The 70,641-nt window shown below is 44.6% G+C and overlaps 5 protein-coding genes and 1 long non-coding RNA gene across 8 annotated transcripts; 3 read left to right on the plus strand and 3 right to left on the minus strand.

Moving 5' to 3' along the window:
• Positions 1-26,813: 26,813 nt before the first annotated feature.
• Positions 26,814-28,493, minus strand: LOC125512967 (cinnamoyl-CoA reductase 1-like). Its single transcript, XM_048678021.1, has 4 exons — positions 28,034-28,493; positions 27,800-27,954; positions 27,514-27,696; positions 26,814-27,417 (listed from the first exon to the last, which is right to left on the minus strand). The coding sequence occupies exons 1-4, from the start codon at positions 28,296-28,298 to the stop codon at positions 26,887-26,889; spliced, it is 1,134 nt and encodes a 377-aa protein (XP_048533978.1). The 5' UTR covers positions 28,299-28,493; the 3' UTR covers positions 26,814-26,886.
• Positions 28,494-30,452: 1,959 nt separating this feature from the next.
• Positions 30,453-34,975, minus strand: LOC125515342. 3 transcript variants are annotated; one of them, XR_007286967.1, is made up of 5 exons: positions 34,447-34,975; positions 34,268-34,368; positions 34,122-34,183; positions 33,791-33,957; positions 30,453-33,677 (listed from the first exon to the last, which is right to left on the minus strand). It is a non-coding gene; the product is annotated as an uncharacterized LOC125515342 (long non-coding RNA). The 3 variants fall into 3 exon arrangements; XR_007286968.1 differs by having other exon boundaries at positions 30,453-30,878; positions 30,976-33,677; positions 34,268-34,973; XR_007286966.1 differs by having other exon boundaries at positions 34,268-34,974.
• Positions 34,976-38,050: 3,075 nt separating this feature from the next.
• Positions 38,051-44,522, plus strand: LOC125515343 (translation initiation factor eIF-2B subunit epsilon-like). Its single transcript, XM_048680797.1, has 15 exons — positions 38,051-38,270; positions 38,336-38,575; positions 39,250-39,564; positions 39,707-39,814; positions 39,949-40,141; positions 40,459-40,721; positions 40,849-40,978; positions 41,099-41,172; positions 41,325-41,570; positions 41,642-41,715; positions 42,470-42,561; positions 42,901-42,983; positions 43,507-43,578; positions 43,739-43,864; positions 44,179-44,522. Exons 1-15 carry the CDS (start codon positions 38,133-38,135, stop codon positions 44,233-44,235), a joined length of 2,211 nt encoding a protein of 736 aa, XP_048536754.1. The 5' UTR covers positions 38,051-38,132; the 3' UTR covers positions 44,236-44,522.
• Positions 44,523-46,676: 2,154 nt separating this feature from the next.
• LOC125515344 (putative F-box protein PP2-B12) lies at positions 46,677-49,078 on the plus strand. The gene is made up of 3 exons (XM_048680798.1): positions 46,677-47,320; positions 47,418-47,539; positions 48,217-49,078. Exons 1-3 carry the CDS (start codon positions 47,033-47,035, stop codon positions 48,755-48,757), a joined length of 951 nt encoding a protein of 316 aa, XP_048536755.1. The 5' UTR covers positions 46,677-47,032; the 3' UTR covers positions 48,758-49,078.
• A 1,954-nt stretch (positions 49,079-51,032) lies between these two features.
• On the plus strand, positions 51,033-52,485 carry LOC125512968 (F-box protein PP2-B10-like). Its single transcript, XM_048678022.1, has 3 exons — positions 51,033-51,364; positions 51,532-51,671; positions 51,792-52,485. The coding sequence occupies exons 1-3, from the start codon at positions 51,212-51,214 to the stop codon at positions 52,282-52,284; spliced, it is 786 nt and encodes a 261-aa protein (XP_048533979.1). The 5' UTR covers positions 51,033-51,211; the 3' UTR covers positions 52,285-52,485.
• Positions 52,486-55,970: 3,485 nt separating this feature from the next.
• LOC125512969 (germin-like protein 1-1) lies at positions 55,971-56,940 on the minus strand. The gene is made up of 2 exons (XM_048678023.1): positions 56,755-56,940; positions 55,971-56,665 (listed from the first exon to the last, which is right to left on the minus strand). The coding sequence occupies exons 1-2, from the start codon at positions 56,861-56,863 to the stop codon at positions 56,136-56,138; spliced, it is 639 nt and encodes a 212-aa protein (XP_048533980.1). The 5' UTR covers positions 56,864-56,940; the 3' UTR covers positions 55,971-56,135.
• Positions 56,941-70,641: the final 13,701 nt, after the last annotated feature.

Below are 70,641 nucleotides of genomic sequence, written 5' to 3' on the forward strand. Positions count from 1 at the left end.
TTGATGCGTAGGTAAGATTGGTTCTTGCTTAAGCCCGTAGCAGCCACGTAAAACTTGCAACAACAAAGTAGAGGACGTCTAACTTGTTTTTGCAGGGCATGTTGTGATGTGATATGGTCAAGACATGATGCTGAATTTTATTGTATGAGATGATCATGTTTTGTAACCGAGTTAGCGGCAACTGGCAGGAGCCATATGGTTGTCGCTTTATTGTATGCAATGCAATCGCGCTGTAATGCTTTACTTTATCACTAAGCGGTAGCGATAGTCATGGAAGCATAAGATTGGCGAGACGACAACGATGCTACGATGGAGATCAAGGTGTCGTGCCGGTGACGATGGTGATCATGACGGTGCTTCGGAGATGGAGATCACAGGCACAATATGATGATGGCCATATCATATCACTTATATTGATTGCATGTGATGTTTATCTTTTATGCATCTTATATTGCTTTGATTGACGGTAGCATTATAAGATGATCTCTCACTAAAATTATCAAGAAGTGTTCTCCCTGAGTATGCACCGTTGCGAAAGTTCTTCATGCTGAGACACCACGTGATGATTGGGTGTGATAGGCTCTACGTTCAAATACAATAGGTGCAAAACAGTTGCACACGTGAAATACTCAGGTTATACTTGACGAGCCAAGCATATGCAGATATGGCCTCGGAACACGGAGACCGAAAGGTCGAGCGTGAATCATATAGTAGATATGATCAACATAGTGATGTTCACCAATGAAACTACTCCATCTCACGTGATGATCGGACATGGTTTAGTTGATTTGGATCACGTGATCACTTGGAGGATTAGAGGGATGTCTATCTAAGTGGGAGTTCTTTAAGTAATTTGATTAATTGAACTTAAATTTATCATGAACTTAGTCCTTGATAGTATCTTGCTTATGTATGTTTGATTGTAGATAGATGGCCTGTGCTGTTGTTCCGTTGAATTTTAATGCGTTCCTTGAGAAAGCAAAGTTGAAAGATGATGGTAGCAATTACACGGACTGGGTCCGTAACTTGAGGATTATCCTCTTTGCTGCACAGAAGAATTATGTCGTGGAAGCACCGCTGGGTGCCAGGCCTGCTGCTGGAGCAACACCAGATGTTATAAACGTCTGGCAGAGCAAAGCTGATGACTACTCGATAGTTCAGTGTGCCATGCTTTACGGCTTAGAATCGGGACTTCAACGACGTTTTGAACGTCATGGATCATATGAGATGTTCCAGGAGTTGAAGTTAATATTTCAAGCAAATGCCCGGATTGAGAGATATGAAGTCTCCAATAAGTTCTATAGCTGCAAGATGGAGGAGAACAGTTCTGTCAATGAGCATATACTCAAAATGCCTGGGTATAATAATCACTTGATTCAGATGGGAGTTAATCTTCCAGATGATTGCGTCATTGACAAAATTCTCCAATCACTGCCACCAAGCTACACGAGCTTCGTGATGAACTATAATATGCAAGGGATGAATAAGACTATTCCCGAGCTCTTCGCAATGCTGAAAGCTGCGGAGGTAGAAATCAAAAAGGAGCATCAAGTGTTGATGGTCAACAAGACCACTAGTTTCAAGAAAAAGGGCAAAGGGAAGAAGAAGGGGAACTTAAAGAAGAACGGCAGCAAGTTGCTGCCCAAGAGAAGAAACCCAAGTCTGGACCTAAGCCTGAAACTGAGTGCTTCTACTGCAAGCAGACTGGTCACTGGAAGCGGAACTGCCCCAAGTATTTGGCGGATAAGAAGGATGGCAAGGTGAACAAAGGTATATGTGATATACATGTTATTGATGTGTACCTTACTAATGCTCGCAGTAGCACCTGGGTATTTGATACTGGTTCTGTTGCTAATATTTGCAACTCGAAACAGGGGCTACAGATTAGTTCCAAAGTCGATGTGATCGCGGTCGGCACGCTACCTCTACATCTACCTTCGGGATTAGTATTAGACCTAAATAATTGTTATTTGGTGCCAGCGTTGAGAATGAACATTATATCTGGATCTTGTTTAATGCAAGACGGTTATTCATTTAAATCAGAAATAATGGTTGTTCTATTTATATGAGTAATATCTTTTATGGTCATGCACCCTTGAAGAGTGGTCTATTCTTATTGAATCTCGAGAGTAGTGATACACATATTCATAATGTTGAAACCAAAAGATGCAGAGTTGATAATGATAGTGCAACTTATTTGTGGCACTGCCGTTTAGGTCACTGACCTATTTAGACCGGCTTTCGTAATCCGCGGCCATGTGAAGACAGTCAAGACTCCACATCGACTGGAGATGACTTTTTGAACCAAGTTTGACTTTATGCGAACTCAACTTCGGTACATGGCGCGTAAATCGTGACCTCCAGTCTCAGATAGTTGGCAGATGAACCTACAAATACCGCCCATTCTTCTGCTCTATGCTATGGAGAGAGCACAACCTCGATTTGTGTTGGAAATCTACGTACAGAATGCTATTGTTGTCCAGTCATGAATTGTGGTGCGCTCGTTGTATTCCGTTATTCTTCTCACGTCCACCACATGATATTCATTGTACCGATATTGTGCTCGTAGTGTATAATGAAACACAAGTTCCTGAATCATTTTAGAATAAAGTTGCAGAAGACTTCAGACGTAGTAGCACTTCCACACAGAGTGCGTAGAAAATCTCGCTATGAAGTGAAATTAAGAGCTGCTCTAGCCTCGATCTGAGTCCGGTGTGGGCCGGGGCAATCTATTTGCTTCTGTCGTATGTAGTTTGAGTTACGAGTTTGGTGCATTTGAAACAAATGCGGAATAGTGTTCTCGCAACTCACGCCACCCGGAACACCACAGCGTAATGGTGTGTCCGAACGTCGTAATCGTACTTTACTAGATATGGTGCGATCTATGATGTCTCTTACTGATTTACCGCTATCGTTTTGGGGTTATGCTTTAGAGACGGCCGCATTCACGTTAAATAGGGCACCATCAAAATCCGTTGAGACGACACCTTATGAACTGTGGTTTGGCAAGAAACCAAAGTTGTCGTTTCTTAAAGTTTGGGGCTGCGATGCTTATGTGAAAAAGCTTCAACCTGATAAGCTCGAACCCAAATCGGAGAAATGTGTCTTCATAGGATATCCAAAGGAAACTATTGGATACACCTTCTATCACAGATCCGAAGGCAAGACTTTTGTTGCTAAATTCGGAAACTTTCTAGAGAAGGAGTTTCTCTCGAAAGAAGTGAGTGGGAGGAAAGTAGAACTTGACGAGGTAACTGTACCTGCTCCCTTATTGGAAAGTAGTACATCATAGAAACCAGTTTCTGTGACACCTACACCAATTAGTGAGGAAGCTAATGATATGATCATGAAACTTCAGAACAAGATACTACTGAACCTCGTAGATCAACCAGAGTAAGATCCGCACCAGAGTGGTACGGTAATCCTGTTCTGGAAGTCATGCTACTAGATCATGATGAACCTACAAACTATGAAGAAGCGATGGTGAGCCCAGATTCCGCAAAATGGCTTGAAGCCATGAAATCTGAGATGGGATCCATGTATGAGAACAAAGTATGGACTTTGGTTGACTTGCCCAATGATCGGCAAGCAATTGAGAATAAATGGATCTTCAAGAAGAAGACTGACGCTGACGGTAATATTACTGTCTACAAAGCTCGACTTGTCGCAAAAGGTTTTCGACAAGTTCAAGGGATTGACTACGATGAGACCTTCTCACCCGTAGCGATGCTTAAGTCTGTCCGAATCATGTTAGCAATTGCCGCATTTTATGATTATGAAATTTGGCAGATGGATGTCAAAACTGCATTCTGAATGGATTTCTGGAAGAAGGAGTTGTATATGATGCAACCGGAAGGTTTTGTCGATCCAAAGGGAGCTAACAAAGTGTGCAAGCTCCAGCGAATCCATTTATGGACTGGTGCCAAGCCTTCGGAGTTGAATAAAGCTGATAGTGTGATTCAAAGCATTTGGGTTTGTACACTTTTGGAGAAGCCTGTATTTACAGAAAGTGAGTGAGCTCTGTAGCATTTCTGATATTATATGTAGATGACATATTACTAATCGGAAATGATATAGAATTTCTGGATAGCATAAAAGGATACTTGAATAAAAGTTTTTCAATGAAAGACCTCGGTGAAGCTGCCTACATATTGGGCATCAAGATCTATAGAGACAGATCGAGACGCTTAATTGGACTTTCACAAAGCACATACCTTGACAAAGTTTTGAAAAATTTCAAAATGGATCAAGCAAAAAAAAGGATTCTTGCCTGTGTTACAAGGTGTGAAGTTGAGTAAGACTCAATGCCCGACCACTGCAGAAGATAGAGAGAAAATGAAAGATGTTCCCTATGCTTCAGCCATAGGCTCTATCATGTATGCAATGCTGTGTACCAGACCTGATGTGTGCCTTGCTATAAGTCTAGCAGGGAGGTACCAAAGTAATCCAGGAGTGGATCACTGGACAGCGGTCAAGAACATCCTGAAGTACCTGAAAAGGACTAAGGATATGTTTCTCGTATATGGAGGTGACAAAGAGCTCATCGTAAATGGTTACGTTGATGCAAGCTTTGACACTGATCCGGACGATTCTAAATCGCAAACCGGATACGTGTTTACATTAAACGGTGGAGCTGTCAGTTGGTGCAGTTCTAAACAAAGCGTCGTGGCGGGATCTACATGTGAAGCGGAGTACATAGCTGCTTCGGAAGCAGCAAACGAAGGAGTCTGGATGAAGGAGTTCATATCCGATCTAGGTGTCATACCTAGTGCATCGGGTCCAATGAAAATCTTTTGTGACAATACTGGTGCAATTGCCTTGGCAAAGGAATCCAGATTTCACAAGAGAACCAAGCACATCAAGAGACGCTTCAATTCCATCCGGGATCTAGTCCAGGTGGGAGACATAGAGATTTGCAAGATACATACGGATCTGAATGTTAGACCCGTTGACTAAGCCTCTTCCACGAGCAAAACATGATCAGCACCAAAGCTCCATGGGTGTTAGAATCATTACTGTGTAATCTAGATTATTGACTCTAGTGCAAGTGGGAGACTGAAGGAAATATGCCCTAGAGGCAATAATAATTATTATTTATTTCCTTATATCATGAAATGTTTATTATTCATGCTAGAATTGTATTACGAACATAGAAAGTTGTTATTTGATTAACGGGATCACATCATTAGATGAATGATCTGATTGACTTGACCCATTCCATTAGCTTAGCACTGATCGTTTAGTATGTTGCTATTTGCTTTCTTCATGACTTATACATGTTCCTATGACTATGAGATTATGCAACTCCCGTTTGCCGGAGGAACACTTTGTGTGCTACCAAACGTCACAACGTAACTGGGTGATTATAAAGGAGCTCTACAGGTGTCTCCAAAGGTACATGTTGGGTTGGCGTATTTCGAGATTAGGATTTGTCACTCCGATTGTCGGAGAGGTATCTCTGGGCCCTCTCGGTAATGCACATCACATAAGCCTTGCAAGCATTACAACTAATGAGTTAGTTGTGAGAGATTATTACGGAACGAGTAAAGAGACTTGCCGGTAATGAGATTGAACTAGGTATTGGGTACCGATGATCGAATCTCGGGCAAGTAACATACCGATGAGATCTTCGTAGAATATGTAGGAGCCAATATGAGCATCCAGGTTCCGCTATTGGTTATTGACCGGAGACGTGTCTCGGTCATGTCTACATTGTTCTCGAACCCGTAGGGTCCGCACGCTTAAGGTTTCGATGACAGTTATATTATGAGTTTATGAGTTTTGATGTACCGAAGTTAGTTCGGAGTCCCGGATTGATCACGTACATGACGAGGAGTCTCGAAATGGTCGAGACATAAAGATTGATATATTGGACGGCTATATTCGGACACCGGAAGTGTTCCGGGTGATTTCGGAGAAAACCGGAGAGCCAATGATAAATTTAAGTTCAATTAATCATATTACTTAAGAACTCCCACTTAGAAAGACATCCCTCTAATCTTCTAAGTGATTACGTGATCCAAATCAACTAAACCATAACCGATCATCACGTGAAATGGAGTAGTTTTCAATGGTGAACATCGCTATGTTGATCATATCTACTATATGATTCACGCTCGACCTTTCGGTCTCAGTGTTCCCAGGCCATATCTGAATATGCTAGGCTCGTCAAGTTTAACCTAAGTATTCTGCGTGTGCAAAACTGGCTTGCACCCGTTGTAGATGGACGTAGAGCTTATCACACCCGATCATCACGTGGTGTCTGGGCACGACAAACTTTGGCAACGGTGCATACTCAGGGAGAACACTTTTATCTTGAAATTTAGTGAAAGATCATCTTATAATGCTACCGTCAATCAAAGCAAGATAAGATGCATAAAAGATAAACATCACATGCAATCAATATAAGTGATATGATATGGCCATCATCATCTTGTGCTTGTGATCTCCATCTCCGAAGCATCGTCATGATCACCATCATCACCGGCGCGACACCTTGATCTCCATCGTAGCATCGTTGTCATCTCGCCAATCTTATGATTCTACGACTATCGCTACCGCTTAGTGATAAAGTAAAGCATTACAGGGCGATAGCATTGCATACAATAAAGCGACAACCATATGGCTCCTGCCAGTTGCCGATAACTCGGTTACAAAACATGATCATCTCATACAATAAAATATATTATCATGTCTTGACCATATCACATCACAACATGCCCTGCAAAAACAAGTTAGACGTCCTCTACTTTGTTGTTGCAAGTTTTACGTGGCTGCTACGGGCTTAAGCAAGAACCAATCTTACCAACGCATCAAAACCACAACGATAGTTTGTCAAGTTGGTGCTGTTTTAACCTTCGCAAGGACCGGGCGCAGCCACACTCGGTTCAACTAAAGTTGGAGAAACTGACACCCGCCAGCCACCTATGTGCAAAGCACGTCGGTAGAACCAGTCTCACGTAATGTCGGTCCGGGCCGCTTCATCCAACAATACCGCCAAACCAAAGTATGACATGCTGGTAAGCAGTATGACTTATATCACTCACAACTCACTTGTGTTCTACTCGTGCACAACATCAACACATAAAACCTAGGCTCTGATACCACTGTCGAGGAACGTAGTAATTTCAAAAAAATTCCTACGCACACGCAAGATCATGGTGATGCATAGCAACGAGAGGGGAGAGTGTTGTCTAAGTACCCTCGTAGACCGATAGCGGAAGCGTTATGACAACGCGGTTGATGTAGTCATACGTCTTCACGGCCCGATCGATCAAGCACCGAAACTACGGCACCTCCGAGTTCTAGCACACGTTCAGCTCGATGACGATCCCCGGACTCCGATCCAGCAAAGTGTTGGGGAAGAGTTCCGTCAGCACGACTGCGTGGTGACGATCTTGATGTTCTACCGTCGCAGGGCTTCGCCTAAGCACCACTACAATATTATCAAGGAATATGGTGGAGGGGGGCACCGCACACGGCTAAGAGAACGATCACGAAGATCAACTTGTGTGTCTAGAGGTGCCCCCCTGCCCCCATATATAAAGGAGCAAGGGGAGGGGCGGCCGGCCAGGAGGAGGCGCGCCAGGGAGGAGTCCTACTCCTACCAGGAGTAGGACTCCCTCCTTTTCCTTGTCCAAGTAGGAGAGGGGGAAGGAAGGGAGAGAGGAGAGGAAGGAAAGGGGGGGCGCCGCCCCCCCTCCTTGTCCAATTCGGTCTAGAGGGGGAGGGGCGCGTGGCCTGCCCTGGCCGCCCCTCCTCTTCTCCACTTTAGGCCCATGTGGCCCATTAACCCCCGATGGGGTTCCGGTAACCCCCCGGTACTCCGGTTTTATCCGAAACTTTTCCGGAACACTTTCGGTGTCCGAATATAGTTGTCCAATATATCAATATTTATGTCTCGACCATTTTGAGACTCCTCGTCATGTCCGTGATCACATCCGGGACTCCAAACTAACTTCGGTACATCAAAACAAATAAACTCATAATATAACTGTCATAGAAACCTTAAGCGTGCGGACCCTACGGGTTCGAGAACAATGTAGACATGACCGAGACACGTCTCCGGTCAATAACCAATAGCGGAACCTGGATGCTCATATTGGCTCCCACATATTCTACGAAGATCTTTTATCGGTCAGACCGCATAACAACATACGGTGTTCCCTTTGTCATCGGTATGTTACTTGCCCGAGATTCAATCGTCGGTATCTCAATACCTAGTTCAATCTCGTTGCCGGCAAGTCTCTTTACTCGTTCTGTAATGCATCATCTCGCAACTAACTCATTAGTTGCATTGCTTACAAGGCTTAGGTGATGTGCATTACCGAGAGGGCCGAGAGATACCTCTCCGACAATCGGAGTGACAAATCCTAATCTCGAAATACGCCAACCCAATATGTACCTTTGGAGACACCTGTAGAGCACCTTTATAATCACCCAGTTACGTTGTGACGTTTGGTAGCACACAAAGTGTTCCTCTGGCAAACGGGAGTTGCATAATCTCATAGTCATAGGAACATGTATAAGTCATGAAGAAAGCAATAACAACATACTAAACGATCGGGTGCTAAGCTAATGGAATGGGTCATGTCAATCACATCATTCTCCCAATAATGTGATCCCGTTAATAAAATGACAACACATGTCTATGGTTAGGAAACATAACCATCTTTGATTAACGAGCTAGTCAAGTAGAGGCATACTAGTGACGTTTAGTTTGTCTATGTATTCACACAAGTATTATGTTTTCGGATAATACAATTCTAGCATGAATAATAAACATTTATCATGATATAAGGAAATAAAATAATAACATTATTATTGCCTCTAGGGCATATTTCCTTCACTTTTATATCTATATTTATTGCATTATGGGCTGTTATTTCACTTTATGTCACAATACTTACGGCTATTCTCTCTTATTTTACAAGGTTTACATGAAGAGGGAGAATGACGGCAGCTGGAATTCTGGGCTGGAAAAGGAGCAAATATTATAGACCTATTCTGCGCAACTCCAAAAGTCCTGAAACTCCACGGAACATCTTAAAATAAATAAAGAAAAATCCTCGCCAAAGATGAAGGCCAGGGGCCCACACCCTGCTCACGAGGGTGGGGGGCGCCCCCCCCCTCCTAGGGCGCGCCCCCCTACCTCGTGGGCCCCCTGGTGGCTCTCCGACGTCCATCTTCTCCTATATGAAGTCTTTCGATGAGAAAAAAATCAGAAGGAACTTTTCGGGACAAGACTTTGCCGCCACGAGGCGGAACCTTGGCGGAACCAATCTAGAGCTCCGGCAGAGCTGTTCTGCTGGGGATACTTCCCTCCGGGAGGAGGAAATCATCACCATCGTCATCACCAATGCTCCTCTCATCGGGAGAGGGCAATCTCCATCAACATCTTCACCAGCACCATCTCATCTCCAAACCCTAGTTCATCTCTTGTATCAAATTCTTGTCTCAAAGTCCGGGATTGGTGCTAGTAGGTTGCTAGTAGTGTTGATTACTCCTTGTAGTTGATGCTAGTTGGTTTATTTGGTGGAAGATCATATGTTCAGATCCTATATGCATATTATTACCCCTCTGATTATGAACATGAATATGCTTTGTGAGTAATTACGTTTGTTCCCGAGGACAAGGGAGAAGTCTTGCTATTAGTAGTCATGTGAATTTGGTATTCGTTTGATATTTTGATAAGATGTATGTTGTCTAGCCTCTAGTGGTGCTATGTGAACGTCGACTACATAACACTTCACCATTATTTGGGCCTAGAGGAATGCATTGGGAAGTAATAAGTAGATGATGGGTTGCTAGAGTGACAGAAGCTTAAACCCTAGTTTATGCATTGCTTCGTAAGGGGCTGATTTGGATCCATATGTTTCATGCTATGGTTAGGTTTACCTTAATACTTTTGTTGTAGTTGCGGATGCTTGCAATAGAGGTTAATCATAAGTGGGATGCTTGTTCAAGTAAGAAAAGCACCCAAGCACCGGTCCACCCACATATCAAATTATCAAAGTATCGAACGCGAATCATATGAACGTGATGAAAACTAGCTTGACGATATTCCCATGTGTCCTCAGGAGCGTTTTTCCTATTATAAGAGTTTGTTCCGGCTTGTCCTTTGCTACAAAAAGGATTGGGCCACCTTTCTGCACTTTATTTACTTTTGGTACTTGTTGCTCGTTACAATTTATCTTATCACAAAACTGTCTGTTACCACTTATTTCAGTACTTGCAGAGAATACCTTGCTGAAAACCGCTTATCATTTCCTTCTGCTCCTCGTTGGGTTCGACACGCTTACTTATCAAAAGGACTATGATAGATCCCCTATACTTGTGGGTCATCAAGACTCTTTTCTGGCGCCGTTGCCGAGGAGTGTAGCGCCTTTGGTAGGTGGAATTTGGTAAGGAAAAATTTATATAGTGTGCTGAAATTTACTCTCACTTGTTACTATGGAAAGTAATTCTCTGAGGGGCTTGTTCGGGGTATCTTCACCCCGTCCAGTAGAGCAAAGAGTTGCTCCTCAACCTACTGAACCTATTGAAAATGAAACTCCTTTTGAATTTCCTTCGGGTATGATGGAAAAACTGCTAGCTAACCCTTTTACAAGAGATGGAACAAAGCATCCTGATGAGCACTTAATATATGTGGATGAAGTTTGTGGATTATTTAAGCTTGCAGGTATACCCGATGATGTTGCTAAGAAGAAGGTCTTCCCTTTATCTTTGAAGGGAGACGCATTGATATGGTATAGGCTATGTGATGATATGAGATCATGGAACTATAAAAGATTGAAATTGGAATTTCATCAAAAGTATTACCCTATGCATCTTGTTCATCGTGATCGCAATTATATATATAATTTCTGGCCTCGCGAAGGAGAAAGCATCGCTCAAGCTTGGGGGAGGCTTAAATCAATGTTATATTCATGCCCCAATCATGAGCTCTCGAGAGAAATAATTATGCAAAGTTTTTATGCTTGGCTTTCTCATAATAATCAAACCATGCTCGATACTTCTTGTACTGGCCCTTTTATGATGAAGACTATTGAATTCAGATGGAATTTATTGGATAGAATTAAACGCAACTCTGAAGATTGGGACCTCGACGAAGGTAAGGAGTCAGGTATGACACCTAAGTTTGATTGTGTTAAATCTTTTATGGATACCGATATTTTCCGTAAGTTTAGCACTAAATATGGACTTGACTCTGAGGTAGTGGCTTCTTTCTGTGAATCTTTTGCTACTTATGTTGATCTCCCTAAGGAGAAGTGGTCTAAATATCATCCTCCCATAGAAGTAAAAGTAGTTGCACCTATTAAAGTTGAAGAAAAGACTGTCACTTATAATGATCCTATTGTTCCCACTTCTTATGTTGAGAAACCACCTTTCCCTGTTAGAATAAAGGATCATGCTAAAGCTTCAACTATTGTTCGTAAAAGCAATATTAGAACTTATACACCTCCTGAGCAAGTTAAAGTAGAACCTAATATTGCTATTGTTAAAGATCTCTTGTCTGATAATATTGATGGGCATGTTATTCAGTTCGAAGGTGAAACTGCTAGAATTGCTAAACCTTGTGCTAAAGATAAACATAGACCTGTGGTAGGCGTGCCTATTATTTCTGTTAAAATAGGAGATCATTGTTATCATGGCTTATGTGATATGGGTGCGAGTGCTAGTGTTATACCGCATACTTTATACGAAGAAATTAAGAATGAAATTGCACCTGCTGAGTTAGAAGGTATTGATGTCACAATTAAACTTGTCAATAGAGATACTATTTCACCAATTGGAATTGTTAGAGATGTTGAAGTCTTGTGTGGGAAAACTAAATATCCTACTGATTTTCTTGTTCTTACTTCTCCGCAAGATAGCTTTTGTCCCATTATATTTGGTAGAACCTTCTTGAACACTGTTAATGCTTGGATAGATTGCGAAAAGAATGTTGTTACTATTGGCTTGGATGATATGGTTCATGAGTTTAATTTCTCTAAATTTAGTAAACAACATCGTGAGGAAGAATTATCTAGTAAGGATGAAATTATTGGTCTTGCTTCTATTGCCGTACCTCCTAGTGATCCTTTAGAACACTATTTGCTAGACCATGAAAATGATATGTTCATGAATGAAAGAAGGGAAATAGATGAAGTATTCTTTAAACAGGAACCTATTCTGCAACACAATTTGCCTGTTGAAATTTTAGGGGATCCTCCTCCACCCAAGGGTGATCCTGTGTTTGAGCTTAAATCGTTGCCTGATAATCTTAAATATGCTTATCTTGATGAAAAGAAGATATATCATGTTATTATTAGTGCTAACCTTTCAGAGCATGAAGAAGAAAGATTATTGAAAACTCTGAGGAAGCATCGTGCTGCTATTGGATATACTCTTGATGATCTTAAGGGCATTAGTCCCACTCTATGTCAACATAAAATAAATTTGGAAGTAGATGCCAAACCAGTTCGTGATCCTCAACGACGTTTGAATCCTAAAATGAAAGAAGTGGTAAGAAAAGAAATACTCAAGCTTCTGGAGGCAGGTATAATTTAACCCGTTGCTGATAGTCAGTGGGTAAGTCCTGTGCATTGTGTCCCTAAGAAGGTAGGTATTATTGTTGTTCCTAATGATAAAGATGAATTGATTCCACAAAGAATTATTACAGGTTATAGGATGGTAATTGATTTCCGCAAATTAAATAAAGCTACTAAGAAAGATCATTACCCCTTACCTTTTATTGATCAAATGCTAGAAAGATTATGCAAACATACACATTACTGCTTTCTAGATGGTTATTCTGGTTTCTCTCAAATACCTGTGTCGGCTAGAGATCAATCAAAGACTACTTTTACATGCCCTTTTGGTACTTTTGCTTATAGACGTATGCTTTTGGTTTATGTAATGCACCTACTACCTTTCAAAGATGCATGATGGCTATATTCTCTGACTTTTGTGAAAAGATTTGTGAGGTTTTCATGGACGATTTTTTCGTCTATGGTTCCTCTTTTGATGATTGCTTGAGTAATCTTGATCGAGTTTTGCAGAGATGTGAAGAAACTAATCTTGTCTTGAATTGGGAAAAGTGCCACTTTATGGTTAATGAAGGTATTGTCTTGGGGCATAAAGTTTCTGAAAGAGGTATTGAAGTTGATAAAGCCAAGGTCGATGCTATTGAAAAGATGCCATGTCCCAAGGACATCAAAGGTATAAGAAGTTTCCTTGGTCACACCGGATTTTACAGGAGGTTCATTAAGGACTTCTCAAAATTTTCTCGGCCTCTGACTAATTATTACAAAAAGATATACCATTTTTCTTTGATGATGATTGTGTAGAAGCATTTGAAATACTTAAGAAAGCATTAGTCTCTGCACCTGTTGTTTAGCCACCTGATTGGAATTTACCCTTTGAAATTATGTGTGATGCTAGTGATTATGCTGTAGGTGCTGTTCTAGGGAAAAGAGTTGATAAGAAATTAAATGTTATTCATTATGCTAGTAAGACTCTAGACAATGCTCAAAGAAATTATGCTACTACTGAAAAAGAGCTTTTAGCAGTTGTATTTGCTTGTGATAAGTTCAGACCTTATATTGTTGATTCTAAAGTAACTATTCACACTGATCATGCTGCCATTAAATACCTTATGGAAAAGAAAGATGCTAAACCTAGACTTATTAGATGGGCTCTCTTGCTACAAGAATTTGTTTTGCATATTGTTGATAGAAAGGGAGCTGAGAACCCCGTTGCAGACAACTTGTCTAGGTTAGAGAATGTTCTTGATGACCCACTACCTATTAATGATAGCTTTCCTGATGAACAATTAAATGTTATAAGTACTTCTCGTAGTACTCCATGGTATGCTGATTATGCTAATTATATTTTTGCTAAGTTTATACCACCTAGCTTCACATACCAGCAAAAGAAAAGGTTTTTCTATGACTTGAGACATTACTTTTGGGATGACCCACATCTTTATAAAGAAGGAGTAGATGGTGTTATTAGACGTTGTGTACCTGAGCATGAACAGGAACAGATCCTACGCAGGTGTCATTTCGAGGCTTATGGAGGACACCACGCTGGAGATAGAACTGCACATAAGGTATTGCAATCTGGTTTTTATTGGCCTACTCTCTTCAAGGATGCCCGTAAGTTTGTCTTGTCTTGTGATAAATGTCAAAGAATTGGTAATATTAGTAGACGTCAAGAAATGCCTATGAATTATTCTCTTGTTATTGAACCGTTTGATGTTTGGGGCTTTGATTATATGGGACCTTTTCTTGCCTCTAATGGATACACACATATTTTAGTTGCTGTCGATTACGTTACTAAGTGGGTAGAAGCTATTCCAACTAGTAGTGTTGATCATAACACTTCTATTAAAATGCTTAAGGAAGTTATTTTCCTGAGGTTTGGAGTCCCTAGATATTTAATGACTGACGGTGGTTCACACTTTATTCATGGTTCTTTCCGTAAAATTCTTGCTAAATATGATGTTAATCATAGAATTGCATCTCCTTATCACCCTTAGTCTAGTGGTCAAGTAGAGTTGAGCAATAGAGAGCTCAAATTAATTTTGCAAAAGACTGTTAATAGGTCTAGAAAGAATTGTTCTAAGAAACTTGATGATGCATTATGGGCTTATAGAACTGCATATAAAAATCCTATGGGTATGTCTCCGTATAAAATGGTTTATGGAAAAGCATGTCACTTACCTCTCGAACTAGAACATAAGGCATATTGGGCTATTAAAGAGCTCAACTATGATTTTAAACTTGCCGGTAAGAAGAGGTTATTTGATATTAGCTCAGTTGATGAATGGAGAACCCAAGCTTATGAAAATGCCAAGTTGTTTAAAGAAAAAGTTAAAAGATGGCGTGACAAAAGGATACAAAAGCGTGAGTTTAATGTAGGTGATTATGTATTGCTATACAACTCTCGTTTAAGATTTTTTGCAGCAAAACTTCTCTCTAAATGGGAAGGCCCCTATGTTATCGAAGAGGTCTATCGTTCCGGTGCCATAAAGATCAACAACTTCGAGGGCACAAATCCGAAGGTGGTAAACGGTCAAAGAATCAAACATTATATCTCAGATAATCCCATAAATGTGGAAACCAATATTATTGAAACCGTAACCCCAGAGGAATACATAAGGGACACTTTACGGAACGTTTCAGACTCTGAAAAGGAATAGGTATGTGGTACGGTAAGTAAACCGACTCCAAAACAATTTTTAAGGCAATATTTCTCCGTTTTGGAATTATTAGAAAAATAGAAAAATAAGTAGCAGTCCGGGAAGGACACGAGGGCCCCACGAGGGTGGTGGGCGCGCCCTACCCCTCTGAGCGTGCCCCCCTACCTCGTGAGCACCTCGTGTGCCTTCCGGACTCCTTTTCTTACACGATACGTATTTTGGTCAGTAAAAATTCATTATATAACCTCCCGAAGGTTTTGACTCCCGTATCACGCAAACCTCCTCTGTTCTTGTTTCGAGCTGTTTTTCTGACAGATCTAGGTTATCATGACGGCCCCAAGCGCCTCCAAGGACAAGTTCTTCAAGAAGGTCATCAACCCTTACCTCACGGATGTGCTACGACACCCTCAAACCATTGAGTTGCGTGATGGGTTGCTGCACATCCGCGATGAAGAGGGACCAAAGGGGACCGGAAGCATGGAGACGAGGCTCGAAGCAGTGGAGCAACAAGTTTTCAAGTGCCAAGGGATGGTAGAACGTGGACTCAACTCTAACCACATGATGATCGCGGAGTTCACTAGCAACCACAAGTTGGATGCTGACAACATCGGGGAGACTATCTTCAAGCTTCATGAGAAGATCGAGCACCTCCAAGCCCAAATCTATGACCCGCAAAACCAAAACTTTGAGTATGAATATAGATTCAAAAGGATGAGTTGGCTGCAGATTCGAGGATCCCGGAGACTTGATCATCCTTCTATGATGGAGAACCTATGCCTTGGAAGATGGATGCAAGGCCCGCATCATCTACAACACCTCCACCTTCTTCACTGACAAAGGAGATATAATCACATGGGTATGGGCACTCCCCTTGGCAACTGCCAAGCTTGGGGGAGGTGCCCCGGTATCGTATCACCATCACAACTCCTATCTTTATCGTTTTTCTTAGTTTGATCCTATTAGTAGTATCTTGATCTAGTAGAATAAAGTTTATGGCATGATCTAGTTTTGAGTTTTGCTTTTTGGTCTCTCTTTGTAATCGAGTCTGTGAGCTATATATAACAAAAATTAGTGTTGAGTCAAGGGCTTGATTATTTTGCCATGATCTTGGGTGAATAAAAGAAAAGAGAAAAAGAATAAAAAGAAACAAAAAGTTCATATTGATCTTATTGAGAGTAATGACTTCACATAGAAAGAGTATGATGATTAAAAGTTGTTGGGAGTTGGCAGACATAGCTTTGGTCATTGTTGCAATTAATAGGAAGTAATAAGGAAAGAGAGGTTTTCACATATAGATATATTATCATTGACATCTTTTATGATTGGGAGCACTCATTAAAATATGACATGCTAAAGGGTTGATGTTGGACAAGGAAGACAACGTAATGAGTTATGTCTTTCTTATATCTGAGATAAAGTATGTTGTCATGGATCCTCTAACTTGTTGAGCTTGCCTTTCCCCCTCATGCTAGCCAAATTCTCAGCACCAAGTAGAAATACTACTTGTGCTTCCAAATACCCTTAAACCAGTTTTGCCATGAGAGTCCACCATATCTACCTATGGATTGAGTAAGATCCTTCAAGTAAGTTGTCATCGATGCAAAGCAATAAAAATTGCTCTAAATATGTATGATTGATTGGTGTGGGAGAAATAAGCTTTATACGATCTTGTGATGTGGAAGTAATAAAAGCGACAGACTGCATAATAAAGGTTCATATCACAAGGGGCAATATAAAGTGACGTTCTTTCGCATTGAGATTTTGTGCATCCAACTATAAAAGCGCATGACAACCTCTGCTTCCCTCTGCGAAGGGCCTATCTTTTATTATTATCTTCTACCTTATGCAAGAGTCATGGTGATCTTCACATTTTCCTTTTTCATTTTATCCTTTGGCAAGCTAAGCATATTGGAAAGAACATGATATATATATATCTAATTGGATGTAGGGGAGCATGAACCAATATTGTTGACATTACCCTTAAGGTAAAAGGTTGTGGGGCAAAACTATAAGCCCCTATCTTTCTCTGTGTCCGATTAAAACTTCATAACCACAAGTATTGCGTGAGTGTTAGCAATTATGAAGGACTAAATGATAGTTGAGTATGTGGACTTGCTTTTTAGCTCTGACATAGACTCTTTCCGATGTTATGATACAATTGCTTCAATGACTGAGATTATAGTTTGTCGGAGCCCAATAAGGTTTATGATTTATACTCTTGCATTGTGAATAGATCATCACTTGAACGTAAGTAATCATATGACAAAATCTATATATGTTGCTGTTATGAGAACAATCATGATGCCTTCATGTTCATATTTTATTTTTATCACCGCCTCTACCTCTAAACATGAGGACATATTTATTGTTATCGGCTTTTTGCTTGAGGACAAGCGAGGTCTAAGCTTGGGGGAGTTGATACGTCCATTTTGCATCATGCTTTTATATCGATATTTATTGCATTATGGGCTGTTATTTCACTTTATGTCACAATACTTATGGCTATTCTCTCTTATTTTACAAGGTTTACATGAAGAGGGAGAATGCCGGCAGCTGGAATTCTGGGCTGGAAAAGGAGCAAATATTAGAGACCTATTCCGCGCAACTCCAAAAGTCCTGAAACTCCACGAAACATCTTAAAATAAATAAAGAAAAATCCTCGCCAAAGATGAAGGCCAGGGGGCCCACACCCTGCTCACGAGGGTGGGGGGTGCGCCCCCCCTCCTAGGGCGTGCCCCCCTACCTCGTGGGCCCCCTGGTGGCTCTCCGACGTCCATCTTCTCCTATATGAAGTCTTTCGATGAGAAAAAATCAGAAGGAACTTTTCGGGACGAGACTCCGCCGCCACGAGGCGGAACCAATCTAGAGCTCCGGCAGAGCTGTTCTGCCGGGGATACTTCCCTCCGGGAGGAGGAAATCATCACCATCGTCATCACCAACGCTCCTCTCATCGGGAGAGGGCAATCTCCATCAACATCTTCACCAGCACCATCTCATCTCCAAACCCTAGTTCATCTCTTGTATCAAATTCTTGTCTCAAAGTCCGGGATTGGTGCTAGTAGGTTGCTAGTAGTGTTGATTACTCCTTGTAGTTGATGCTAGTTGGTTTATTTGGTGGAAGATCATATGTTCAGATCCTATATGCATATTATTACCCCTCTGATTATGAACATGAATATGCTTTGTGAGTAATTACGTTTGTTCCTGAGGACAAGGGAGAAGTCTTGCTATTAGTAGTCATGTGAATTTGGTATTCGTTTGATATTTTGATAAGATGTATGTTGTCTAGCCTCTAGTGGTGTTATGTGAACGTCGACTACATAACACTTCACCATTATTTGGGCCTAGAGGAAGGCATTGGGAAGTAATAAGTAGATGATGGGTTGCTAGAGTGACAGAAGCTTAAATCCTAGTTTATGTGTTGCTTCGTAAGGGGCTGATTTGAATCCATATGTTTCATGCTATGGTTAGGTTTACCTTAATACTTTTGTTGTAGTTGCGGATGCTTGCAATAGAGGTTAATCATAAGTGGGATGCTTGTTCAAGTAAGAACAGCACCCAAGCACCGGTCCACCCACATATCAAATTATCAAAGTATCGAACGCGAATCATATGAACGTGATGAAAACTAGCTTGACGATATTCCCATGTGTCCTCGGGAGCGCTTTTCCTATTATAAGAGTTTGTTCCGGCTTGTCCTTTGCTACAAAAAGGATTGGGCCACCTTGCTGCACTTTATTTACTTTTGTTACTTGTTGCTCGTTATAATTTATCTTATCACAAAACTATCTGTTACCACTTATTTCAGTACTTGCAGAGAATACCTTGCTGAAAACCGCTTACCATTTCCTTCCACTCCTCGTTGGGTTCGACACTCTTACTTATCGAAAGGACTACGATAGATCCCCTATACGTGTGAGTCATCAGTGGGCATAATCTCGATCCCACCACTAGTATTTAAGTCAGCTAGCAGTGGCGGGTAGAAAAACTAGTCCACCACTAAAATTTACTGACCAGTGACGGGCAGAATTGTGGCCTACCACTGGCTCACTACTAGGAAAATGCTTATACGTAGAACTTTACCAATAGCGCCTATTTAGGCCCCCATGCTACTGGTAAGCGCTTGGTACAAAACGCGCTACTAGTATAACTTAGCAGCGGCGTTGGTTTTGCTCGGACGCGCTACTGGTAAGTGTGCCACACCGGATCCCCAGGTCAAGATATATTAGCAGCGTGGGTTTGCTAGGCCACGCTAGCACTAGCAATGTAGTGGTAGCGCGGGTCACTACATTGGGCTATAACTAAGCCCAGGCCACCTCCTCTGTAGACAACGCCCAGAGAATAGCCTTTGCCACCGCTCAAAAAAAAAGAAGCGAACATCCTCTCTGTCTCCCACGAACCTCGCCGCCGCCACCAACGCCGGACGATTCCGGCTACTTCCGGCGGCCCTCGCCGGAGCGCAGCCCACCCACGAGCTCTCCTCGCTACGGTGCTTCCTTCCCTCCGGCCAGATCCGCTCCTCGCGGCCGCAAGCGCTCGCGCGCGACCCCTCCCGGCGATTAGGGTTTCGGCTGCCTCCAACTCCGGCGCGGTGAGCTCTCCTCTTCCCTCGACTCATGCCCTCTCCTCTCACCTTCTTCCTTCTCTCCCCGCCCCCTCACTTATTTCTCCAATTCGGTGCAGCAGCCATCCTCCTCCATGGACGAGGACGATCACCATGGCCCGCACATGGTCGAGCTCGCCGTCGTCTGCTCCGGTGCGGTGCTGGGCCAATAACCTCCACCTCCATGGCTCCTAGCTTGGGTAAGCACCCCCAATCCAGTTTGATAAGATTTTATGCCAAGCAGATGGCTATGGAGTAAAAAAAAGAATATACTTAACGAGAACGTCGAGGATTTGATTGGTGTCTGATGATTAATTACTAATGGTATTTATTGAGCAAGTTCTAGTAGGAATCTGAAGGAAGTTGTCGTTCTTGTTTTCTTGTTCTGTTTGGTTCATGGGTTCAGGAGTAGGAATAAAATGATTGCATTACCTCTTTGCCTGTTGTATAATGCCTGAATATATATGTGCCCGTTTGAGAAGTTGAATATGAGGATTATTCATGTACTGAACTTGTCTGGTCGCGGGATGTGGGCAAACAAAACAGGGATACTTAGGATATCGTAACACCACCTTCCTCTCCCTCCATCGAGTTTGCACTTTAGCATATGCAACCTAACGGTGTATGACACACAACAGTGCCGGCCGGTGTTTAGCAAAGTGTTTCAGTTTCAGTTGTGCAAGTTGTAGCCTCTAATTCTGAAATTTCCTGAACCCAGGGGTTGGCCATCAAGTAACGGATATGCAGCTACATGACAGTTCCAAGGTTCTCATGCGCCCTGGTCTCCAGAACGACCATGTACAACAGTTACATAGTTCATCCATCGGTCGCAACTAGCTATCTGAATTGTGCTACCTACAACTATTTGAAGCTTCCATGGCTCCTAGCTTGGGTAAGCACCCCCATCCCCATGGCCATCTGCTTGGCAGAAAATAGCATGCACTGTTATTTAAGTCATTGATGTAGTGGCTTGCATGCATCATCTTTTTAAGGAGACTCGCTGAGATTCAACTTTAGGACACTGCCATTCTTTGAAGGTTATACAAGTAATTGTTTCTATTTGGATGTACCTATATATGTGTGTGTAACTGTGTACATCGCCACCTATACTTTTACAAGTGTCTGCACTCTGCCTATTTTCCATGCATATTTTGCAGTCAAATTTGATTACATAATTAGCAAGTTGTGTTTGTGAACAGAGTTTAGGAAGAAACATTACCTTCATCAAACAATGGCCCTTCTGTTGATAATACAAGGTAATATGAATTTCTTTACAAAACTTCAGTCTTTTTTTAGTGCTTTCAGAAATGAACTTGCTACTTTGTTGTCTTGTAGTACTAATGGATCACAAGCAGCACAATACTTCACCACCAGCAATCCTAAACACTCGGATCCTTTCTCTGCCAAAGAGAATTTTATTCATGCCAAGGTGCTTGCGAGTTGTTCTTTTGCAATTGCTTCTCTGCACTTCTCCCATTATTAGCAAATAAGTATTGAGGACAAAGTTGTCTCCAGATATCCCGATGGGAAATTGATTGGATAAATGATTCATGGTAGTTTATAACTCGAACATTTCTTAGGCTCAATACAGTTGTTGCCCGTCACAATTAGTTGCCAAATGGTACTTGTGCGATCCACTGGTCATTTTAAGCCCTTGCAAATATTTTTGTTCTTTATAGTTGCAACCTCAGAGTTCCAGAAAAATTGTCTATAGGTTGTATCCACATTGACAAAGTTGCTTCAAGTGCTTTTATTTAGTTTCCGTGGTCTACAAACTACATCAGGATTGACTTGTTATGTAAACTCACTTCATGCAGTTCATTTATACTACAGATGCTATATGTGAACTATCGAAGTTGACATCCATGATGCCCATGAAGCTAAGTGAGCATTATAATGCATGGACTAGAATTTATATATGATGCCATGGCTACCATTGCCCGTCGTGTTGCTCCAGGGGAAACTCTGATCCTCGGATCGGGCGGTGGCAACGTTCCGGTGTCGTATCCTTCCTGAAGGCACCGCCTTGGAGCCCACGGTTCGTCATATGCGGCTTCACTTCTTCGGATGATGCCCCTGGCGGCTCTTGTAGTGCTAGGGTGTGTGTTGCTGCGCTCAACACCTATGTATCCTGCCTTGTGTGTGTGTATGTGTGTGTGTGTGTGTGTATGTGTGTGTGTGTGCGCGTGCGTGTGTGTGTGTGTGTTTGTGGTGAGTGAATGAGGTTGTACCGGGCACTGTGGATCTTTGCTTTATATATAAAGTGGGGCGAAAGCCTTTTTCAGCAAATAACAAAAAATCAGCAAAAAAAGACGCATCATAAAGAAAAACAGGCACCCCCCTCTTGCAGCTCCCCCAGTCGCCGGTTCCAGCTCCCCCCAGTCACCGGTTGCAGCTCCCCGCGTCAAACAATGTTGGATGCAGCCCTCCGGCAATGCGTCGACCTTGTAGCACATCCAGGAGCTGGTTCCAACTAATTGGGGCACTGGTTCCAGCAAAAACGGAGATGCTCAACAAAATCGAATGGGGATGGTAGCAAAAACGAAAGAGGGTTGTAGCAAAACAGATGGGTGAATCCAGCAAAATAAGAACCTGGTTCCAGCAAACCCCTTGGTTTCAGAACAAACACGCCGTCACCATCGCCGATTGCAGCTTGGCCATCGGGAGAACGGACCTTGGGCCCTTGGCTGTTGTGGCCATGGAAAGGGCGTGCAACCAGCTGCCGGCGGAGAAGGAAACGAACGCGCCCATGGCTGCGGGCGGCCGGCGATCCACAAGGGATTCAAACGAGGTGCATCCAGCTGACGGCGGTCATGGGCGGCGAGCGCGTTCGCTAGCTGCAGGTGGATGGGCAGGAAGACGCGGCTACATAGGTATAGAAGATGAGTGTTGAAGGGATAACGAAGAGAAGTTGCGGGTCGTGTGCGGTGCCCAGGCCCCCAACAGCCACACGTTTTTATCTCGTATGTACGATACGTGGCTGATCGAGGTGCTTCCATCAATGATAGATTGAACGACGCGCGCTCGGCCGGCTGAATCTTCGACCTGTCCGCCGGTGGCAAACGTTTATCTATACATTATCTGAGTCGATGGACCCTCCGAGTCGAACTTACGTGCCCGTGCCGACAACGTAGTATCTAACTACACCAACTCGTCGATGGACTCTAGGACTGGGACCTAGGTACGTAGTAGTAGTTTTTTTTTCTTAACTTAAAAAAAAGTAGTTTTTTTTCTTTGGTGTGTTAGAGACAAAATACATTACACCCGCAAAAAAAAGACAGAATACATTGACACGACCATGTGTCCGTTGCAACTAGTTATCCACGATCAAACGATCCAACCGCCACCGGAGCGTGAACCAGTAGAGGGACTGTGGTATTCACAGCCCACCAGTGTTCAAATTCTGATGCTCGCATTTATTTCTGGATTTATTTCAGGATTTTCGGCGATGCGCATTCAGTAGGAGGAGATGTTCCCATCGACAACGAGGCGCCTACGGTGACTTCATAAATCTTAAGATAATATACCGGCTCAGTCTTTCAGAGATGCTTATAGGGGTAGGGTGTGCATGTGTGCGTTTATAGAGGTGAGTGTATGTGCGTGTATATGAGCGCTTATGTCTATACTGATGTTTTAAAAAAACTGCTACCGCGGTGAAGATGTACACCTCGTCACAATTTTTTGGTTTACCAATAGTCACCTCGTATCAATGTGCGGTAACCGAGACAGGTTCACAACGTATTTGTCTTCTTCTTCAAAAAAAAGAACACCCATAGGCTATCTCTCAAAACTTACCCCTCTAGACCAAATTTGCTTTGAAAAGAGAAACTCTCAACAAACTTGACTCTCTCTCTCTATCTCTCTCTATCTGGGACTCGGGCCACCCACTGACACCCATTAGTCTGACTAAGCACTTTGCAACATGAGCCTTGTTGCAAACCTATATGACCAACATGTTGCAATGGCACGTCACAATTCGACGGGAGCTCAACAAGGCTCGTGTTGATAAGGCCAGAGCGCAACAAGCTGGATCATGAAAAGAGTTGCGCCCGCGCGAACAATATTTTTGGCACATAGCAATTAGACGGATGCGCAAGAAAGCTCGTGCTAAAGACCTCAATATTGCAAACGACATGTGGAGATCGAGCGGTTGTCGCACGCCATCCCACAACTGACGCGGGTGATGATCCGATCTAGTCTTTACCCGGCCGACAAGTAGGGTCCATCTAATTTTGTTTCTACAACTTTATAAGGCTAGTCATAGTGGGGGTAACTTAAGTAGTAACTTAACACATCTCAAGACAATTTTGCTTATGTGGCAAGTATTTAATGCGAAAAAAGGTGTTTGTGGTAACATAATATGTTGCTGTAACATAGCGCTTCCCGAGGCAAAATGAGTCTATGAGCTAATAAATGAAACCATCTATGACACTATTAATATGTTACTTTGCACTATGAATATAGTAACTTAGACTAGTGTCATAGTCTAAGTTACTCCCCACTATGACCAGCCTAAGGCTAGTAAGAATGGGAGTAGCTACTAACATAGCGCACTTCAACAAACTTTTGCTTATATGGCATATAGTTAACGAGAAGTGGTAACATAATATGTTACTATAACATAACGCTTCCCAAAACAAAATGAGTCTACAAGCTAATAAATGAAGTCCTCTATGACACTCCTGCTATGTTACTCTGCACTATGAAGGTACTCCCTCCGTTTATTTTTAGTTTGCATATAAAATTTGGTCAAAGTCATGATTAACTTTGACTAAGTTTATAGAAAAATATATTAAGATTCACAATATGAAATCAATATGGTTAGATGCATCATGCAATTAATTTTCATACCGTATAGCTTTAGTATAGTAGATGTTTATATTTTTTCCTACAAAGTCGGTCAAACTTTACAAAGTTTGACTTTGACCAAATCTTATATGCAGACTAAAAAGAAACAAAGGGAGTAGTAACTTAGACAAGTGTCATATGCATGACACTAGTATAAGTTACTCCCCACTATGACAAGCCTAATGCTAACTAGCGCATGCTCAATTATATCTATGTGAGCGGCCGCATGCGCCGTTGGATGCGTTGGTCGCTCACTTGCTCTAAGTAGGAAGACTGTGGGGGAAGGGAGGCAGGTGTGCGAGCGGTGGGCTACTCTCCCCGATTTATCCTCCACCTTCGCTGATGGAGTCGAACCTACGTGCCGATAAGGCCTTCCACTATGTAGGCCAAAAGTGGTGCCATATTCACTTTTGATTCATTTGGCATCGGTGCTCTCCATTGCCCAGCTGGTGCCTTAAGAAAAATTATGGGAACCGGAGCAACTAGATGCTCCGATGCCAAATTCAGTGAGGCAATAGAAAATCCATATCTTGCATGCAGACTAGATGGAATGGGTTCTGTGTGAGAGGAAGACTAGTACTTCGATCAATTATTCTGCTAGATGTGGGCCAGTCTTTCACCGGTGCCAAATTGTCTACGTTGTGAGAGGGGTACCAAAAGCTTTTCATCTGACATTGATGTATATGTGGCACACTTGTCAGAATTTTGGCACCAGATACATAGTGGAGGGCCTAAGGTATCCAGCTAGCTACTTCAATTAACTTTCTTGTTAAGGGCATATACAACGACGACCCGTAAATTTCCTTCCGCATTCCATGGACAGGGATGCGGGAGACCGCGATTGAACGTTGCCCGCATACATCTGACCTTTTTTGTTAAGTTGGCATGTTCAAATATCCGCATACATAGAGTCCAGATGTTCAAACAGCCGCATAATACATAGAGTACGTATGTTCAAATAGCGGATGCAGCACTAGTTCAAATTTTAAAAAGTTCAAACATTACATTCCAACATTGTTGTCCCTCCTGGCGATTGTCGTATGGAACGTCATATTTTGTGCTGCGGCCGCTGGTGCGCCTCCTGGTGACTGCTTTCTTCCTTCATTTCCATGTTCTCACATGATTTCTTTCCTTTTAGGCCATTTTCTATGAAAACACATCAAAGATATTATTTATGAAAATCTTTGCATTCATTAGTCATAAGTACCAATATCAAAGCGAATATCTCTGTTTAAATGAAATATCTTGGTCTAAACTAAGGGTGAATGAGTGTAAAAATATCACTCATCACCCGCTCCGCCTCCACGAGCTCGGAGTGCTGGCGCCGGAGGTCCACCATATACGCCTCGGCGGTGGCCTCCGCCCCGAGGTGTCACCTTGCCTCTCGGTTCTCCCGAGCCATCACCGCACTCACCGCACCCTCGCGCTGGTGGGACGAGGTGGACTGGCGCCGTCTCAAATGGGAAGTTGCGCCTCGCGGCGAAGCCGTGGAACCGGACTTGCCACCGATCGTATTCCATCACCACGAGCTCCGTTGTGTGGAACGACCCGACCCACTTCCTCGTGTGGGTCTCCCGGTCGGTGATCTCCGCCACCCATGTCCCCCACGTGCGCTGCCAGACGCCAATGTATGTCCTCTGCGAGTAGGCGAACCAGGCGGGGTAGGGGGGTCGAGCATATGGCGGCGGCTCGAGGATGCGCCGCTAGACGATGAACCGGGGGTGTGGCGGCGCAGATCCGCGCTGCGGATTGGCATTGGGGTCCAGCCACTTCGTCCAGCCATTGCAGAGGGAGGGGCGGTGGGGAACGACGGGGGAGGCGTCGACAACGGGACCGGGGGGGGGGGGGGGGGGGGGGGGGGGGGGGGGGGGGGGGGGGGGGGGGGGGGGGGGGGGGGGGGGGGGGGAGGAGAGGTATAGGAGGGGAAGAGAGAGTGGGATTCTTTTACTCAGCCGCCAAACGATGAAGTAAATATAGAAAGAACCGCGGCGGCGGAGGATAATTTTTACTTCTCTAAGACCGATTTGGGATCGATTAGGTGCCGGTTAGAGGAGCAAAACCTTACTCCTTTAACCGATTATTGAGAATCGGTTAGAAATGCCCTGAGGTATATAGTATATAGGATTTGGATATCACGGTGCGCTATTGCCGTTGCACAATATCTACATTGGAAAATTGTAGAAAACAGAGTACTTATCCTCATTTATTTGCTTATAATCGAGTTCAATTTGTGTACACATTATAATTTTCACAAACATGCACGATGACGTGGCACGATGACAGGGACATGGCCCCTGTGCTGCAGGCAAATCACCGTCTCGTACAAACTTGTCCTCATGTCAGTGAACTCCAAGCCCAGATCCCCGAGCTTCTGATTCGAGAACCTGTACTCCCTCGCCATCGGCTTGCCGTCGTCTTCGCGCTTGGCGGTGACGGGGTACTGCGGGTAGAGGTCCTTGAGGAGTCGGACGAAGTGGGCGCGGTGCAGCACGGCACTGACGCAGATGTAGCGATGGCCGCGCGCGTCAGGGTGCTCGTAGACAAGGGTGTGCGCGCGGGCGACGTCTCGGACATCGATGTAGGCGGTGACGACGTTCTGGTAGGCCGGCTTGGCGCCTGTGAGGTAGCGGGCGACGTGGTCACTGCTGAAGTTGAGCGTTTGCTGTAGGGCAGGACCGATGGTCGTCGCCGGCACCACCACCGCCAGCTCCAGCCCCCTCTTGGTCGCCGCCTCCTTCGCGACGACCTCCGCCATCATCTTAGCGCAGCAGTACAGATTCTACGCACGACAAGAGGATCCATCGGTGCGCTTAGTTCACTGCCAACTTGGGAAGAAAGATGGGGGGCAGATAGAATTGAGCTTAGTCACACGTACGCCGGTTTGTTTGCAGTAGTCGTAGTCGCTCCAGCACGACTCGTCGACGACGATGTCGGGGCTCCGATTGGGGTCCATGTGCACGGCGCCGTAGGAGGAAGTGAACACCAAGCGCCGCACACCAGCGTCCGCCGCCGCGTTGACCACATTCCTCGTCCCCTCTACGGCCTCCGGCACGAGCTCCTGCAAGCAAGCAGCACGGGCGAGTGAGTGCTTCATGTCCATGTCCATGTTAGGCGGCGCGCGTCATGAGGTTTCAGAGGGGCAGAGGAGAGAGTGAACCGACGGGGTCGTTGGAGACCGGGGAGGCGACGTGGAACACGCCGCGGCAGCCCCGGAACGCAGCGCGGAGGCTGTCGCCGTGCATGACGTCGGCACGGCAAAGCGTGAGCCTCTCGCCGGCGCCATCCAGCGCCAGCAAGTGCACGTTCTTGCGGCCAGCTTCACGAGCAAATTGAACCAATCAGTCAAGCGAAGGGACGGAAATGAGAGAGCTGGATGGACCGATGCTTGCGCTTACCGGGATCTCTGGCGGTTCCCCGGACATGGTAGCCACGGAGGAGGAGCTCCTTGACCACCCACGAGCCGATGAAGCTCCCCGCCCCCGTCACGCAAACCAGGTGCTCCTCGTCGCCATTGCCGCCGGCCTTGGAGCTGGACTGCATGGTGATGGTCGACGGGTGCTGTTTGCAGAGTCTGGAGTGTGCTAGAACGAGATAACAATAACAAATTAGGATGAGACGTGAGCCAGTGCGTATCTCGACTAATTTAGCTTTTGCACGCATCAAACTGAACAGGAGCACGGACACGCGGACGTGATTCACGTTCAGCCCAACATGATCGTCAAGCTGAAATCTTAATTAATTGGTCATGCATGATGTCATGGAGGACCGGCTGGCTGGACGAGAGCTCGCCGAGTACGACTTTGGCTCGCCGACTACGCGTCCGCGTGTATTGTGGACTGGATGCCTCGACCAAGCACTTCCGGTTTAGCTCGCCAGCTTGGAGTATATGGTCGGTGATGGACTCGGAACCAGCCTGTTCAAATAAAGATGTGGTGACGGCGGTGGCATCATTGTGGTGGACTTGTGTCCTCACGCTTTGGCATTGCGATGGCGTCTACTCCAGCGTCAACGTGGAGCTTGCAAGGTAGTCCAAGAGCGAATGCATATTGTGATCTGCATCGACGACATCTGAAAGACCGAACGTATGCTGGGTTCGTGGTTGATGGATGGCAGGTACGGTCTCCTCCTTCGGCGTCTTAGTCGTGGTGGGGTGCCAGACTTGGAGTTTGCGATGGCGTGTCCGGGGTGTTGCCCCGGTTTGATTCGTTCAATGTCAATGGCTTCACCTTTGGTGAGATATCTTGGAGGTCCGTAAAGTTGCATATCAGCGATGAAGCCGCTTCGAGTTCGGATGAGGAGGTGATCCGTCGTTTTTTTGGTGGCTACTGTGTTGATGTCGAAGATAGGTGACAGATATGTTGTGGTGGTACTGTAAACCACCTAGCAACGACTACAAACAATGAAACGAGTCGAAGACGCGACACCGTAATTACCTCTTCTTCGCCAATGGCAGGTAAAAAAATAAATAAATCCATATTCAAGTCACATGTAGAGTAACAAAAGAAGACAAAGCCAAATGTGTATATTATCTTTTGTGCCTTTTATCTTTTTGTACTGTTCATGCTTGATCTCCCCCCCCCCCCCCCCCCCCCCACACACACACAACCTGTGCTTACATTAGGGGGGATTTGAATTTTCTAGCAACCACAAACACGCATCATGTGAACATCCACACTCTTTTTCTCAGAGTTTTTAGAACAAAATTGGGTTTGAATTTTGTGCGTTGGTAATGACGGTATGACCTAAGAGCATCTTCAACAGACACCTAAAAATTGCTCCGCGTGTTAAAATTTAGGTTTTTTGGGCACCGGGCAGCTTCATCAGAAGCTGTAAAATAGTGGGCGTGCAAAAAAAGTTGGACGCGCGCTGAAAAACGCTATCACGTGCTGCAAATTTGAGACGGGGGATTGCGCGCGCTTCACAATTTACACTGCATGTTTTTTTGAGCGCGTGTTTTTTAGGCATATGCTAAATTAATGTTGGGTCCGGCGCGTTAAAAGTGGTATGCGCTAAAACTATTTTAAGGCGCGAAACTTTTGTGTGTTTGTTGGAAACGCTCTAAAGGATGGCATCACTAGATGCTCTCAACCAACCCTAACATGTGTGATGCGACTAATACCATCCATGTGTCGTAATGCTTGATCCACATGCCCAATCAAACACGTCTCATAGAGAACAGAGAAGATAAAATCAAATACTCCCTCCATTACAAAATATAGTGTGTCCACGTTTCTCGAAGTTCAACTTTGATCATAAGTTTAACAACAAGACCGGCTGCGGTGGAAGAAAAAATTATATAATTGAAAACTTTTTTTAAATACGAATTCACTGGTATAACTTTTGCTCCCGCCGCAGTCGACCTTGTTTGTTAAATTTAGTCAAAATTGAAGCACGGGAGCATTATATTTTAAAACGGAAGGAGTATGTCTTACGACCTACATCATGATGTGTTGTGCTGAGAGTCAACTAAGATTCGATTGATATTTTATTAACTTGATATGTCGTGGGATTTTTTTTCTATTACTGTATACTAGTAATAATGTACGTGCAATGCACGTTTATATTAGATAGAATATTAGTTGCATGTTATATTAAGGGCCTGTTCGGCAATAACCTAGCTCTCCGAATTTTTAAATCCGCGCTCCGCTCACTGGCTCCCTGCTCCCGTCGAGATTTTTCCGATCTAAAACATGTTCGGCAGCCGAACTCTGTCTCCCTTCGCTAACTAGGCCTTTTCTCTACTACTATTAAACAAGAGAACATATTCAACGCTAAACGCATCCAGCCTAATCTACACATAACATTCCCGATTAATTGGAGCCTCACGATCAAATCGCTTAATTAGATCTAGCCGTCATGATTACACCAACCCACAAACGAAGTGCGTTTAGCAGTTTTCCAGGGCGGACGAAAACTCTGCCAATATCCAGGGAATCAATCCGCCGTCCAGCTTACGTGCGTCGTCGCTGCCCTGCGCAGCCGCCGAGGCACCCGACGACCGCCGCGACGACGAGCTCGCCGAGTCACCCAACGACGACCGCAATGACGAGCTCTTCCCCAACACAGGTGCAGCCGCCCAGGCGCCATCCCAAAGCGGCGACGACGAGCTCTTCGCCGCACGGGTGCATGCTCTTCTCTGATCTGAAGTTGGTAAGGCTTTTACACGCAGCTGCCGCCAAGACTTCATTAGGCTAAAAGACACCTCTACTCCGCTCCGTAGATGCATGCTCATTTGTCAACCTGTTCATGTGATCCATCAATTGCTTTCATTGAATTTATGAAAAACAAGAGCAATTCTAGAAGGAAAATGTAGGAACTGGTGACTTATGGCAATGACCATATGCTAACATGATCCTTGATGAGCATTGGACTGACTTCACCTAAATGCCTCATGAAGCTGCATATGGATCATTCAATGCTCAGTTCCAATTCATGTGAACACAAATAAAGTCTGCCTGAGATATACAGTATTACAACCTACTACATCCTGATGCATTCTTGCAGGTATATTAGTGCAAAATGAATTCAATTGGTTGCAGAGGCATCATAAGAAAGCTTTTTGATGGCAAACAGTGGGATGGAGTTGAACATAAAACTACACTCTGTCAGCGTTGTGCTAATAGTATGCCTTCCGTTACAATTGTGTGATAACATTCTTGACATTCACAGGGTTCAAGGACTTCGTATAGCCCCGACCAATCCAAACGGGACGCTCACCCCGTTCCAGGATATAAGCAACATTCAATCCTTGGGTGATGAGCATTACACAAGCACACAATTTCAGTTTTTGTAGCTCAACTGATGAATTGTGCCATTTATTGCATACCCTAAAGAAGTAAAAAGGCAAGAGGGATAGAGAGTGGTATGCACAAAATAAGGATGAGATTAGTAAGAGACGTCGTGAGGTTTATACACAGAAGAAAATTGCCTGGGGCACAAACACAGCTGGTTGTATCACACGGTAATGAAGATGAACTTCATCCTACATGGCCCAGTTATAATGATGTATACTGATCTATTCTTCATCTACCCATGCCATAATGAGATTAAGAATCAGATGGAAAGGGAGCGGTATGCACAAAATAGAGAGGAGATATTAAAGAGACAATGACAAGCCCATGAGCAAAATAAGCATATTGAGCATATGGTCCTTGGGGATATGAGGGATCTGCTGCAATCCATGTGAAAGGATATTAAACTCTATGGATTTCCGGATCTGGTTGACGCAGATGGTTCTTCTGACGTTGATGCTAGAGAGGTAACAGAGGAGAGACAGGTCAAAGCGGACCAAGAACATCTAGATCTATTCAGTTGTTTGAACAATGAGCAACTAGCTTGTTTCAATGACATAATGGATCATGTGACAAACCCAAAAATCCAGATATTCTTTGTTGACGGTCCAGGAGGCATTGGGAAGACGTACATGTACAAGGCATTGTTTGCAAAGGTCCGTTCGATGGGCCTAATAGCGATCGCAACTGCTACATCCGGTATAGCGTCTGACATTGTGATTGCTTATACCAACGATGAAGAACCTATTAACAAGCTTATCGAAGATGTCTTCCCATCCCTGCACACCAATGCTAGGTCGAGAGAGTACATGAGCAGCACACGTGCAATTCTCTCGACCAAAAACGAGCATGTGGATGACCTGAATGACAAGATGATCTCCAAGTTTCCAGGCGAAGAAAAGGTGTACCATAGCTTTGGCTATATCGAGGATGACTTCCAGAATAATTACACGATTGACTTCCTGAACTCGATCACACCAAATGGGTTGCCCCCGCATGTCTTGAGAGTAAAAATCAACTGCCTGGCCATTTTGCTACGGAACCTCGACCCTCATAATGGGCTATGTAATGGAACACAGCTTATGATCAGGGCCTTCCAGGATAATGCAATTGATGTAGAGATTGTTGGTGGCCAGCATGCTGGAAAGAGGGTGTTCATACCTAGGATCCCTATGTCACCCTCCGAGGACACCTCACTTCCCTTCAAGCTTAAGAGAAAACAGTTCCCTATCCGCCTGAGTTTTGCGATGACCATTAACAAGGCACAGGGTCAAACCATCCCAAATGTTGGTATTTACCTTCCAGAACCTGTTTTCTCACATGGCCAACTATATGTTGCATTGTCAAGGGGTGTCTCAAGAAAGACGACGCGGATTATAGCCAAGCCTAACAAGGAGGTTGATAAATCTGGAAGAAGCACCAAAAACATTGTCTACAGAGATGTTTTAGAGGGGTGAGGTACATGCAATCGTTCGTGTTTTCTTTGCACCTTTGATTTTGTACCTATATAACTAACTCTGAATGTAACACTTCTCTCTTATTTTATTTGCAGGTTTTGATCACATCGCGCTACATAATAGGGTGCTAAACAAGAATGATGCCGATGTGACCTCTAACTCTTTATGTCAGAGTCGTTTATTAGTGTGATTTATTTTGAAAAATCATTGACATATCAACTGTCTCAAAATGAAAAAGTTCAGGCTTTAAATGTGTGACACTTGTTATTCTGTTCTTGTTCTGATTACTTACACCATTCATTTGGGAACGTGGAAATTTCAATTTATTCTTTCAATTCCATAACATAAGATTGTACTACCAGCAAAATTTAAGCTGTTGGGATCATTGACAGAAATAATGAAATATTGCAAATTTATGATGGCTGTTTTTTCTCTGAAGTGCATATGTGATTATGACCTCGGTCTCAAATATAACTGGTTTCATTGCCAAGCACACATGAACTAACTAAATTAAAACTATCAAGAAGTGTCAATTTCATAATGGAGTAAAAAGTATTCTGAGTCCCTAACACTAATAGCCATAGATAAAATTGTAATGTGTACACACAAAACTGAAGACAACATAACCAGCAATGAACAAAAAGAGATTCTAAACATGGAATTCTGGACCTAGCACTTATCTTTTGTTTTAACTTCCAGGTTTTGTTCGGATCACACTACATAATAAGCATGAAAGAAGGATGTCAATGTGACCTCCGACTCTGCATATCTGTGTCTCCACAGCAACACACCTGAAATATTGCAATTTGATGATGGCCGCAATTACTAGCATCTATCTTCTCAATGCATGTTTTCCTATTACTCATGACCAAGAATAATGAGAAAACAAAAGCATGAAACTCACCTTGATGGTTACACATCAATGCCAAGAGTTTTCAGCTGTAGTACAGCATTTGCGATGTTACATCCTTCAATCTCAGGAATATTAGATTTCGCTGGTTTAGCAAACTCATAACTAAAAGTACTTCGCTGGCCCCTCCTGTCCAGCACGGCCATTGATGGTACAATAAACTGGCAAGATAAAGGACACAAGAATTATATTTCTTGAGAAAAAAGGTATAAACTTTCTTTGTACAAAATGGTAAAGGAAAGAAGACACAAAATCGAAGAAACGTTCCAACAAGCTGAACTCGATATTTCTGTATAAAGAGCAGTCTCGAGACAGATGGGTATACCTCTTTCGATTCAAACTTGTTGCTCCCATCCCCTTTCGGCACCTCCTTCTCCCTCAGGGTATCTGAACCATTAAGGGTCGCATCATCAACACAGGCACCAACAGAGAGGATGAAAAGGAAAATCATAGGCTTGGAAGAAAGCTTACTCTTTTTTTACCGAACAATAAACAGCCTCCTGCGAGTTGGCGAGCAGGGACCTACAGTGTCCCGAGCAGCAGCACAGCACGCGGAGGTCTTCGTGGTCATCCTAATCAAGATGGAAATCAAGACGGGGGCGGAGTGCAGAGCATCCGGATCGAGGGGAGAACAAGAGTTGGAATTGGACCTTGATGGCGTCCCGAGAAGGGGGGAGGGAAGTTCGTGGCGCGGCGGGTGCATCAGTACGAGGGAAGGGCCCGGCGTCGCCGACGAGCATGCCGAGCTCGAGCGCCCCGGCATCGCCAGGAGGAGGCAGGCCCCAGCGTCACCAGATAGGAAGAAGGGGCGGGGCAAAGGAGGGGCCTGCGCGGCCACGGCGAGTGCGTCAGCACGAGGGAGGGCCCCGACGTCGCCGGCGAGCATGCCGAGCTCGAGCACCCAGGCGTCGCCAGGAGGAGGCAAGTCCCGGCGTCACCGGATAGGAAGAAGGGGCGGGGCAGAGGAAGGGCCTGCGCGGCTGCCGGCGGTGCTGGCGAAGGGGAGGGGCGGGGCAGAGCAGGGGGCTGCGCGTCCGCCGGCGTTGCTGACGAAGGGGGGAGGGGGGGCTACCACCAGATAGCTCCGGCCATGGATGGAGATCGCGTTGTGGATGAGGGAGCCAGGGAAGAATGGGGAAGAGAGAAGTGTGAGGGGCAGTGGAAGGTTGACTGATTCTTTTTTTCACTATACTACGTATGATGGTGAGTGAGTGTGGCATTGTCCAAACAAAAAATATCTTCTAATAAAAATCCATTATACTCTGTATGTTCGTAAATACAAGTTTTTTTTAGAGATTCTAATATGGACAACATCACTCTAAAATACGCTCTATATTCATCCGTATGCAGTCCATATTCAAGTTTCTAATGACTTATATATAGAAACAGAGGGAATATTTCATAGGGATTCATAGGGCATGTCCGGTTCACCTACGTGGGTGAAATTATTGTTTTCATCACGGCTTGTTAAAGTCATGATCATTTGATGATTAAAAAAAATATAAATTTCTACAAAAAATGATAAACTTTATTGAGTATATTTAAGTTTTGCAACCATGCAGGTCATCTTGTGGTTTGTGGATGATAAATTTTATGAAGTACTTCACAGTAGATATTTTGTCTGACGCTCCTACACGGGTATTTTTCACTGTGTATCATTATACTTATTCTATGTTGTATCACTATTTAACTCTCATTACTACTTTAATAGGAACATATAACAGCTTTTAAAACAAAACTAGCTATGATTTTAGTGGACTCGGAATTGAATGATGATAATATAAGAAATCGAGACATGGAAGATGACGAAGACAACACAGATCCCACGGAATGTATGATACTAGGTAAACCCCCTGAGAATTTCAAAAAAATCAAATACATCATCAGAAGTTGAGCTCATCTCATAGTCATTTATCCTTTCACCGTTTGTCAATCAAACAAATGATGACTTAATAGATGAACTATGCTTGTTCATCAGTATGGTTGATGATGTCGCTCTACTGGAGTAAGCCATATTTTTTAGATCATTTTGTATTCTAATAAATTACTCTGATGTCATTATAATTGACAGAATTTCGAATTTACATGAGCGAATGGGTCAAAAGCTCTGATCCTTACCAAATTAGCTTAAATTTGAGACAAATAAAAAACATACTAAACAATGATGAATACATGGATATTGATTGTTTCAATATGGTTGTGAGTATACTAGCGCGCAACAAAGTCCAGCTTCTCAGAGACATTCCATCTCACTATATGGATCTAAACTTTTGTGTAAGTTACTATAATCACGTATCAATTTTTTTCCTCATTGCACTAATGTTTTCTTATTCTTATTTTAGGCGGTGTTTCACTATGCACGAAACTCAAGTCATCGTGAAAATATGGACATTGTTATATTGAAACGGTTGTTCCATAGGTGGCCTGAGAGCAATGACTATCATATCTCACAATGTGATATGGTAAGATTTTAGATTTTCATTTTATGACAATGCTTTATTTGGTCTTAATTAATATTCCATATATTATTTATAAACTATCTCATCGTTGTAGATTTTGTTGCCTTGGTGTAAGTTTGGACTATTTTTATTGTTTGTTTTGGATCAAAATAAAAAACTTGTCTTAATTTTTGATCCGATACCAATACCTACTTTGGGGAGAATGTACTTAAAACCGTGGCCGGCAACCTAAACATTGCCCTTGAAGTTGCAAACCCTGCATTCAAGGACGATATCTCTAAATGAGAATGCATAGTTCCTATTGCTCCAACAAACTCACACTGGTACGAATCTTTTTAATGCATTACAATATTTATTGATTCATTCAAAGCACATTATATCTTTATTGCATACATGCAGTGCCCTGTCGGGTTATTTGGTTTTCAATTTCATGCACTCATTGTGCGATGGAAAACTATATTTTCCCATACCCAAGGTGAGTATTTACACCATGCTTATTTGTATACACATTGTACATGCAACTTGTTATAACAATGTTGTATAATGCATATGTAGCATGGTTTTCAACCGAGGAAGCACTTTTTGGTGCATATTCTAAAGTATGAAGAGAATGAAGCTCAAAACAATATCCCATCCATTGAACGAATCATCATAGATCGCATCTACAGATGGACCTTCATTGCTTCAAAAGATGGACCTTCAAGACATGCTTAGTTCTGGTTCTTAAAATATATATTTTTGTAACAATTATAATACAATTATTATGTGACCGTTAATTTTATGCGGAGACATGTTTCTGGATCATGTGTTACACGCTCGCTCATATCATTGGGCATTAGACACATTTAAATGGCTCGGTAAAAAAATCACTAAAATAAAAATTAAATTTACAGTAGATGTTTTTACTATGGATTATGATACGTGTGTGTTGGATCACAAATATGTCACACTTTTTTAAATACAATTTGAGTGACATGATAACATTTTTTAGCCATCCGAATTTTTATGTAAAATTTATTTTGGTTAATATTATACCATGTGAACTCATTTTTGTTTCAGACGTGCGTTGCACGTGCATGCTTACTAGTGTCTCAAAAAGCTGGCCCAAGAAAAATAACGAAGCGGAACATACGAGCGGTAGAGAGAGATAGATCGCATGAACCGGGATATTCCACTTATCGGTGGCAGGTTCTGTAACTTCCACAAACTCCATCATTTTCTGGATCTGCATGTTGGTATTTGGTAAGATATCAATTACTTTTTCACGGGAATGGTAGGATATTAATTACATGACAGATTTCAAGGGATAGCGTTTAGTCAAAACATGTTTATAACCAATGGCAGTGGTGGGAAATTAGAGCGTTAAACGTGTTTGGTGCTCAACATTAGAGCGATTTAAACCACTAGATAACATGATTTAACGGTCAAGATGGTTTGGATTTGCTCATTTGAGTCTTTTTATATTGATATAGATATAGACTAAGATTCGATTAATTATCATTGTTTCTTCTTTAGACACACAAATTGTCGATGAACCGAAGCAAACATAAGTAAGACAGTTTTTCTGATAAAAAACAAACATCCCCCCCCCCCCCCCCACCCAGATTTTCTCTAAAATCGAGCATGCAAGCTTTGTTCAATCTGCACAGTTTTTTTAGGCAAGTACGATCTGCACAGATGGGCTGAACGAATGGCCGTGCTTCAATACTCGACATCCTAAAGCCTACTAAGCCTGAAAAAGCCCAAACTCCTAAGCCCAGGTACGATCCACCACGCCTCCCTGCTGCCACACTAGCGGAGCCACGGCGGCGACACGGCGCGAGCGACCAAAGCTAAACCTTCCCCAATCCCTCCCCGTCGCCGCCGCCGCCGCAGCCATGTCCCAGAAGAAGTCCCGCGGCGGCGCCGCCGCCGGGGACGACGCCGAAGAGCTCTCGCGCTCGCCCCTCCAGGCCGTCCTCCTCGCCGACAGCTTCACGCTCAAGTTCCGCCCCATCACTCTCGAGCGCCCCAAGGTACCGCATCCCCCTACCCCCAAACCCTACCCCCCGGCGGCACCTGAATTGCGCTGTCCCCGTAGGTGCTGCTGCCGCTGGTGAACGTGCCGATGATCGACTACACGCTGTCCTGGCTGGAGACCTCGGGCGTGGAGGAGGTCTTTGTGTTCTGCAGTGCGCACGCGGAGCAGGTCAAGGGGCACCTGGAGGAGGCCGGCTGGACCGGCAAGCCCGCGGCCCGGGAGATGGCCGTCACGGCGGTCGAGTCGCACGACGCAATCAGCGCAGGTGACGCGCTCCGCGTCATGTATGGCCGTGGCGTTGTGAGTTTCTGATCTCCATCCTTCCTGTGGATTACGAAGGACTGCAGTATTAGTTGTAGTGTCTGTTGCTGTTACTGCTTAACAATTTGTCTTGGCCGGTTGACTAGAACTGATAGTGAGCATATGTGGAACTGAAGTCTGGGGAATATTTGGGAGTGTCATTCCAGTTCATTCAAGGAAGGAAAGTAGATTTAAATTGTATAACTTCCTGCCATTCCAGGTCACTCCAGTGGCCTCCCATTTGGTACTGGCTGCCTCAATGGTGTGGACTTGGGAAATAATTACAACCGGCAAGAGATTGTGATGGATAAATGATGATATTAAATAATGTTCAGAGCAAAACCTAGCATTATTTTTTTTGTCTGATGGCTATTACCCAAAAAAGTTGTTCAAGGTTTTAACTATAACATCATACTGAACACATTAGTTCAGCTCAATGCCTCAATTTTGATATTTTTCATGCACTTAGCTCTGTGATTGCTGTGCCTGCTTAGCAATAGTATCACGTGCCCTTTTTTTGTCCTAATAGCTGTCGCTTGTGCCTCAACTATCGTAACACATACATAGCGCAGTCTTATTTTCTTGTTCTATTCTAAATTTTTCACATACTGACAGTGTGCCTGACATTTCGTTTACACTTTCAGTTGTTTCATCCATTCGTCTGTTTTATGTAGATAAATGGTGATTTTGTTCTCATCAGTGGTGATACAATCAGCAACATGAGCTTAAAAGATGCTCTCCAGGAACACAAGGACAGAAGGAAAAAGGATCCACTTGCTGTTATGACTATGATTATAAAGCATTCAAAACCTTCAATCCTAACGCACCAGACACGTTTGGGCAATGATGAAATTGTTATGGCGATAGCTCCTGAGACAAAGGAGCTACTTTATTATGAGGATAAGGCAGATAACTCACACCTGTGTGTGACAATTGATAAGGATATACTGGCCAATAATCCTACTCTCCAGTTGCATAATAACATGGAGGTCTGCCTTCAAACTTGTTAATTGAACAACAGATATATGTTTTTCTCCAAGCTCATTTTTTGCTATATTATTAAGGCCATGATTCTCCAGTACTTCAAATCTTGTTTTATCGATCTTAGTAAATTCCCCCTTTTGCTGTCAGGATTGCTATATTGATATCTGCTCGCCAGAAGTCCTTAGTCTTTTCACCGATAACTTTGACTATCAACATCTCCGACGTCATTTTGTAAAGGGTTTACTAGTTGACGATGTAAGTCCGTTCACCACCAGTTGACCTATGTAAGACAAGAAAACATGATGCTTATTTTTAGTGCAGTATCTTGAGTGCCATCTCTCTTATCATGTCTCTTTTGTAACAATCAAATGGCATGCCAATCCTTTCAGATTATGGGATACAAAATCTATACTCATGAAATACGCTCCAGCTATGCTGCAAGAATAGATAATTTCAGGAGCTATGATGCGGTGAGCAAAGATATAATACAAAGATGGACATACCCTATGGTGCCTGATGTGTTATCTTTTGGTAACTGTCATGAAATGAAACTTCACCGCCAAGGAATTTACAAGGCATCAGGTACGCGTAGTTGCGACTGAAACGAGCCACAAAGATTTATTTATGTACCTTGTTTGATATCGTTCCTTGATTCATTCCTCAAAATCTAGATGAATTTATCAAATCAATATGTTTAATTTGGAATGAAAAAAGATATTAGTTCATAATATCATGAAAATTCTCTGTTTAAGGTTCATGGGCTGTTTTAAACTGTGATTTTTGGGCATGAACTTTTACCTGTCATTCAGTAGGTCTATAGGTATGTCATCGTTGATTCCTGTAACTATATAACAGCACCTTTACATATGAACTGTTCACATTCATCAAATCTTTTCCAGATGTTACATTGTCGCATTCTGCACAAATTGGTGCGAATTCCGTTATTGGCAATGCGACCAGTATTGGAGAGCAGTGCAAGATATCAAATTCGGTAATTGGGGAAGGTTGCAGTATTGGTAAAAACGTTCTCATTCATGGTTCCTATATATGGGATAATGTCATAATTGAAGATGGGTGCAAAGTGAGTAACTCCTTAGTCTGTGATGATGTTCATCTAAAGGCAGGGGCAATTGTTGAGCCTGGCTGCATATTGTCATTTAAGGTATGTTGCTATATATTACATCTCTGTGCTATCCACTTCTCCTTTAGGAACAGGCTATAAACCAGTTGCAATTTTCTATTCAGCAGCATTGCAGATATTGATTAAATTCTTATTTGTACCATTTCAGATTAAAGTTGGAAAGAATGTTGTTGTCCCTGCCTATTCAAAAGTGTCACTACTTAACAAGCCTTCAAATGAAGATAGTGACGAGGAACTTGAGTATGCTGACACTAATTCTGGAATTACAGATAGTCCACGTAAGTCTGCATACCCTAAAATTTCTGTTCTTGATCATACATGCATTTTCAATTTATTTTTATGATGATTTGAATGTATCACTCATGTTTTACTTAGCAAATTGGCTTTCTATATTGCAGCCTTTTCCATCTCAAAGAGTAATGCCGACCACCCAACCATCATATGTGAAGATGATGACTTAGGGGCATCTGAGGTATTCTTCTATTCTTAGTTGGTGCAGTGATTTCTGTAATCCATGCTTGCGTTACTGTGGTTGTCAGGATTATTATATCCAGGCACCCTGGTGATACATTTATCATGTCTTGATTTATAATCATTGTGGTTGCTGTCTATGATATTGCTTAGACTGGTACCTCTGGCGTCCTTGGTTACATATGGGCAAGTGGTGATACTGGAATTCAGGACGAGTGGAGACAATCAATTGCTCCGATTCCTAAAGAAAAGCTTCAAGAGTTGCAGCATGCTGTATCTTTTGATGATGACGAAGGATCAGAAGAAGACTTGAACAACCGTCCATCTGAAGCAGACCGTGACAATGATTCTGAGATCAGTGTGGTTGAGGATGATGATTATACTAAGTTTGAGAAAGAAGTTAGTAGCATATACTTGGGATTCTCATACTCTTTTTGTCTTCACTTTGCTGATTGGTTTACCCTACTTAGGTCGAAGAGACGTTCCAGCGGGCACTTGATGGGGTTCATCAAGATAATTTGATACTAGAAATCAATGCGCTCAGGTATAAACTCTTTTCTGCACAACAGACATATTTGTGAATGCCTACTAAATGTAAACAACTATGACACATATAAGTCAGTCACCCTAAGTATGGTTTGACCTGGACAACATATTACTTATGGGTAATGCGCTATAGTTCTCATTTTCTTTTTGAGACAGTAATGATATGCTGCAAGCAGATGACATTGCAGTTTTGCTGCAAAGGACATTTTGTTTTGTGAAAAAGAATTAAAATATACTCCCCCTGTAAAGAAATATAAGAGCGTTTAGATCACTAAAGTAGTGATCTAAACACTCTTATGTTTCTTTACAGAGGGAGTACTACATATCAAGAATTCAAGATGAGATTCAATCACTTCTTTTCATATGGAACATTGAACTAGCTGGAAGTAATATTCCATACACAATTTATTCTGCAGAAATATTGCAGCCATGATTTTCACACCGTGTAAAACCACAAACTGTTTTTGCTGGTAATGTTCATTAAGCATCTGAATTTGGATTAATACTTTGTTTCCCAAGCACTAGCTTTGCTTGTATAGAGTATGAAAGTTGTTTGCGGTGTCTTGTTCTAATTTTACAGTCTGTCGATAATTAACTAGTATCTTTGATTTCTGTCCAGATGATCTTCTTAGTTGTATAGAATGTTTTGTTTAATCCTTCACATCACTGATAGAGTATGCCCATTCTTTATTTTGTCTAGTTTTTATAGTCATAATGCTGATTGTGTTTGCAAATTTGTGCTTATTTTTCAGGTTATCTTATAGCCTTCAACATGCTGATTGTGCTGGAGCAGTTTTCTATTCGATCATGAGGGGTGCATTAGTGGCTGCACAATCTACTAATGGTATGATTTCTAGGGATGCTTCACAGTTTTATGAACCATGATGCATGTCAAATTGGGATAATGATTTGATCATTAGCTACGACATTTGGTCATTTAACCGTAAGAGTAAAGAACCAGTTCACAGAGGAGCTTAGTGTGGTTATGCAGGAAGTCCATAGGATTTTGCATAAAACATTACATTTCCTCTATTGCAAAGTCCAAGCATGAAAGTTTCATCCCAACTGTGGAACTTTGTGGTCATGCACTTTTTGATATGGGATGCTTTTTTCCTATAGCTGTTAGATCTCATGATGAAAGGTAATAAAAGCTTATTTGTCCTGCTCCCCCCTCTTTATATAGATAATCTTCTAAAGACAACTGCCGACGCACTTGCCAAGTGGAAGGATCTTTTACGCAATTACACCAAGACAGTTGATGAGGAGGTATGGCTTGAGGATATACTGGATAAGTACCTTGAAGTCTGCATGAGTAACATCTGCTTGAAAATTCAAAAATACCATCAGGTTTATTGATTTAAAAATGGTATCGCGTCAAGTGTGTTCGTTGTCAGGTTTAATCATGTCAGTTATCTTCCATATCGAGTCAGCATAGGTTCCTTTATCAGCCATTCGAGCATATGCAAATTATATAACTGAAGCAATCGTTTATATAATTATTTGACCTGATGACATGTTGATCTGCACAATGTGCATATAGTATGGTGATTTTGAGATAGCTCACCGCCCTTGCCATGTGGTTGCATATAGTATGGTGGTTGTGGTGATTAGACTTCCAAATTGTTGTGTTGGTGCACGGCAGACTCTTGGAAGGGCCTCTGATGTGGTTGTCAAGTTTTATGTTCAGTTTGAAAACAGGGTTTTCCCATGGAGTTCTATGACTTATGAGTTGTTTTTGTCTTTTGTATTTGACATGGGCTAAATGCATTATTTTGTGATGGTGATGTAGATGGAAATACTATTGAAGTTTGAGGAAATGTGCCAAGATATCACAAAAGAATTTGCTCCACTGTTCTCAAAGGTAAAGAACTATTTGATTTCGATTACAGATAAGTTCCGTGCCATTTATATTTTTTTGGAAGAACATATGTAGTTTTGTTTGCACTGCTGGGTTGACGTAGACTGTTTGAGAATTGATGATCTTGTTTTTGTTGGTTTTGATAATATTGTATTGAACGCAGATCTTGCCTTACCTCTATGATAAGGACGTAGTCAGTGAAGATGCAATTTTGAGATGGGCGGAAGAAAAAGAAAATGCCGACGAGTCTGATAAAGTTTTTGTTAAACAGTCTGATGCTTTTATTAAGGTATATTCACTGTACTAAGCTGAGTTCTCCTTTTCCATATCGCGTAAGATTTACCTGGCCTGTTTATGCCTTTCTATTTCTGTAGTTTTTCATGATCTCAAACCTTCCATCAGAGGGAATGATTCAAACCGCATGTCTTGTATTCATAATATCTCCTGGCATGATGGTGGTTGTATTTCCGGCACTGGGTTTGTGCCATCTGTTGTGCTGGCAGAACAAAGTCTCAAAGATGATGATGTCTTGTGAAAACTAAATCCCACTGAGATGGTCGCTTGTCTTGAGCATACTAACTTGTCACCCATTTTCCTTGGCAGTGGCTCAAGGAAGCTGAAGAGGAGGAAGACGACGAGGACGACGACGAAGAAGAGTAGAGTCGGAGAGGAGCGCAGCGTTGTGCAACTTGGGTGGTTTCCCGGTGAGTTTGCGCCCGGGAAGTTTTGGAAGCTCGATTTGTTTGTACAACATAATTCCAGTTTTGTTCCTAACCAATTGGAGGACAAAAGAAGAGAGGGTGGAGCGAAACATTTGCCCGTGAGGCGCGGGGCGAACAACACATGGACCCGCAGAGTGTAGATATGTTACATAACCCTCCCCGACTCTCCGTTCGTGCATGCTTTGCTTGGCTGGTGCTTCCATGAAAGAAAGCCTGCTTGTTTTACTTGCTGTCCATCCATGTGTTCCCCTTTTCACCCAGCCAGCACTGACTCGGGCAAGCAGGCAAGCAAAATCTTTGGCAAAGGCTTCACTAAGATATGGGTTCTTCTTTTATCTTTCCGCTGAGGAGATGGATGGATGGATGGATCGATTGTGTAGTGGGGAGGAAAGGAAAGCAGCGGAAGCTGGGGGGAGTGAGTCTCCTGGCGCAAAAGGCGGCAAAGGGATCATGTGGGTTGCGTAGATCCGCCACTAATCTTACCTCAAAAGGGCCACGGTTTGTGTTAAAGCACGCTGTTTTTTCCTTTCTTTGCTCGTCGGATCCCCTAAAGGCTCCCGGCCTATCCTGCTTTGTTTCAGCCAACTGAACGGGCCGAAGCAAAACGAGAAAAAACGCCCTTGGGGCCCCAAGGGGGAAAGGAAAGCCCCTGTTCCGGGAGCGGATGAGCAGGGACTGCGCTAAGCAAACTCTCTGCGCATTGCTCTCCTCTGTCTTCTGCATGTGCACTTCTAATTTTATCCAGTTCCTTTATACTCCCTCAGTTCCTAAATATAATACTTTCTAGAGATTCCAATATGGACTACATACAGAGCAAAATAAGTGAATCTACACTCTAATTATGTCTATATACATTTGTATGTGATTCATATTATTTTTTTTAAAAAGGCTTCTATTTAAAAACGGAGGGAGCGTATTTTTTGTATATAAAATTTTAAGTGGACATGCTGTTTAGTTTTTGAGATGGTTACTTTGATGGAGAGAAGCTTCCGGCAGTGCCCGTACGTCTCTGTTAGGCTCGTCTCGCCACCTAACGTATAAGATGACTTGACCATGTTTATTCGCGAATCAGGGTGGGCGTCAGCTTGAGAACATTGCTGACTCGACGGTATTGACCTTTCCCCTGGCACGTAGAACCGAGCATTTCCCTTTTGATTGAAGAGCACGTGCTCGTTTAAAACCACCCGGAATGTTCCCGACTTGTAAAATACTTACAAGGATGTGACATTCGGCACTGCTATTTTTCATTTAAAATTGTGATTATTAGTGTCTCGCACATACTTCATTTTATTTTATTATCATCTTAAATTATCATTACTAATTCTTCCATCCCAAAATGTAAGTAAAATTTTATTATTTTGTCAAAAAGCCATCTATATATAATGCCAGTAGTACAAAGAAACCCATCAACAATAAGCCTTTAGTCCAAACAAGCTTTGCCATGATTGAAGATGAATAGATCAGAAATTTTCTTGCAAAAAAAAAAGCTGGGATAGGCTAAAGATGAAATCCATAAGATCTCGCCACCACCTAGTGCAAAGAAACCTATAAAATAAAGAAATTACACTGAAATCGCTGTGGGCTGATCTTCTTCCTCTCAAACAGATTGATGTCACATTGCCGGACACCGCTCCAACGCCAGAGCCAACTTAACATTGTTGATCATGAGCGGGAAGTCATCAAGGCCATGATCCTATCAGATCATTGTCTCGATGAAGAAGTTGTCACAACCGAAAGAGCCACATGTCCAAGAGCCTGACCTCTCAATAATCAATAAATCTCGCAAGCCTCACGCCGGCATAGGTGATAGGTGGACGCATCAACTTAGTGGAGATGCGGCCGAAGGACCCCAGTGTAGGAAGCCGCCACGCCGACAAATCCTGCAAACCCTAGTCTCACTATCCAGAACGTACGACAGGAATCTACGCCCAGTAATCATCCACAAACAACTCCATCGAGATGGGAAGGCTCTAGGAAATAGAACAAGTCTGATTTATTTTACTTTCTTGTCAAACTGACTATAAGTTTGGTCAGGCTTTAAAAAAAATCCATCTAAAGGCAGAGGCTTAGTGCCTGTAGTCGTCTACGAATCTGAATGTAATTTTTATTATTAGTGTTTGTTGCACTGTTATGATTGATGATGAACAGACTGAAAGTTTTCCCGCAAAAAAAGAAAAGAAAAAAGAAAATTGCATTCACAATGCTCCTTCTTGAACTTCTCACGTTTTTTCGAGTAACACACATCAAAAGAGAGAGTATGCACTAGGCCGCGCGTGGCGTTGGATGACGTCTGATAGTGGCTGCATGCATGGGTGCAAGATCGATCGTGCTAGCGATAAGCCGTGTCACTCACCAGCCTGTCGACCAGAAAGAGATCGAAAAGCCTTGGGGGGGACGACGGAGTACGTGCGGGGCACACCACGCCGGATCTCCCGCTGGAACACCACCACCCCTTTACGTTTTAACAAACCCTGATCCGAGTCAGCAAAGCTCCCCTAGCCATAGCTAAGCTAACTTCCGACCGAGCTCGAGCCACTCACTGTGCCGCCCCGCCGTGAGCCTTAGCCCTTAAGCTTCTCTCTCCACCCTCCCCGGCATGGCTATATAACACCACCCGCCGCGCGCCGCCATTTCCCAATCCATCCATCGAATCCACGTGCTCCATCGCGTCGTACGTCAGTTGAGGAAGCTTCTGTGGGCCAGCGCGCGTGCTTTGTGGTTGCATATTTGCGTATATGGACTGTGCGGCGGCGGCGGCGGCGATCTACCGGCTGCCGGAGGAGTGCGTGGCGCACGCGATCGCGATGACGACGCCGGGGGACGCGCTCAGCTCCTCGGCCGTGTCCCCGGCGTTCCGGGCCGCGGCCGACTCCGACGCCGTCTGGGACTGCTTCCTGCCGCGCGACCATGCCGCCGTGCTCACCCGCGCCGACGACGATGACTGCCGCGAGTGCTCCATGTCCAAGAAGGAGCTGTTCACGCGCCTCTGCAGCCGCCCGGTCCTCCTCGACGGCGCCACCATGGTATACTCACATTGTTGGTAACTTGGTAATCGTTAGTGGAGGTGAGTAAAGTTGCTAGTTGCTGATCGATCGGTATTGGCATGGGGTGCACGTGCAGAGCTTCGGGCTGGACAGGCGGAGCGGCGCCAAATGCTGGATGCTGTCGGCGAGGGCGCTGAGCATCGTGTGGGGCGACGACCCCTCCTGCTGGACGTGGACTGCCGACCTTCCCGGATCACGGTACGAACATGCAGAGATATAGCTGCATTGCTTCTCGATCGCTGTGTACGTACGTGTTCATGTACGTGGCAGATGGCACTAGGTTTTTTTTTTCTTTGAGGATCTCAGATGGCACTAGGTATCTAAGTTGACTAGCTACAAATAGGAACACCATGCACGGCTACCACCGCCAAGTAAGTTAGAAAAAAATGGTGCATGCTTTGAACGATAAGCTGGAGCAAAGGTTGCCACTTTGTAGAAAATATACTAGAGGATAGAGTATAAAATTCCATGGGAATAGATGCAAGAGCCCACACTAGTCGAAAGTTACTTGGCTCCTAAGTACCGCGTCGATCGGGTGCCACTACCAACCAAGCAAATAAAATAAGGAATCATTTATATAGTTTATCAAACGCATGCAAGTGTGTTTTTGTTGACCGAATAAAACCTAAGAGAGAACAATTCTTCTCACGCCTTATAACGTGCTCCGAGCCCCTGACGCGTGCCCTGTCTTCTTGTTCTGTTCAGACACGGCATCCTCTTACGAAACTGTCTTCCTACACACGTGTCGACACGTACCAGCTTGCATGCATGCACGTACTCCTTCCTGCATGCATGTTCGTTCCTACGTGTTCATGCTATTGAATATTGATTGGTACACGTATCTGATCATGTCCGACCCCTTCGTGTATTTCTAGGTTTCCTGAGGTGGCCGAGCTTGTGGACGTGTGCTGGCTGGAGATCACGGGGAAGCTACAGCTCTCCCTGCTCACCCCACAGACCACCTACGCAGCCTACCTCGTCTACGCCATCGCCGACGACTCCTACGGCCTCGAGTGCAACATTGGCATCCTGCCACCCAAGGGCACGGTCACCGTCGTCGTCTCCGGCAGCGGTACCAAGCCGACATCGACCGCGGTGTCCACGTCGACAGAGAACACTATCTGCCTGCAGCACATGCAGGGGGAGGAGGAGACGGCGATGCACCGACGGAGGCAGGAGTACGTGCGGCCACGGAAGAACTACGGGTGGAAGCTGGTCAGGGAGGCCGACATGGACATCAGGTGCCCGCGGCGGAGAGGGGACGACGGGTGGACGGAGGTCGAGCTGGGCGAGTTCGCCGTGGACGACGAGGAGGACGGGGTGGTGGAGGTGAGCCTCAAGGAGGTGGAATGCCGGCGGTGGAAGAGAGGGCTCATCGTGCAGGGCATCGAGATAAGGCCCAAGCACACGAACTAATTAACCGATTGGTTTGCTTCGGGGAAAAAGTGCGTGCTGATGCTGAAATGATATATTAGTGCAGGAACTAATGCTGAAATGATCGACGGATCATGCATACACCCGTCTTTACGTGGTTGCATGCAAGGGCAGAGCACGAGTGTATGCATGCATGCAAGAAGCATATATGTGTGCCGGATTAAGGCACATGCATGTGGACATGTGTTGATGCATGGGGCCGGGGCAGTAGAGTTGTTGCCGTAGCCTGCAAAATTTAAGCAATTCATCCTTTTTGTTGATCACTGAACAAATTATTTAGAAATGGTTCACGTATTGATATTATTGATAAGGTGTATATTGTTCTCCTTCCACGCCCTCATTCCACTTTATAGATAAAGCACAAATCTAAATATACGGCAGATCGAGTACAAGGTAGTCCGTAAGCCTGCACTTGATCGATCACATGCATGTCCCTCTCTTCTATCTCTCCTCCCAACCACACGTGTATGGTCTCCCTCTTCTCTCTCCTCCCAACCGGACAAATATCCCATCACATGCATGATCCCCACCTACTTTTTCTCCCCCAAGCCGGATACTTTATAATTAGCGTTGGATGGCTCCTTCCCGTTTCATGTTTGGGGACCACAGCCGAACATAAAAACGGACATATACCAGAGGAATTTGCGGGCCAGCGTTGAAGATGCCCTTACAAATCAAATCCTAGGATAGCCGGGCAATGAAAATCACAATGGAAAATACCAAAGGTAAAAACAAAAAACAACTACAATGCTGAAAAATAGCATAGGAGGGCCTCACGAAACATCACAATCCGCCCTACGACACATAAGCTCCACGATAAGTCCCCCAAGAAGGAAAACAATGCAAAGCATCGCCGCTGTCGAGTCCGAGGTAGAAAAGGGTTTTCACCCTGAGCCCTGGTACAAAGAGGAGAACCACAACGATGTCATCAAGAGGAGAGCGGCACCGGCGGGCGACGCTGTCATTGGTGCCGAAGCACGAAATTTTATCTCGGCAGTTCATTTGTACCACCACGAGGCACATAGGACATTCGTGACGAGTGCAGACCTCCAGATCCAGGCACTGCCACCGCCAAAGGAGGATGACACACTCGAGCCTCTCACCACTACAGACCTCGCCGCCGACACGAGCAAGGAACATAGCCACCACCACCACCATGAGGCCCGCCGAAGAGCCAACCATGCTGGGGACCGCCACTCGGGGCCATCGCCCCGACATCTGAGGCTCCAACTCCAACCCACCCTAAACATGCAACAACTGCACAGTGAATGAACATGCCAAAATGTCGCTCCTACCCTACCCCTGGGCAGCCCCCCAAGCCATGTCTGAGCCCTAGACACAAGCAAATAAAGGACACTCTGCCCCAACTTGCCCCGGTTGGCATAGGGCGAGCCCATGACAAGCAGGGGATGGACTGGATCCACGACCCGATGGGGGCAGATCCACTACCCTTGGCGGCAATCCAAACATGGGAGGTGGCTAGCCTGATGACCTCGACACATATTAAATGTTGTTCATTGTGCACATTGAAAATTCATGATGCACGGCACAGAACATTTTTTGTACCTGTGAACACTATTCTTCATTACATGAACATTTCTGAAATATATGGTGAAATTTCTTATAATACATAATAAACATTTTTGAATTTTTAAATGCACGATGAACTTAATACCTGATGAACATTTTTGAAAATTCAGAAACACTCTATAATTACATGAAAAAATTAATACATGATGAACACTTTCTAAATACATGAGAATTTTTTAGTTGCACTATTTTTTTCAATAAACCATTTAATTTTTTAAATTACACAATGAACAGTTCTTTAATATGCGTTGAACATTTAAAAAAGAAAATACAAAGTTATACTAAAGCAACAACAGTTAATATGGATTGTACTTGGAGAGAGGTACATTATCTCCACCATGTTTACTATCGGGACCTTCTAGAGAAAAGGGAACAACTGTCGGAACATGTATTTTTTCCCTTCGACTGAAACTATCTGTGCCGTGCGTTGCGTCGTGGGCCAGGCCCAACACTGGATGTTTTGTAGACGAGACCCTAGACGCACCCTAAGCCCAGAGTAGCACTAATATCTTGTTCAGAAATGACTGAAAACCAGTCACGATCATGATCGTTTACGTAGCACGTACGCTTAGTACCTAGCTTGGCCCCCAATATACCCCCCCCCCCCCCCCCCCCCCCCCCCCTGCAGGCATAAATTCAAGCTTGAAAGCATCCCAAAGCTTGAAAGCCATGGCCAAGTAATTAACCGAGGCACGTGTAGCTGTCGGCTGGGGAAGTATCCACATCCATAGACACGGCGGCCTGTGAGGTCGACCGCCTGCCGGAGGAGCTCCTGGTGCGCGTGATCTCGCTCACGTCACCGGTCGACGCGCCAACTGCGCAGCCGCCGTCTCCCGGGCCTTCCGCATGGCCGCTGACACCGACACCGTCTGGTCCTGCTTCGTGCCACGCGAGCTTCCGCGGTTCGCCAAGAGGGAGATCTTCCAGGCGCCGGCGTCCAAGAAGGCGCTCTTCAAGCGCCTCTCCTGCCTACCCGCCTTTCTCCCACGGAAGCTCATGGTATTATTCACCCCCATTATCCTGCTTTGTAAACTATAATGTTTTCCTTTGAAAAAAAGGTTGAAACTCTCGGCCTCTGCATCATTCCGATAAACACATTCATTTTAAAACTTCCATATAACTATGTTTTTTCTCAACGAATATATGTTTTTGTACTTGTGGTGCAGCACATGAGGCTGGACAAGGCTACCGGCGCTAAGTGCTTCATGCTTTCTGCCGAGATACTGCAGATCACCAAGCACCAAGGCTACGTATGGGATTGGACTCCTCTTGGTTTTGATCGCAATGCGTGCCACATTGGCAAAAGGTTAAAGCCATTTCCATGTAGCGAATTCGGTCTAGCGCCGCTTAACAATTGTCTTGATAATTATATCATATACTTATGAATCTTATGTATTATATTTGTCTAATCAAAATTCTTTATTAGATTCCAACATGTCGCGACGTTTAGAAATTGTGGCAAGATACACTGCAAGATGCTCTCGCAAAAGGTGATGTACGCCGCTTACATGGTGTTCAAGCTAGGACCCACTTCGTTTTATGGGATAGACTATCCATTCCAGGAGGCGTCGATTAGCGTTGGAGGACGTGGATCAACCTCGATAGTTTGCCTCCAAAGCTGCATGGAGGATGAAGGCGATGGGGGTGAGTCACCTCGGATACATGTCTTGGAATCACCAGACCGTGCACATAGAGTAGTACGGTGTCCACGGGTAATTACTCTTGGAGAGGATATGGTACTCCCTCGGAAAAGGGCCGACGACTGGATGGAAGTGGAGCTGGATGAGTTCTACAACGAGGAAGGCTACGATGAGGATGTATCTGTCAGTTTAACGGAGACAACTGTGACCAAGAAGTATGGTCTTATTGTGATGGGCGTGGAGTTTAGAAATAAGTTACAAAAGCCAACGGGGTTGTAGGGGATCAGTAAAAAAAATCTTGGAGCTAAGAAAAGATATCATTTCTGTAGTTTTGGTAACATTACTTAATGAGGCCGAGACCACTAGGCATTATATAGGAAGCACTATGAAGTGGGATAACTGCTAGCACATGTTTTATCCTGAAAATATGTCTAATGTCAAGCCGGTTTGTACCGTGTACATAGCTGACAAAAAGGATAAAGGAAATATAATAATGCAAATATCTTGAATGAAATGTAGGATAACATTTCAACTTGGCAGGAAAATTTTGAGCTTGTTCAGGCAACGGCCAGGCCCTGCGTTGGGCACTTATTAAACTCTCCGACTCTGCCATGGTCTAAGCTTCCTGCATATGAGTACAATTTCCGAATGATCAAATCACGCGACGAGAACATTGGGGAGTAGAGAGATCGATCGAGAGCCGCGCGTGATCGAGACACTAACCACTTGCGAGATGAAGCTCCTGGTCCACATGGTCTCACACTCTCACTCCCCTCATTAGCCGCCATCCTCCAAATCTTTTTCCTCTCCCCCCAAGGCCCCAACCGACATGTCGTCTTGGATGGCGAAAAACTGAGTGGTGCATGGTCCAGGGTGAAATAGCCCACTTATCCCTCCAACGGGTTTAATTCACTTGGGCCTTCACCCTTTTTTTCTTCTGTTAACTACTCCTTCTTTTACTTGTTTACCATGACTAGGTGGTCAGATTTGTAGTGACTTGCATATGAGTAGAATATTTGTCCAAAACAACTTTTGTGAAGATCATATTGAACTAAGGCTTACCCTATGTCTCTACTCTTGCCTAGTTATTCAGGTGTGTGGATAACACTAACGTCAGTGGTCAATATTGAATTACATGAACTAGCCAACTTATCCAAATGTCTAAACTAATGGGCAAGAGCGAGCAATATATTACAACACTTTCTCTCATGCCTAAGCTGCTCAAAGCCGTAGACGTGGGATCATTGTAGGTTGCAACTACATTTTATTAAATAATGCATTAGCCGGGTCTTAAAATCGAGACATCTTAGCATTCATATCATATTGAGTTACATGCTCTAGCTAGTTCATTCAAATGTCTGAACTTATAAAAAGAGTGAGCAATATATTTTAAGAGTCAAAAGACTATATGCTCTGGGTAACTCTTCTGAAGGAAAGTATGTACGTGCAAATCCTACAAGTGGGCATCTTTGGCATGAATCAGCACTATGAACAACTTAAAAAGACTCATCTCCCTTGACTGGCTGTGCATCCTCCATGTATTTCAAAAAGAAGGTGATTGCAACTCTAGATATGCTTATCAATTGTCTTACGCATTGTAAATTATTGATTTACAGAAATCCGTGCACTTTTCCTAGCCATTCCACCTTGCAAGATACTCCCTCCGGTCCTTTTTACTCTGCACATTGGTTTTGCCGAAAGTCAAACTTTGCTAAGTTTGACCAAATTTATATTAAAAATTATTAGCATCTATACTATCTAATAAATATAATATGAAAATATATTCCAAGATGAATCTAAATATATTGGTGTTGTTATGTGAATGTTTATAATTTTTTTATATAAATTTGGTCAAAGTTGAATGAGATTGACTTCGGACAAACCTAATATGCAGAGTAAAAAGGACCGGAGAGAGTACACCAAAGGTTGACTCTTATGACTGATAACATTTTGTGTGCTACAAATGTTGAACAATCGCAGCCAAACACATGCCGGCTTGCTTGTTCTTTTAGGGCAACTCCAACGGGCCAACCCAAACATATACAAATTTTATCTTGTGCATTGTAAATTATTGATTTATAGAAATCCGGGCACTTTTCCTAGCCATTCCAGCTTGCAAGATACACCAAAGGTTGACTCTTACGACTGATAACATTTTGTGTGCTACAAATGTTGAACAATCGCAGCCAAACACATGCCGGCTTGCTTGTTCTTTTAGGGCAATTCCAACAGGCCAACCCAAACATATACAAATTTTGTTCACCTTTTGTCCGTTTAGGTGGTCAGGCGGACAGCAAATGTCTGACCATTTCTTTTTCTTTTTTCATTTTTTAAAAAATATTTAGGCCGCCAAAGTCACTTACATGAATTAAATTAAGAAAACACAACTAGAAATTAAATAAACACTAGATCTAACTAGGGTAGCCGCCGGAGCACGCGCGCGCGGTGGCGCTGGAGCCTACTACCCATCCTTTTCATCGATGAGGTCGATAAAGGTTGGAGGCGACCATGGCCACGTAGTGTGGGTGGTGGTGGTGGCCCTACCGCCGGTGCGCGCGGTGTCATAGATGGTGCCTCCTGCTTCTCGTCTGCGGGCTCCTCCTCTGGCTCTGGCGTCGCTGGCAACGTGGAAGTCCATGTCCACCTCTGCCCCAATAGTGGTAGTAGTGGCCACGGCTCCAGCTCCAGCTCCAAAGTGGGGACAAGAACGGTGGCATTCATCACCGATGCGTGGAGCGCTAGGGGTAAGGTCGGGCCAGAGCGCGAGCTCATCCAACATGGAGGCCTCGAGGGACTGCTTGGGCGCGTTGTCCTCGGCCTCCTCCTCCTTCACCATAGGAAGCCATGACTTCTTGAGCATTGGAGCACTAGCGTGAGGTGGCGTTGGACCATGCGCATGTGCGAAACATGAGTGGCAGCGCTGGTCATGCTCACCGGCGAACCATGTGTCCTAGTAGGGGGACTCCTCGGCGAAAATCGGATCATTGAGGAGGTCGCCCGGAAGTACTGGCGGTGGATCTCTGCCACCCGTGCACGACCAGAGGCCGGAATGGCTGGTACAGGAACCCTTTCTGGGTTCAAGTGCCAGCCGTTCAGTAGGTGCACATCGGGCAGGGCACTAGGATGGCCGCCTCCAAGTACATGTGGTCCAGCCACAGCAGCAGAGCCCTCGGCGGCGTCAAGGTGAACGAGGCTGTGTAGCGCCGCCCTGAGGAGCCGACCTCGTGGTCGTGCTCCCTTGGAGTCCACTTCCACAACATCGCGACAGTGGTGGGCTAGGGTTACTGTTGGCTGGGTGGGGGGGGGGGGCAGAGTGGGTGCCTTCACGTGCGACATTTAAAAGTACTAGGATGGACATCAAGTGGACGTGCGATGCGTCTGTCTCCTATCCATGAGGACGCAAACCAAAAGTCAAATTTGGGCTGGAAATGAGACCACGTTGACATGAAACATGAAATGAGTCGCCACGTTGGGCCGTGGTTTCTATCCACGCGCTCAAAAACAGACATGAGCGGATGAAATGCATTGGAGTTACCCATAGAGTAGACTTTTGTTGTTGTTTAGTCTCACGAAGAACAAATCTTGGGAAATCTACCTAGTTATAGATTTGTTGACAAGGTAGCAAATGTAATCATGGAATTTTTGAGGTTTCAGGGTAAGATTTGGCGAATGTTGTAGATGCTCTTATGCTTTGGACACTGTACAGATGCAGGGGTTATATATACACACACACACATACTCTATCCCTACGAGTACCTCTGAGAGCCGGCATAAAAAATCCTGAAATAAGTTCAAGAAAATGAGAACATCGGGACTTAACCTGGTGGGCTGAAAATACCACTGCCCTTCTAACTATACAACCACATGTTGGTTCACAAATGTCATGGAATGTTTGAAATGTAATATGGTATACACATAAAGAAATCAGTGACACACTACTAATAAAATGTAACATATAATACGTGAAACAGAAACAATTTTGTATTATTTCAAAGACAAACAAATGCAACAACATACACATGAACAAATCAACTACACGCTACAGCTCGCTTGAGTATCATTTATTTAGTAATGATACAGACGAATTTTTGTTGAGAAACTGATACAGAGTTGCCGAGAGCGAACCCACCCTACATGAACTTGGCCTTGATAGCGTCCACCTGCCCGTTGTCGATCCGGAAGGCCTTGGCCAGCACATCGCTAGGCACTGGCGGCGCGGCAGCGAAGAGCGTGGTGGCGATGACTTGTGTGCCCTGGAGCTGGCTGTTGAAGCCGGCGATGACGGAGGCGGGGCCACGTCCCCTATTCTGCTGGAAGTGCACGAGCCCACGCGGGAAGACGAACACGTCTCCGACGGTTACGGTCTTAGTGAAGAGCTTGTTGGCGGTGGTGATGAAGCCCACCTCGAGGACTCCTTGGGTAACGAAGATGATCTCGGTGGCGCGCGGGTGGGTATGCGGCGGGTTCTGGCCTCCCGGCGCATAGTCGATGCGTGCCATGGACACGCTAAGCGTGTTCACCCCAGGGAATGACTGTACATTCGCCGCCGTGACGTTTGACCCTGCCGCATTGTTGGTGTTGCCAGCCCTCTTGAGACCGGCGAAGAAGAAGTCGTCCGCAGTGATGTCCGTCTTGCACGGGAACCCGTTCAGCTTGATCGCTGCCGCCATTCATTTTGAGGAAAACACCGCATCAGCAAGAACCGGCACAAAACATGCAAGAACGAACTTGAGAAAGATGATGACTCACGGGATGCCAAGTCGGCGACGCAGACGTCCTGGAGCATGTCGGCGTCCCCGGCCAGGGAGGGGGCAACGAGCGCGAGGAGGACTACAGCGGAAAGCTGAAGCATCGCCATGATCGCTTGGCCAATGCTGTCTTGCTATCAGCTTGGTGGTGTAGTTGTGAGAGTGCTTCTTGGGTGTGGAAATTAGCAACGGTAGGAGCTGGTACTTATAGGCAGTGTGGTCTGTGTATTGAACTTTGGATAGCATCGCCATCTCAAGGTCGTAGGCTCGGATGGGGAGGGAAACACGCAAGTTTGGAGCCAATCGATCCTAGTAATATACTAGTTGTTTTTGCACTCCTTGCAGGCTAGTTCCTGCTGCACATGCGTTCTTGAATCGATCCATGCATGATCCATCCATTCGATCGGTGGTATATCCTGTTGGAGACAACAGACCCAAGTTTCTTGGGTCTCCATCGTCCTCGTGGGAGGAGTTGCACATGCTAGTTTATACCGTACTTAGACCTTATAGCTGTTATCAAGTTGAGCTTATTTCTTGGGGGTGACAAGCTGTTCATTTGGATCAGAGAGGAGTCATTTGGTCAATGACTCCATGAAATTATCCTTATTTTCCTGTGGCTTCTGACTTTTGCTGCTCGCGAGGCTGAGCTGGGACAGCTCTCGTACGGAGAAGAATAGAACCAACGGTGGTGGAATTGTCTGACCTAGTCTTCCAAGCTCATGTCATGAGACTGAGACCCCTTGTCAAAAAAAAAGACCCCTAGTCTTCCACGTTCTAGTGTTGTGGAATCGATCAAGTTGATCTCCTTAAATACACAAACCGGGTGGCCGACGACCATCTGTAAAATTCACAAACCGGTTAAAAAGCCAAGCGACTTATGCTGACCAATCAGACGCAAACCCTGGCGGCTACAGAGCAAATCAATAGCTGGCCGGCCGTCTCTATAACTGATAATATGTGCTTGCTCGTGGACAAGGAAGGAGACACTCTCTGCCTTGTCCGAAAGCTCACCGCCGTCTAACTGTTGTCCTCTTCCGGTCGCAGTCGCAGCCAGTCTTTGCAGCCGGGAACTTGGCATTCTTATCTAGGGCCGGTGGCTTGAGATTATACAACGCGCGAGCATGGAGCAGTATCTCGCTGAGCAGGCTTGCGGGTCTGCTGCTCCTTTTAGGTAAGTTACTGTTGGAAGCTAGCAAAGGTTGGCCGACGCAGGCTTGCTTTGCCATGGCACCATGCTAACACCCTTAGTTAACAAGTAATCCTAGTCCTACTTAAGGTTTCTCCTGTTTTGAATGGAACAAGGACATGTTGGGTTGGGGCAGGTTCAAATTACGCAACCTATCTATTAGAAATTGCACGCGTGCAAAAAGGAAAAAAAGACACAAAGGGCTCACGAGTTAATTTTTCGGAAAGGTCTCTCTAGCTTTATATACGGAGTATATGTATGTGCTTCCAATGACTGTCTAAGATTTGGGGCTACAGCTTGATTCCCTTGAGTGGGCTCTTTGCGGCAACGCTGGCCTTGCTGATGTTGACCGTGTGTATTGATTTGCTCCTCGTATACATGGCAATGTCCTGTTGTGATGTCCACATTAGGGTTGTGAGTGTGTACGCGTATCGATGCAATATGCTCCAGCTTGCAGCAGGGACTTCTTCATCGAAAGTGGGGGTGGCAGTACAAGATGAGTCAGGTTTTGTGATGCCTTCGAGCACAAGGTCTCGAACTCTAGAGTGAAAAATCTTGTCCTGATCTACGTTGATTTTACCCATCAATGGTAGTGTTTCACATCATCTTCCTATTGGAGGCATTATCTAGAGTTTACTCGGACTCCCTCTTCGGGGTGAAAACCCATGATGTACTCTCGGTGGTGGTGGATGTAGCGATCATCGTTTCCTTCTTGCATACATTGTTGTTGAAGCACTTTTCCCGTAGTCTGGGTTCTGACATCAACAGTGGTGTGTGTGTGCGCTGGGGGGGGGGGGGGGGGGTGTGCTTGCCCTCGCACGCCCATTTCGATGCATTCTCTTGAGGCGGCATATGAGTCAATAAAATGCGGCCATTATATTTTCTTTAAAGGACCACTAGGTTAGCTTGGTTAGTTTTCCTTGCAATATTGCAGATACTACAAATTGAAAGAATTGATTTGCTCAATAAATTAGCGCAAGTTTTTAGACATGCAATTAAGTTTCTAAGTGGAATGAAGTAAATGCCATGTAGATAAAGGAGAAAAGAGGACGCTCAAGAGTTTCTTCTCTCTTGCCAACGTTCGTACCGGTATGGACCACCTCTAGTGGCCCTACAGACGTTGGAGGCGCAATGGACCCTGGTCTCTCTCTGGTTGGGGGCTACCATCGGATCTGAGCACTGAGGGGGTGGCAGTGTCTTTGCTTTGGAATTAGGTCATTTCTACTCCGTCTCACTCTAGCGCCAGCAGATCACATATGAAGTTTTTGCCTCACGACTAGGGTGTATGTATTCACTGGGTTGTTTTGGAGCTGTCGACAACCGTAAGTCTATTCGAGCAACACCAATGGTGCTCATGTGTGAGCGTCATTGGATGTCGAGGCAAGATGCTCTAGCTTGCAGCATGGACTTACTCAGTGAAAGTGGGGGTGGCAGTACACTCAAGTTTGGTGATTTTTTTAACACAAGGTCTCGAACTCCGGAGTAAAAAATCTTGGCATGTCCTGCTTTTGTTTTACCCGTCAATGGTACTCTTCACCCATGATCTAGCCTCCGTGGGTGGATCTAGCTACATCGACCCTCGCGACATTGTTCCCTTATTGGATGCATTGTTGTTGAAGCACTTTTCCCATAGTCTGAGTCATGTGATCATTTTATTGTATTCTCTTGAGGCGACATTATGAGTCAATAAAATGCACCCTTTATTTTTTTTACAGAACCACTAGGTTAATTTTTTATGCAATATTTTAAAAGCAACAAACTGACAGAAATGGTTCGCTCAAAAACTGAGCACAAGCTTTAGAACATACTATTAAGTTGCAAAGTGGAATGAAGTACATCTTATGTAGAGACAAGCAAAAAGATGGCGATCAAGAGGTTATTCTCTCTTGCCAACGTCAATACATGTACGCCCCTCCTCTAGTGGACCTATGACCTTGGAGGCACGACGAACCCTAGTCCATATACGGTTGGAGGGTGACCGTCGGATCCGAGCAATGAGGGTGTGGCATTGCCCTTGCTTAGGAATTAGGACATTTTCCTGCTCTGTCTCACTCTAGTGTCGGTGGATGGCATGTGAAGTTTTTGTCTCTCGGCTAGGGTGTATGGGTCGAGTGGGTTATTCTGGAGCACTTGACAACCGTGTATCAATTTGAGCGCCAGCAATGGTACTTGTGGTGAAAGCTTTGACATCTTTTGTAGGGGTATTTTCTATCATTTTAGAGTATTATATTGATTTGAGTGCTTTGTCACATCGTTTTACAGAAATACAACCATCCATCCACAAGTCGAACAAATCCACTAGCAGAGTTCACATACACTCCCTCTTTCCCAGAATACAGGATGCATGAATTTTCGTGAAAGTAGAACATATGTATGTTTGACCAAGATTATTGAATAAAATATCAACATCTGCGATACAAAAAAAATACTTTTCATGATGGATCTAGTGATATAGTGATAATAGATACTAATACTTTTTTTTAAAAACTTGGTCAAACATGCACACGTTTGAATTTTGAAAAAACTAATACACCTTACATTTTGAGATGGATGGAGAATTGATTAAGTGCGGCCCCTTTTGGGACAATCTTACCTAACGAGGCCCATAAAGTTCATGCCTAAACCAAACCCATAAATCTGACTGACACCATCTCAACCCCTGGTGCACACGCGACAAGCTCATGGTCTTAGATCATTATACAGGTTTTAAAGAGCTCTTTCATTATTTTTAAAAACTCAAGAGAAAACGCAAAATCGGACTCCCAATTACTATAACCTTTAAATTCAATCCAATCTGGAAAATAACCCCTTTGCCAACCATAGCCGCCACGGAAGTATCCTTACGAACAACTTGGCCATCTTCCTCATCCCCTTCTGATGGGTTCACCGGTGGCATAAGGAGTGGGTACCCGCCCCTTTTGGTTTTCTAGTTCTAGTAGGTCTTGTTTCCCTTAAGTTTTGGTTCCCTAGCATCATCAGTGAGAAAGTGGAAGCATTGGTGCGTGGGAACAAGTCCTCTCCATACCTTGATGCAACCAATCTAATGCCAACGAATGGCATGTAAGGGTAGGTGTCGACATATTAGTTGCCTATCTTCGAAACTTAGTATTTGTTATGTCAATCAAGGGAAGCATTTGGTTGGCTCTCCGTGTGCCAACTTCAACCTCTTACCTTAAATTGTTTTGCGGCATGGTACGATTTCTCCAATCATCTGGAATGGTTATGAATTGCAAGTCTTCGTTGTCTGGAGTTATGTACGAAATGATGTTCCCTCAATGGTTACTAGATATAGCTTCTAACTACGAGTGAGTATTGTGATCTTCAAAGTCTGGTTGATGAGCGCGTCTACAGGTGCCACTTTCCTTTACTGCTAGTTCATCTATAATTTTCAATCCATGGTGGGCGACGTACAATTGAAAAAAGAAGATAACTAGTAAGATGTTCGATGTAATTTTTTTGCTAGTTGTTTGTATCTTGTTATCTTTTCATTGTACTAGCTAATGCTTTTCTAGTTAAACATTTCTTTTATCTTTCCATATGGAGCCCACTCATCGGTGTGATCCACATTTTGTGAGTGTTTTACCATATGATTTGTATCTAGCTATCTCTATCCCCCTTATCCTAGCATGCAAGTCACGATTGAGTCATGGTTGTAACAAATTTATTGTATGCGTATCATGAAATAAGCACCCATTTATTAAAAGACTCTCGAGCTCCCTATAGAAAGCGAGATGCTTCCACCAAAGTTTACAGGTGATACGTACATGTATATGTATAACATGCCTAGTTGATGGCAAGCTGTCTCAGCAAGCAGTCAGTCTCACTTGCACCAGAGAGTAGTCATTTTCCATGTAAACATCAATCATACGTATCCTGATTTTTCTATGAAGATTGGTTTTTTGACTTTTGCTGCTCGATCGCAAAAGCCGAGCTGGGACAACTCGCTGCATAGAGCAGAATAGAACTAGTGGTATTGTGCGACATAGTCTTCCAAGAGCATGTTATGATGGAGACCGCTGTTAAGAAAGAAAAGAAGATCCCGTTCTAGTATGGTCTACATAATTTTTTTTTTTGAAATGGAGGTAAACCCCCGGCCTCTGCATCATGATGGTGCATGTGGCCCTTTTATTAAAAATTCAGAAAGTATCCTCAAAAGGTCTTACAGCTCGCAAACGGAGCAAAATCAAAGCACATAAATCTGAAAAAATAGAAAGGGCCTAAAAACAACCGATACAGTGATAATAAGGACAAGCTCTCTAGCCCTCTATCCTGTTATGCGAACGCCATCCGAACCAGTTGAATATAGCCTGAGCCACCATCTCCCATTGGTTGCACCCAGTAACCAAAGACTCCCTGGAGTCCATAGGAGTGAGTAAGGACCACGTATGGATCCAAGCTGTAGCTCTGAAGATAACCTGCAAAAAAGTTAAGTTGTGTTGTCTGTTAAAAATCATATCGTTTCTGCAGTTCCGTATAGCCCATAGTACCGCACATATTCCAATCCGAATACGAGCTGCCGTAATCTGTGCAACCCCAGCTAACCACGTCCCAAACAAAGACGCAATATCTACTGGGGGATTAATATTAAAAGCTATATGAATCGTTCTCCAAAGTAACTTGGCAAGTGGGCATTCAGTGAATAAATGTTGTATTGTCTCATCCCGAGGACAAAAACAACACCGCGAGTTGCCTACCCATCGCCTCTTAAGTAAGTTGTCCTTTGTGAGTATTACTTACTTGTGGACAAACCACATAAAAATTTTAATCCGCAAAGGAACCTTAACCTTTCATATATGAAGTGACCTTGAGAGGGGGCCAGAATTAATCAAATCCAATCTTCCTTACGTTGCACAATATTGTAAACGGTAGGATATTGTAAGGCCAAAGGTGCCTCTCCTAACCATGTATCCTTCCAAAATCTTGTTGACATCCCGTTGCCAACCAAGAATTTGACCCTACGAAAGAACATATCATTCGTTCTCATAAGTCCCTTCCAGAACGGTGAATCAGTTGGTCTAATGGTAGTCTGGGCTAGCGTTTTCGAGTGCAAATACTTATTGCGTAGGATTTGAGACCACATGCCCTCCAGCTCTGTCCCTAACCTGTACAACCATTTGCTCATAAGGCATTTATTCTTAATTTCCAAGTTCTCAATACCGAGACCCCCTTGGTCTTTAGGTTGACAAAGGATATCCCATCGCGCGAGACGGTATTTCCTCTTGGCCTCATCAGACTGCCAAAAGAATCAAGATCTAAAGAAATCAAGTCGCTTTCGGACCCCTTTCGGAATTTCGAAGAACGAAAGTAAAAACATTAGCATACTAGTTAGTACCGAGTTGATCAGAACTAATCGACCTCCATATGACATCAGCTTGCCCTTCCAGCAGCTGAGTGTTTAATACATTTCCATTCTTTATTGGATAACTTACGGTGATGAATCGGAATACCCAAGTAACTGAATGGTAAAGCACCTAATTCACATCCAAACAATTGTCTGTAAGTATGCTCCTCGTCTTTGGCCTTTCCAAAATAGAACACCTCGCTCTTATGGAAATTGATCTTTAAGCCAGACAATTGTTCGAATAGACATAAGATAAGTTTCATGTTACATGCCTTAGCTATGTCATGTTCCATGAAAAGAATAGTGTCATCAGCATATTGTAGAATGGACACCCCTCCATCAACCAGATGAGGAACTAGACCCTCTACATGACTATGTTGCTTGGCCCTGCCAATAATGACGGCCAACATATCTGCCACAATATTGAACAGAAGGGGTGACATGGAATTCCCTTGTCTCAACCCCTTATGCGTCTGGAAATAGTGACCAATGTCATCGTTCACCTTAATTCCGACACTACCCTTCTGAACTTGAGTATCCACCTGGTGCCTCCAGGTTTCACTAAAACTCTTCATGCACATTGCCTGCTGAAGAAAATGCCATTTTACTTTATCATAAGCCTTCTCGAAATCCACTTTTAAGATAACCCCATCTAGTTTCTTCGAGTGAATCTCATGAAGTGTTTCATGTAAGACAACTACTCCTTCGAGTATGTGTCGTCCCGGCATGAATGCTGTCTGACTAGGTTGAACCACTGAGTGAGCAATTTGTGTCAATCTATTGGTTCCAACCTTTGTGAAGATTTTAAAACTCACATTCAGCAGGCAAATAGGTCGAAATTGTTCTATCCGGACCGCCTCATTCTTCTTTGGTAATAACGTTATCGTACCAAAGTTTAGGTGAAACAACTCCAAATGGCCATCGAAAAAGTCATGAAACATAGGCATAAGATCATCTTTAATGATATGCCAACATTTCTTATAGAATTAGCTGGAAACCCATCTGGTCCCGGTGCTTTATTCGGCTTCATTTGAGTTATGACCAAATGAACTTTTTCAGTAAACGTTGCAGAGAGAACATCATTCTCCACTGCCTGTAATTGAGGTATATCATACATAGGATATGCCAAAATTGTTTTGTGAAATTGATCAACTTGACAAGTGGATTATGGCCGTCAGGTTACTGGAATCATGCCGACTCCAAGTAAACTCATGGATCGGGTACAAACCCAAGCGACATGCAACTACGATTGCGTACGTGTGCGCGAATGTGCAATTACATTTGTGCGGTGTGCAAGTGTAGTTGTGTGTGGCATGGGAAAGACAAAGTAAAAATAATAAACGTAAATCAATCAAAAAAGAAAAAGTCAAAATCTACACGATCTTCACCTGATATAAAATGGTGTTGGAGTTACTACATGAAATTTGCTGCTAGATGAAAATTAGCAAATCCGGTATTTTTAATATAAAATTGATTATTTTTTAAAATTTTGACTTAAAACAAATTTAATATGCGAAGTAAAATAAAAAAGGGAATAACTGTTCAGAGTTTGAATCATCATTGGAGCTTATACGAGATACACATCCAATGAATTTATTAGAACCTGGACTCAATTGTGACTTGCACGCTAGGAGAAGGGAGATTGGAATAGATACATTCATATAACTATCAACCTGCTAAGAGCAACTCTAGCAGACCCCACAAAACGCACATACCCGCAAAAGTCCAGGCTCGGCCCAATTTTTCGGTCAGAACAGAGCCCACATACTCGCCCGGCCGTATTTTTTTGCGCAGCCCGCAAACCGCACACCCTGACCGCTATAACTGCGGTTCCGCGACTCGTTTGCGGGTTCAAACCCTATCCCCCGCCGCCGTCGAGCCACGCGATTCCCTTTCCCCCTCTTCACATTTCTGGCTGCCGGCCACCACCCGCCCCGCCTCTAGCCGCCATGTGGGGCCGAATGTGGAGCTCCGGATGCGGCTCCGGCAGCAAATCCGACGGCGGAAGGGACCTGGAGCGCGAGCGGCGCGTCAGGTCGGACGACGCAAGGAAGCGCGGCATCCGGAAGTAGACCAACCGCGGCATGTCGCCGCGTCGAGCTTCCAGCGGAGCAAGACGGAAGAGTACGACCGTCGCCGCGCATCCTTCTCCTCCACGAGGTCTTCGTACGCCGGGAGCTCCTCGTCATCCGGCGTGGGCTTTCTCCCCGTGAAGAGGGAGTGGTCGGAGGACGAGGAGGAGCCGGAGGAGCCGGCGCCGTTCGCCTTCATCCCCGTGAAGGAGGAGCCCGAGGAGCCCCCTCCGCTCGGCCGCAGCAGAGTCGTCGGGCCCGAGGACCACGTCGCGGACGTCGACGCCGTTGTGGCCGCCATCACCGAGTGGAGCGTGCGGGAGGAGGCGGAGCGCCGGTGCCACGCCGAGGAGCTTGAAGACCTCGAGTGGCGGCAGGCGGTCGCCGCCAACAAGAAGGCCGAGGAGTGGCGCCGCATCCGCGCGGAGCAGGCGGCGAAGTACGTCGACCTGTGCAGCTCCGGCGAGGAGGATTGAGCGTCGCTAGGCCTCCACGGCATCGTCCTCACCGCCGTCAGATCTCACCGCCGTCCGATCCAACCCCCTCTAGTACTAGTTAAAGTAGCATGTAGTATGATCTATGCTTGTAATTTGTTGATCATGTAGTATGTATGAACTATGTAGTATGTGATGTGATGAACTATGTTTGTGCAATTTCTTCCGCGGAAGTGTTTTTTTCAAATTATGCAGGTTTAGATACGGTATCTGTTCGGCCGCGCTAGTTTTCGACCCGCAAACGCGATCTTCATGAAATCACAAACGCGTTTTGCGGGTCAAATTTTTGCAGGGTCTGCTAGAGTTGCTCTAACAACCCTATCCAGGAAGGGTCAGACGCTTCCACCAAAGTTTACAAGTATTACGTGCATGTACATGCATACCCTGCATGATTGGTGGCATGCTGTATGAGGAGTCATTTTCTATGAAACTATGAAGCGCATCCAGCTGATTTTGCTGTGGACAGTTGCTTCTGACTTTTGCTGCTTGCAAAGCTGAGCTGGGACAGCTCTCGTACAGAGTAGAATAGAATCAGTGCTATTATGTGACCTATAGTATTCCAAGAGCGTGTTATGATGGAGAACCCTTGTCAACTTGTGTTTTGAAATCGATCAACTTGATGAGTGGATGACGGCCATCTGGTTACCAGAAATCACGGCGACTCTAGTCCATGTAAACTCACGGACCGGTTAAAAACCAAATCAGCTTGTGCTAAACATAAGATGCCATTTGTGGCGGCTACAGTGTTTACACAGTAGCTGGCCGGCCTCTATCACCGATAATACATGCGTGCTCGCGGACGAGCGAGTGAGGAGGGCGCGTTCTGCCTTGTCCGAAACACTCGCCGGCGTCTTGCAGCCAATTTGCCTCTTGTCCTGTTCCGGTAGGTACATCACAGCCCGTCACGGCAGCCAGGAACTTGGCATTCTAAATAGGGCTGGTGGTTTGAGATTGTATGACGCACGGGTAGGAAATTATTATCTCACCGACCAGGCATGGCGCTGCTGTTCTTTTTAGATAGAGTTAGTTGGAAGGCAGCAAATGTGAGAAATTAATTTGAAGACTGTTGGTTGATAGACTATACAAACTAGACGATACCCTGCGCGTTAAAAGTTTTGGTTGATAACATATGACTTGTTATATATTTTTTTTCGAAACGGAGGCAAAAGATTTGCCTCATTCATTAAATAAGAGAGAAGTGTTTTAGAGTGTTACAAATGATCCGTATGCCCGGCATGGCAACTACTCGCGCACAAGAATACACCCCAGTTTTTTAGCTCCCGCGATAATCCAAAGCTTGACGTCGTTGATGATAGCACGGAGAAGGACCGGAGGCGGTGCGCTCTTGTGTCGGAAGACCCGAGCATTACGCTCGCTCCAGATCGTCCAAGAGACTAGCATTGTAAGTGAGGCCAGGGCTCGTCGGTTTGGGTTTTGCAAGCAGGTTCGCTTTTCCCACCATTTCAAAACGGATCCATCCAAATGCCAAGAGGAGGTGTCCATGTGTGCTAGACCAAATTCAAGGATGACCGAGTTCCATAGCCTTATGGTGTAGCGGCATTTGTAGAAGAGGTGTGCACCCGTCTCGCCAACACGATTGCAAAGCGGGCAAAGACCACAGTTTTGCCAACCGCGCCGCTCCAATCTGTCGGCTGTCCAAATCCGGTCTTCGATAGCCAACCAAGCAAAAAACTTGATCTTAGGAGGGGCCCAAGCCTTCCAGATCATAAAGTCCATGGGCGAAAGTGTCAGTCCAAGAAACTGAGCCATGTAGGCGGTGGTCGCGGAGTAGGACCCGTCGTTGGCGTGTTTCCAAATAATGTCATCGTCAGTTTGTTGATCCAAGTGTAGGTCATGCACAAGCATCCATAACGTGAAGAATTGGAGGATGTGGGCACCGGAGACAATGGTGTTGCGACCGATCTTAAGAATCCAAGCATCTCCATGGAGGGCCTCCCGCACCTTCCAGTTCTTGCGCGTGGAGGCCACATAAATCAAGGGGGCAATGTCCTTCGGTTTCCGCCCAAGAAGCCATGGGGAATCCCAAAAAGGTGTTTTGGCACCATTGCCCAAAATGATGGTCGTTGAGGCATAGAAGAAGTCCATGTCCTCCTCCGTGCAAGGGTTCCCAAGCCCCACCCAAAGCTTGTTTGGCTCCTTCCATTCATACCATGGCCACCTAAGGCGTAAGGCACAAGCAAACTTGTCAGTGTCTAGAACCCCAAGGCCTCCATACTCCCTGGGGCGGCAAACCACCTTCCAATTCACTTTACATTTGGCACCGGTCGTCTTATCTGAACCAGACCAAAGGAAAGCCCTCTCCAATTTGTTGATGTTGTGAAGAGAGCGTGGTGGCACGATGAGAGGTGTGATGGCATACACTGCTTGGGAGGAAATAACCGATCTGACCAGTGTCGTGGGCCTGATGGTGGTGATGTTTTGGCCGTCCTAGGTGGCAAGCTTGCCGGCCGCCTTGTCTTCAAGGTATTGGAAACCACAGTCTTGAGCTGCCAGACCGAGAGTGGGAGTCCCAGGTATTTCATCGGGAAGGTGGCTCTAGACACGGGAACGGCACTGAGGACATGATCCAAGTCAACATTGGCACATCTGATTGGCACAACCGAACTCTTGTGGAAGTTGGTGCATAGACCCGTGACATCCCCGAACCCCTTCAAGATGGTGGCGAGGTTGTCGACGTCGCTTTTGATTGGGGCCATGAAAATAGCTGCGTCATCCGCATATAAGGAGGTTCTCATCATAGCGCCTCGTCCCCGAATCTTATGCAGGAGGCCCTTCCTAGTTGCCAACTCAAGAATTTGGTGAAGCGGGTCAATTGCGAGGACGAATAGCAGCGGCGAGATCGGGTCCCCTTGACGAAAACCACGACCATGATAGATGGGAGGTCCGGGCAGCCCATTGAGCAGGAAACGCGAGGATGAGGAGCAAAGCAGTGCGGCAATCCATTCACGGAATTTGCTAGGGAAACCCCTACGTTGCAGGAGGTCCAGGATGAATTCCCATTTGACAGAGTCGAAGGCTTTTCTTATGTCAAGCTTGAACAGAAGGGCAGGGGTCTTGCGCTTGTGGAGGCGTCGAGTAAAGTTCCGCACATACATGAAGTTGTCATGGATACTTCTCTTTTTTATGAAGGCGCTTTGGGCGTTGGAGATGAGGGCATCCATATGCGGGGCAAGCCGCAAGGAGAGCACCTTAGCAATGATTTTGGCAATGGCATGGATGAGGCTTATGGGCCTATAATCGGAGATGCCCTCCGCGCCATCCTTCTTGGGCAAGAGCACCACATTGGCGGAGTTCAACCATTGAAGATTGGACGTGTGAAGGGAGTCAAACCGGTGGATGACTCGCATGATATCAGGTTTGACGATGGCCCAACATTTCTTGAAAAAGATACCCGTGAAGCCGTCCGGGCCGGGAGCCTTGTCGCTTGGCATTTCTTTAATGGCGTTCCAAACCTCCTCCTCAGTGATAGTGTCATCCAGGGTGTGAAGGTCGACCGGCTGCACATTGAGCTCCTCCCAATTGAAGTCAAGGTTGCTCGTGTGCCCCTTCCCCATGACCTCAGAGAAGTGGTCATGGATGATCTTTTCTTTTTGGCCATGGTCAGTAACCCAACCGCTTGCGAGCTTGATGCGGTGGATGTGGTTCTTTCTTCTTCGGGCATTGACGCGGCGGTGGAAGAACTTTGTGTTTGCATCACCCTCCTTGAGGTTAGTGATTCGGGCGCATTGGCTCTTTCTGGCCCTCTGCAGAACTGCCAAACTGATCACCCTGCGTTTTAGTCTAGCACGTAGGTCAAGCTCCTCCGGCGATAGGGGGCGCGATTCCTGCGCAATGTCCAGCCTTAGGATCACTAGTAGTGCCGCGCGGAAGTGAATGTTCGCTGCTGAGAAGAGTCTTCTACTCCACTCCTTGAGACGTAGCGCGGTCTTCTTGAGCTTGTGATGCAAAATGAGATAAGGCTCCGTGTGTGACACGCCCTCGGCCCATGCCTTTTGGACGATGTCATGGAATCCTGGAAGGGAGGTCCAGAAATTTTCAAACTTGAAAGACTGAGGTCTTTTGGGTCCTTTGTCATCAGCAAGCAAGAGAGGGCAGTGGTCGGAGAGGGATGACGACAAGGCATGCAACACATGGGTGTTGAAGGTGGTGTCCCACTCGGCGTTGCAGAAGAAGGATCCAAGTTTGCAAAGGGTGGGATTTGTCCTCTCATTGCTCCAGGTGAAACGCCTGTTCTGTAGATGGATCTCCTTGAGCTCGCAAGATTGCAAAGTGGCACGAAAGCGATTGATTCTGCTACGGTTAACATTTCGTTTGTTTCTATCCCTGGCACGGTAGATTTGGTTGAAGTCTCCAGTGGCAAGCCATGCCACTCCCGGAGGTGGCTTCTGGCTAAGCAGCTCCGCAAAGAAAGCATCTTTGGAGGCGCTGTCGGTGGGGCCATAGACGGACGTGATTTTGAAGGAGGAGTCGGAAGCGCGAATCCGCACAATAGCAGAGAGACAAAAAGTCGAGGTGGTGATGTCGGAGACATGAAGGAGGCTGTCATCCCATAGCATAAGGATTCCGCCCCTGGTTCCGGTGGCCGGTCGGTGCGCGAAACTCTGAAGCTTGTTTCCACCGAGAGAAGCAGCAATGTATCTGTCAACGGTGCTCAACTTAGTCTCCTGGAGACAGACCAAATGACAAGTGGTGTCAGAGATGGTAGCCTTGACAGCTGCTCTACGGTCCGGGCAATTAAGCCCTCTCACATTCCAGCTGAGTGTATTGATAGGCT

Source organism: Triticum urartu, chromosome 6, assembly GCF_003073215.2.
Source record: "Triticum urartu cultivar G1812 chromosome 6, Tu2.1, whole genome shotgun sequence".
Lineage (NCBI taxonomy): Eukaryota > Viridiplantae > Streptophyta > Magnoliopsida > Poales > Poaceae > Triticum > Triticum urartu.

What these genes read in the sequence shown, in the direction of transcription:
- LOC125512967 (XM_048678021.1), bottom strand. Translation starts at nt 28,298, where the DNA reads ATGCGTGCAAAAGCTAAATTAGTCGAGATACGCACTGGCTCACGTCTC. An exon ending in GGGAACCGCCAGAGATCCCG is followed by an intron (nt 27,955 to 28,033) that starts GTAAGCGCAAGC and finishes TTGCTCGTGAAG; the next exon opens with CTGGCCGCAAGAACGTGCAC. An exon ending in CCCCGGTCTCCAACGACCCC is followed by an intron (nt 27,697 to 27,799) that starts GTCGGTTCACTC and finishes GCTTGCTTGCAG; the next exon opens with GAGCTCGTGCCGGAGGCCGT.
- LOC125515343 (XM_048680797.1), top strand. Translation starts at nt 38,133, where the DNA reads ATGTCCCAGAAGAAGTCCCGCGGCGGCGCCGCCGCCGGGGACGACGCC. An exon ending in AGGGTTTACTAGTTGACGAT is followed by an intron (nt 39,815 to 39,948) that starts GTAAGTCCGTTC and finishes CAATCCTTTCAG; the next exon opens with ATTATGGGATACAAAATCTA. An exon ending in AGTCTGATGCTTTTATTAAG is followed by an intron (nt 43,865 to 44,178) that starts GTATATTCACTG and finishes TTTCCTTGGCAG; the next exon opens with TGGCTCAAGGAAGCTGAAGA.
- LOC125515344 (XM_048680798.1), top strand. Translation starts at nt 47,033, where the DNA reads ATGGACTGTGCGGCGGCGGCGGCGGCGATCTACCGGCTGCCGGAGGAG. An exon ending in TCCTCGACGGCGCCACCATG is followed by an intron (nt 47,321 to 47,417) that starts GTATACTCACAT and finishes GTGCACGTGCAG; the next exon opens with AGCTTCGGGCTGGACAGGCG. An exon ending in GCCGACCTTCCCGGATCACG is followed by an intron (nt 47,540 to 48,216) that starts GTACGAACATGC and finishes GTGTATTTCTAG; the next exon opens with GTTTCCTGAGGTGGCCGAGC.
- LOC125512968 (XM_048678022.1), top strand. Translation starts at nt 51,212, where the DNA reads ATGGCCGCTGACACCGACACCGTCTGGTCCTGCTTCGTGCCACGCGAG. An exon ending in TTCTCCCACGGAAGCTCATG is followed by an intron (nt 51,365 to 51,531) that starts GTATTATTCACC and finishes CTTGTGGTGCAG; the next exon opens with CACATGAGGCTGGACAAGGC. An exon ending in GCGTGCCACATTGGCAAAAG is followed by an intron (nt 51,672 to 51,791) that starts GTTAAAGCCATT and finishes ATTCTTTATTAG; the next exon opens with ATTCCAACATGTCGCGACGT.
- LOC125512969 (XM_048678023.1), bottom strand. Translation starts at nt 56,863, where the DNA reads ATGGCGATGCTTCAGCTTTCCGCTGTAGTCCTCCTCGCGCTCGTTGCC. An exon ending in CGTCGCCGACTTGGCATCCC is followed by an intron (nt 56,666 to 56,754) that starts GTGAGTCATCAT and finishes GAATGGCGGCAG; the next exon opens with CGATCAAGCTGAACGGGTTC.